The 72,089-nt window shown below is 34.2% G+C and overlaps 3 protein-coding genes across 3 annotated transcripts; 2 read left to right on the forward strand and 1 right to left on the reverse strand.

Moving 5' to 3' along the window:
• Positions 1-3,517: 3,517 nt before the first annotated feature.
• LOC127084835 (protein ENHANCED DOWNY MILDEW 2) lies at positions 3,518-32,214 on the forward strand. Its single transcript, XM_051025354.1, has 19 exons — positions 3,518-3,811; positions 4,028-4,494; positions 4,596-4,692; positions 9,942-10,001; positions 10,135-10,286; positions 10,467-10,563; positions 10,677-10,775; positions 11,575-11,822; positions 11,919-12,011; positions 12,094-12,585; positions 12,725-12,872; positions 12,956-13,057; positions 14,406-14,498; positions 15,400-15,441; positions 15,681-15,791; positions 30,027-30,098; positions 30,202-30,320; positions 30,645-30,708; positions 30,806-32,214. Exons 2-19 carry the CDS (start codon positions 4,076-4,078, stop codon positions 31,889-31,891), a joined length of 3,594 nt encoding a protein of 1,197 aa, XP_050881311.1. The 5' UTR covers positions 3,518-3,811; positions 4,028-4,075; the 3' UTR covers positions 31,892-32,214.
• A 7,910-nt stretch (positions 32,215-40,124) lies between these two features.
• LOC127084836 (probable long-chain-alcohol O-fatty-acyltransferase 5) lies at positions 40,125-41,452 on the forward strand. The gene has a single exon (XM_051025355.1). The coding sequence runs from the start codon at positions 40,313-40,315 to the stop codon at positions 41,351-41,353; it is 1,041 nt and encodes a 346-aa protein (XP_050881312.1). The 5' UTR covers positions 40,125-40,312; the 3' UTR covers positions 41,354-41,452.
• A 5,356-nt stretch (positions 41,453-46,808) lies between these two features.
• On the reverse strand, positions 46,809-55,102 carry LOC127079409 (nodulin-25). The gene is made up of 16 exons (XM_051019790.1): positions 54,975-55,102; positions 54,788-54,841; positions 54,403-54,456; positions 54,216-54,251; positions 51,195-51,248; positions 51,042-51,077; positions 50,430-50,486; positions 50,093-50,140; positions 49,602-49,655; positions 48,397-48,444; positions 48,249-48,311; positions 47,739-47,804; positions 47,570-47,626; positions 47,406-47,459; positions 47,189-47,305; positions 46,809-47,084 (listed from the first exon to the last, which is right to left on the reverse strand). Exons 1-16 carry the CDS (start codon positions 55,078-55,080, stop codon positions 47,065-47,067), a joined length of 924 nt encoding a protein of 307 aa, XP_050875747.1. The 5' UTR covers positions 55,081-55,102; the 3' UTR covers positions 46,809-47,064.
• Between the last annotated feature and the right edge of the window lie 16,987 nt (positions 55,103-72,089).

The raw sequence follows: 72,089 nt of genomic DNA on the forward strand, positions 1-72,089 counted from the left end.
AAAACAAGACTAATTTGGAGATAAATTTATTTAATACATTGTCAAAAAGTGACAATTCTTACCTATTTTATTAAAAGTTTGGTCCATTTTTCTTATATTTAATTCCAGAGAGCAAGATTTTTTATTTTTTTTTTAAATAATCAACATTTTCGATCAAAATATCAAAATAATCAAAATTTCAAAAAATATACTCAAATAACCACCTTTTTAACTAATGCGCTAGTTGAACTAACACATCCAATTAAGTTAGAGAGGAGACGTCCAGAGCTTTGGCGCATGCATGCAAATTCAATGCATGTATGCGCCATGCTTCTTGACGCATACATGTGTGGTGCCACATGAATTGACGCATGCATACACTACGTATGTATGCACCAATGCATGTGGCGCATGCACCTTTAATTTTTTAATAAAAAATTTAAATGTTAAAATTTTATTTAATTAAAAAAAATACTGAAAATAATTTTTTTTATTTATATTATAATGAAAAATTACATGGAATTGACAAGAAATTCAATGACCCGTCCGATTGAAATGCCTCATTGTTCCACATTTAGGTGCGTTAGTCTGTCTTCGAGGTATCCCACGATTGTCCTGATGTGTTTGGGGTCTATGAGTGCTGACATGATCCAATGATGACTGATGTGAAGATCCAGCAGTATTTGGTAGATGTGTCATCATTTGTCCCCAATAGCTGGAGGGTTATCGCCAACAACGCTTCTGTAATTGAGTTTGGTCCCCATGTTGTCGTAGTTGAGGTGTTGTGGTTGAGTGAATTACGGACAATATGATTGCCCGAATTGAGACATTGAATCGGTTCGGAAACAAATCAATGGTTCCTGGGGTGTACTATAGTCAAACAATGGTTGAGTGTTGTGGTAATGAGATGTTTGAGTGGTCATTGGTGGGGGGTTACGATGAAGTGAATCATATGAATCATCTGGGCTATAGACTGTTGTGGTGGCTGCGTATGGTTGTTGGTGGATAGGGTTTGATTCTTGGTTTTAAGATTGGTGTGTGACATGAATGGGCTGCGAGGTTGGATGTTTGGTTGTTGGGTGTATATGATAGGGTGATGTTGTGAGGTTGGTCGTTGACTTTGAGTGGGTTGACATTGTTCTTGGACAGAGATTTGTTGTTGATGGTATGATGACAGAGCTAGTTGGTGTGGATCAATCAAATAGCTTGGCTCATACACAAATTATGGCGTTGTAACCGACCTAAACCATGCCATATACTATTGAGTTGGTCTAGCATCATGTATGACTGGTTCGTTTAAAATGTGTTGTCGTCGATTCCTCCAATGACGACACATCTCTTTTGCGAAGTCTCTCCAGTCGGAATAATTCCATTGGGCATCGACTCTTTGTTGATGCCAATCTTCCAAACACGCCAGAGGTTCTGGAATTTGTTGCTGCATGGCGAACTGTAGTTTTACCCAGTCATTCTGGTGCATCTCCACAATAGTGAACCGAATAATTGGTGTTTTTGATGTCCAAACTATATCATCATGGTTAACCTGATGATCAAGACCCATATATGGCCTCCAAATAAACTGTACAATAATATGACATGATTAGATGATATGTAACTTGATAACTATTTTTAAATCAAAAGTAGAGTTGTGTAGGAGTATTACATCGTCTGGTCCAATATGGTCCAATAGATTGCGATAGGCTACTACAACGTGTTTTAGACACCTGTTGTAGTCCATCCCTTTAACTAACCACCTAGATCTTATGGAATCAATGAAATCTATGTTCAAAGACATCTGAAATCTACCTATAATTGCTTTAGTGCAAGCAACATATTTCAGGCTATGAGTGATGTTTAAGACTAGACATTCCAAATGGAGTTCAGTGTTACAATCTGGGCTGTTGTTTAGTGATACTTCAATGAAATTCATTAGACACGAAGTTGCCAAAGCTAACACACACGTGGTTACGATGTTTGACCGTACTAAAGGTTGATACAGTGCTGCTGAGTCCATGGATCACAATGAAGGAATGCCGATGGAATAATACATAGTGGAAGTAGATAGAGATTGGTGCGATTGCGGAAATATTCAAGCCTTTCGTATGCACTGCTCCCATGTCATTGCGGCATGTTCAAAGGTTCAAAGGGATTCATCCTACTTTCTATTTGACGTTTACAAAGTCATAAGCCAATTCAATATTTACAAAATTAGCTTTTCAGTTGTTGCAAAAGAGGATTACTGGCCTGAATATCAAGGGGACATTCTCTAGCACAATGAAGTTATGCGAAGAAAGAAAAAGGGACATCCAAACAGCACCCGTATTCGAACCGAAATGGATACGACGAACAAAATGGTTCGATTATGTAGTTCATATCGCCAGCCCGGTCATAATCGTACTAACTGCCCCAGTGTTGGAACAAGCAAAACAAGATAATATTACATGTACTTCTTTTGCTTTATATAAAAAACAATATTTATTTCATATGAGGAAATACCATCACAAACAAATACAACACATTCAACACACAAGCATCACATAAACAACAACACAACAGACTACAACAAATAAAATACCATTAATATAACTAAGCGATTACAACCATCTAAATAATTTTGAACATATTATACATCATCCTGTGAACGTCTCTGTCAGTCTTAACATTCACCCATACACGCACTTCTCTATTTTGATTGAACGTGAACTCAAACCATTTAATTCTTCTAATCCTTTCACCATCTGCAATTTCCTCCATCTAATCAATGGTTCAACGTCCGATTAAGACGTTTAAATGATTCTATATTCCAAAGTCGAATCATTATCGGAGGTGCGACTGCTGAAAAAATTAAATCGGTATTTCTCTTGTGAATGTATTCAGACATGGTTACAGAATAAAAAATTGAAGGAGATTGAAGTAGAATAATAGAAAGTGAGATTGAAGGGTAAGAAGAAGTCTGTGCAAACACTAAACCACACATACATGCGCCATGAAGCATCTATAACAATATATAAAGGGAATACTTTCTTTTGGTGTAGCCTGTTTTTCTACCATTTTTACCCTTATTTTATTGTGTAATTTACCTAATAACTTCCAATAAAACCACTATTATTAACTTCCTACTAATAACTTCCACGTAACTTCTTACTAATAACTTCCACGTAACTTCCTACTAATAACTTCCCAATGCTGTACTTTTTAAAAATTATATTTAAATAAAAAATCTCACTTATATTTTCAATGATATGCATTAAAAAAGCGGACAGACGGGCATGCGAGTGTCCGTCTGGACGCTAGTGACATCTAAGTGCAATGCAATTGGAGCATGTGTGAGTTCCAATTACGCATTCTGAAAAGATGGTTATTTTGTTATATTTTTTTTGAAATTTTAATTATTTTAATATTTAAATTGAAAATATTGATTATTTAAAAAAAATCCAGCAACTAATATTTATATTAAATAATATTTTTTTTCTTCAAATTTTTATATTGAACTAGTAAAAACATAATGGGAATATTGAAAATAATTTCTGGATAACTAACCATAACCATACATAAACAAAATGCAGGCTCTCACGGTGTATTTGTATGACGTATTAGATACACGTTACAGTTTCACTGATATCAACGCAGCCGGAGTTTGTCGCCAACCACCCGAAAAGCCAGAAAGTCCGTCCAAACTTCCGTTCCTTTTCGGATTTTATTGTAGCGCGCTCAAGAAAACGACACGTGATCGCGATAACCGCCATTACAAAAATAGCACCGTAGAATTAGTCACAGCAGAGTTCTATTCCGTACCGCGATTCCTAGATAAAGCGGACGATTTACAACATAGAAGGTGATTGTAGTTAATCTTAACCATTTCATTCTAACGTTTTATTAGAATTTCAACTCATATGTTATTATCAATATATAGCTCTAAGTTTCGATTCTTAATATATAATTGTGTAATCAACATTTATCCCCTTTCATTTTTGTGTAAAATTAACTCTCTTATTTGATGTATAATATATAATATTCCCTTACTCACATGTTGTATTTTTTTTTTTTGCAGTTTAGGTTTTGAGTAGTTAGGGTTTAGGTTTAGGTTTAGGGCGAGAAAATGGCATCTTCGGATGATGAAATTGATACACAGCCATTGTCTGTGTCAAATTACCATTTCGAAGATGATAAAGATGCGCCTATTTCCTTTTCTGTTTTGCCGATTCAATGGAGTGAGTCTGAGAATCCTAAAGGGATGAAAGAGAAGGTGTTTTTGCACGGTAATGCCGATAATGGCCTGAAGAAAATTTTTATGCAAGTTATAGCATGGAGGTTTGATCTTCTTTCCAATGTCAAGCCTGAGATATCAGTGCTATCAAAGGATGGTAAATGGATCAAACTTCAAAAGCCAAGGAAGAGCTACGAGGATACCATAAGGACTATTTTGATCGTTGTTTACTTCATGCATTTTGTGAAGAAGAATCCGGAAACATCAGCAAAATCTGTGTGGGATAGCTTGAGTAAGAATAAGGATTTTAGGTAACTTTCTTGGTTTTAGACTTCTTTCGTTCCTGATTGCTATGGAAGTACTCAAGTAGTACATATTATGACATTTTTTTTAATATATACTTTTCTTCTAGTTACTATGAAGTTAAACCTTCACATAATGATTTGTTAAACCATATGGCTTTAATGGCCGAAGCTGCCACAAAGGATGCTGTCTTAGCAAAGTCCAAGGTACTAACCTTCTCAAATGTGTTTTGGTGGTAATCTTGAAAATTAGCATTTGATCTTTCTCTTTCTCTCCTTTGAAGCGTTCTTTTGGGAGTTATTGATTCAAAATATGGTTTGTAAATATAGTTGAATATTTTTGTATTATTTTAAATTAGTTGCTTTGAGATTGAAATTTATGTCCTGCATTAAACATTGTTTCTTTGTATGATGGCTGATGCAAGACTAAGAAGATTTAATTAAACACGCTTGCAAATCAGCTGTGGATGTTTTTTTGGCCTTTTATGTTCGTTTAGGGAAGAAGGATTTAGCTTAATCGCACATCTATTGATGAGTTCTGGTAAAATGTTTAGGAATAGGTAAAGTAGGATTGCATTTTTGAAGTAGATTTTAAATTTTGAGGCATCTATTAAGGGGCTCTACTAAGTTTTAAGGTTGTTAACGGGTGAAATTTGTGAATACTAATATCAAATAGTATGTATTGGTTAAACTTAAACTTGTTTGTTTCCTTAACTGTATTTGATGTTTATTAGTGTGTTTTACGTTGTCACTTTTGATTGTTAATGATGAATATTTCATGAATTTTGAGTAATTTGTTTAATTTATCAGCATTTATGTGTTTAGAGTATTAATTATTTAATCCTTATAAAATATTTTATAATATCAATCATCCCTCTATGCCCTATACAACTATAGTGTTTTCTGTGTCGGCCGCTACACAATGCTATCTGGGATTGAAACTATAGATTTTGTGTATAAATGTAATTTGTTAAATGTTTTTACTGTACTTTGCATGATCTCTGTCCCCACTTTTTAAAAATTGTCATTATCCATTCTCATAACATAAGTATATTTGATTTTGATAAGATACCCTCAACCATAACCGTGCGATATAGACCTACATCAAAATGACTTCTATAAATTTCATTTGTATTAAATGGAGATTGCGCGATTTAATTTGAATTGATGTGTGTGTAAGATTTCTAGGTCAATAATATGAAGTTCATGCAGTGGTTTTCTGTTACAAACCTTTGCATGCGATTGAGTCACCAGCCTAGACTGTTAGGATCCAGTATTACAAACCATTATTTTCTTTCATTCACTGTTTTTGTAATCCTGGTCCGCTTTGTTAGAACATCAGCCCACTAGTCAGAGGCAGGAAGATGGTATACAATCAGATCCTTGCTAAGCATCTTTTCCCTGACAAAAAACATGTCTAGCTCCATATGTTTGGTCCTTGAAGGGAGGACAGGGTTGTGAGCCAGAGACATTGCACTTAAGTTATCACATAGAACAGTTGGAGTCTGATGCTTGATGTTCAGCTCCTGTAGTAAAGACTGGAGCTAGAGAATCTCTGCTGCAGCAAGGGCCAAGCTTCGATATTCTGCTTCAGCACTAGACGTAGCAACCAGTGTCTGCTTTTTAGCCACCAAGAAACTAGATTTGGACCTAGGAAGATGCAGGCTTCAGAGGTAGACCTTCTGTCATCCGGGTCAGAGGCCCAGTCTGCATCACAAAAACCAGTAATAGTAATAGGAGCAATGAGATTAGCTGGTGACAGGAGAAGGCCATGAGAGACAGTGCTTTTAAGATACCCCAAGATTCTTTTAACAACTTTCCAGTGGTCTTCTAGGGGATCGGAGAGAAATTGACAAACTTCAACAAATGAGATCTCAGGTCTGGTAACTGTGGCATACTGAAGTGCCCATACCAAATACCTGAAATGTGTAGGATCAGTCACCTGTGCAGAGCCAACTTTGGAAAGTTTAGTGCTGGAAGCCATAGTGGATGCTATACCCTTGGCTGTGGCCATGTTTGTCTTGTGAAGTAGATCCTTGATGTACTTGCCTTGAGAAAGCATGAGAGATCCATTGGGAAGCTGTGTGACCTCAATGCCCAAAAAACAGTCCAGTTGGCCAAGGTCCTTAAGAGAAAAGGCCATATTTAATTTGGTGGCAAGTTGCTGAATGAAGGATGTAGAGGATCCAATGATGATAATATCATCAACATAGACTAGTACCAATGTATAGCAAGAGGGTGTGAGAAGCATGGATAGGGATGGATCACACCTGCTGGCTGAGAAGCCAGCCAGCTCCAAAAGGGCACCTTTGAGTTTGTCAAACCAGGGCCTAAGGTCTGTTTTAGACCATATAAGACCTTGTGTAACTTGCACACCAATCCTGACTTACCTTTCTCAAAACCTGGTGGCTGAACCATGTAGACCTCCTCATTGAGAACCCCATTAAGGAAAGCGTTGTTCACATCTAGCTATTAAGGAAAGCGTTGTTCACATCTAGCTGTTGAATAGTCCATTTTTGGGATATAGCTAAGGTCAAGACTGTTCTCACAATAACAGGTTTTACAACAGGTGAGAAAGTCTCTGTGTAGTCAAATCCTTCGACCTGATGGAACCCTTTAGCCACCAACCAGGCTTTGTATTTGTTGATAGAGCCATCAAGGCTCTCTTTAACCCGAAAAATCCATTCGCACCCAATAGGTTTTCTGTGAGAGGGAGCATGAACCAAAGACCAAGTCTTATTACTCAACAAAGCATCATATTCTGACTGCATTGCAGCATGCCATTCAGGAATGGAGAGAGCCTGTTTGTGTGAGGTTGGTTCAAGGTGAGTGAGAAGAAGTGTAGGTTGTAGCCTAGGTTGCACAATACCATTCTTGCCTCTAGTGAGCATGGGATAGTATTAAGAGGGTGAATATTAGGGACAAGCGAGGAGACCTCGGTAGAGGATGAGGGAGAACTTGTGTCTTCATGGACTAAGGAAGGAGACAGATGAGGAGTCAGGTGACACTGGGGAGGGACTGAGAGGAGGAATAGGATTTGAGTCAGAATTAGAAGTCTCAGAATGTGATAATGGTCCTGTGGAGGGGGTGGGTGTCATGTTTGACTGAGGTGGTTGATGGCTATGAGGGCAGTTTAAGGACTGACTTGGGTTAGAACTGACCCTTGAAGAAGTAGTTTGACTGGAGGAGGAGGGATTGGGACAAGACTGCTATTAACTTGAGTGGGAGTACCGGGACAGACAAAAGTGATAGGTAGAGAGAGACCAAATGGCAGACCTGAAGGAACAAACACAGGATCAAACTTTGAATGAGGTAACATAGTAGCATAAGGAAATCTACATTCATTAAATAGAACATCTTTAGATTTAAAAACTCTGCCAGTAGCATCAAGGCATTTATACCCTTTATGAGATGGGGAGTAGCCAAGGAAAAGACACTCCTTGGAGTGTGTTAAAAGTCCCACATCGGACAATATATGGCCTGAGCATGAGTTTATAAATGGGGGCAATCCTCACTCTGTCAACCGGTTTTGTAGGGTTGAGTTAGACCCAACCACATTCTTAACATGGTATCAAAGCCTCGTTTAAGATCCGGTGGACCATCTATTATGGTTTCTGCTATCGGCCCACCCACCATTTATTTCCACGCTCCAAATGTCCAGTTCTGGGCGTGAGGGGGTGTGTTAAGAGTCCCACATCGGACAATATATGGCCTGAACATGAGTTTATAAATGGGGACAATCCTCACTCTATCAACCGGTTTTATAGGGTGAGTTAGGTTCAACCACATTTCTTAACGGAGTGCATAGCCAATTTGTTTGAATTATAGGGCCTAGGTGAGGAGAATATGAGCATCCAAAGGCCTTTAGGAATTTATAATCAGGGCATTTGAAGTACAATAGGAAAAAGGGTGATGTGTTGCCTAGTGTTGGAGAAGGAAACCTATTGATGAGGTAGGTGGCTGTGAGGAAGGCATGGTTCCAAAATTTGAGTGGTAAATTGGCTTGAGCTAGGAGTGTTAAACCCGTCTCTACAACATGTATGTGTTTTCTTTCAACTGATCCATTTTGATGATGAGTGTGAGGGCAGGTGATTCTATGAGTGATCCCATGTAAGATAAGAAAGTGAGTGAGAGGTCTAAATTCACCCCTACATCAGTTTGGACTGATTTGATTTTAAGGCGACATTGCAATTCAACTAGAGCTTTGAATTGAACTAATGTAGTGAGTGTGTCAGATTTTATTTTTAAGGGATATATCCAAGTATATCTACTATAGGCATCCACTCATGTGAGAAAATAGGTGTAGCCACAGATACACTGGACAGGGGAAGGTCCCCATAGGTCACAGAAAATTAATTCAAGGGGTTTAGTGTAGACAGTATTAGAACCTATGAACTTTTCCCATAGAGCAGGCATTACAAAAGTCTTGAAACTGTTTATTGGGAATGAGAATATTACACAATTTGAGGACCCGTTTTAAGGTCTCATGACGAGGATGGCCAAGTTTATGATGCCATATTTGATATACAAACTAGAAATTGAACCTAAGTCTCTATTATTACTAGTGGAATTGAAAGCACAGCTAGGATCTAAAGCTGTGGACATAGACTTGGGACATGATGAAGTGTTGACAATGCCGAGGGCTTGAGGAGATGATGGTTGAGGAGTGCAGTCAAACTTGTATAAACCATCATTCCCAAGAGAGCCACTAAAGAGCACCTTAAATGTAGCCTGACATTTGACAAAATACTAATTAGCATGGAATTCAAAAAAGACACAATTATCTTTAGCAAATTGGCTTACACTTACCAGATTTTTAGTAATGGATAGAACTAAAAGTTTGTTTAGTTTTAGAGAGGTATTAGGGCACAAGTTGGAGGGAAACACCATAGAGCCAAGAGATGTAATAGCAAAACCTTGACCATTACCAATTTGGACATGATCTGTGCGAGGAAGGGAAATAGAATCCATGAGATTAGTGGACATGATCCGTAACAACTTTCAATTTTCAATTCTGTTACAACAATAAATTATATAGGTTTGTTACTCATAACAAAATTGTAACAAACTTCTATTTCTGTTATGAGTTAGGAGGGAAGGATAAGGGAATTGGGCCTTAGCCCAATTCTTTGATACAAGGATAATACCAGCCTTTGACCTATACTCCTAATAATCTTACAATTCTATCCCTTTTGTCCTTGTATGTCAAACTTTCTGCTCATTTGCTTTCACTTTAATTCTGATATATTTACTCTCTTTTGTTTTGTTTTAAGAATTTAGTTATTCGTTGACTTGCCCTTTGACTGTCTGATAAAATTGTAGTGTTGATTTCTTTTAACTTAGTTTTTCATTTCTTTTTATTTTAAGAAAAACGCTTAATTTCTTTTCTGTATACTTCACATTTGTGTCTCACTTAAATGACAATTTATTGATTATTGATTAATTCATTTTAACAGCTTTTGCTCACAGTTCTGGAAGATAAGGATACAATGAGGATTAAGAAACTTTCCGATGAGGTTTGTCAGATATTAGTTTTAGTTTTCCTTGAAAAATATTTTTCTCAGACATATTTTCTTTCTTTGCTTCCTTTAATTGATGTCATATATATTGTTTGTGATATTTTTTGAAAGCGTAATTCACTGATTCCAGGAAGTTAAAGAGCTAGCACGACCTGGATTTATAATTGATGATATTGACAATGATGAGATTGATGAGACTGCTGCTGATGAAGAATCAGATGAAGAGGATGCGTTATTTGATTCTGTTTGTTCGATTTGTGACAACGGCGGAAATATTTTGTGGTACAGTTTAATTTCTGTTGTGTTAATATAATTCTATTTGGTTTCTTTCTCCTGTATATTTATGTGTGACAGTGCATCATTTCTCAAGAGTATTCGACATATTATTGCATGTTTTTTTATTTTAGAATTGTAGTTGATTCTTTCTTTTTCAAAATATGTGTTATAAAATGATAAATGCAGTTGTGATGGAAAGTGCATGAGGTCATTTCATGCTAATAAGAAGGATGGTGAAGATTCTTCTTGTGCCTCCCTTGGATTTAGCCGGAAAGAAGTTGAGGTAAGCTAATTTTATTTTCTCTCTACATTTCTTTTGTTTGTCTTCTTCCATTTTATTTTTCATAGTATAGTTACGTGAAAATTTGATTGCTTTTGTGCATTTCTTTTTCGCAGGAGATCCAAAATTTCTATTGTAAGAATTGCGAATATAATCAACACCAGTGTTTTCAATGTGGCAAACTAGGCTGTTCTGATAAATTTGCTGGTGCTGAGGTATAATTATATCTAAAAATTTGCTGCTCATTGTTAATGACTTGGTTCATATATATTTTCTTTCGGTATGGAGGGCCACCCAATTCGTGGCAGCCTATGTATATAGTAGCTGTAAGGATGCATTTCTGTTAAGACTGGAAAATGCTCTGTTTTTCTTTTGCTTACTTGAATTCCTGGTAAATAAATATTAAATGGGCTTTGGGTCCTTTGTCCAAAATTTGGTTCTATGGGAGCTTTAGTTTTAAAATGCTAGACGCATGTCTTCCAATTATCATCATGTCATCCACATAAGACTACTACGAGAATACAACCTCCCTTGGATTGTTAATAAAAAATAGAATGATCATGGAAACTGCTCCTTTTCAAGCCTAAATCACAGGCTAGGTATATGTTTAGGTGAGCCAAATTTGATTTTGAGTTTACTGATTTTGTAAAATTGATTTGGTTAAAATTGTGTTTGAAGTGAAGTGATTATTAATGTTTGGATATTTTTACTCTAAAAACAAGTTTGATGTAAAATCAGTATAAGTTTTCAAACCCAACTCATAAGTTACTTATTATCACATGTGAGTTTTGGAGAAATTTTACTGCAAAATAATAGTCAAACATGCAAGAATTATGTTTTTTTAGGAGGAAAATCTTTTTTTGCTTCCCCCACCTTGCATTCAAACAAGCACTACTTTGCCCGAGCTCCCAAATAGAGCTCACAAGAATATTTTCAATCCATTCAATGATAGCTGTTGTTTATAGCTTCTTTGTTTTCTATAGGAATGAAAGTTGTTTTGAATTTCTCCTTCAGGTCTTCAAATGTGCTTCTGCAACCTGCGGTTTCTTTTATCATCCAGAATGTGTCACGAAGTTACTAAAGCTGGTGGCTAAGGATGCTCCAGCAGAACTTTTAAGCAATATAGCCAAGGGGGAGCCTTTCACCTGTCCTGCTCATTATTGCCGTATCTGTAGTGAAATGGAAAACAAGAACGAGCACGAGTTACACTTTGCTGTTTGTAGGCGTTGTCCCAGGTCATATCATCGCAAATGTTTGCCAAGGTTATTTTACCCATTTTGCCTGTGTTTCTAGTATATTCATATAACAACGCTATTTGATAGTGTATGGGGGCCTGAATCTCACGTTGCTTTTATCAGAAAGATTGCTTTTGAAGACGAAGTGGATGAAGGCATTGCGCCCAGGGCTTGGGAAGATCTTTTGCCAAACAATCGCATTCTTATTTATTGCTTGTAAGTGTTACAGTATGCAGGTATTTTGTTCTCCAAATTTACCTTGACATCCAGTAACTTCTTTTTCCATTTCTTGAAACAGAAAGCATGAGATAGATGATGAACTTGGAACTCCTATAAGAGATCATATAAAATTCCCTGGTGTTAAAGAGAAAATAAATACTGCAACCAAAGAAGTTATATCGAACAAGAACAATGCTAAGTTAGATGATTTACTTGTCAAAAGAACAAGTGCTAAATCATCTATATCGTCTAGTAAAATGTCCTCCGAGAGAGTTGATATCAAGAATTTTAGAAAGATATCTGGATCAAATATCCCTAGAAAGAAAGCAAACGATGCAACAAGAAGGTGTTTGAGTGAAAATAAGAGGTCAACTTTAAAGGAAACAGAAAGGTCTAACTATGAGGAGAATCAGCCCTCACTGGGTGTGCAACTTTATGATCTCTATCGTAAGGGTTCCGACCGAATTAGTTCTGACAACCATGTTGATAATGTAGCTGATAACACAGTGTCTGTTAAGCCTAAAAAGCCGAGCAGTGCACCACCCCAATTAGGCGTAGATTCAGAGAGGAGGTGAGTCTTTCTTATCTGACTTGCTTATTTTTGTGCTGTTACTGTTGTTGGTTCTTTTTCTAGTTATTGAATTGTTGTGTGGAACTCAAGCTGTCCTGATAATATGGCATTATTCTTAAGATGCATTCTTCTGATGTAGATTGTTGGCTTTGTTTAAAGAAGCTTCATCATCAGTTACAATGGAGAATGTCATAAAGGAACATAACTTTGCTTCTTCTCATGCTCACTCGCTAAAAAATGTTGTGGAGAAGACTATTACAGTGGGAAAGTTGGAAGGATCAGTTGAGGTGCATATCTTCCTATATTTATTGCTAGTGTTATATTGTGGAATTTGTTTTAAGTTTGTATGTTTTGTCTTGTGTGTATGTAGGCTGTTCGAACGGCTTTAAGGATGCTGGATAAAGGACATAGCATTCGGGATGCAGAAGCTGTTTGTGGTCCTGATGTTATGAACCGGTTATTCAAGTGGAAGGTACTTCACTGTTTTTTGAATATTTATGAGTAAATTATTTCTCATATCATAAACATTGAAAGGTACATGGAGACAGTAATTATGCTGTTTCCTTTAAAGTCAACCTCTTATTTTCTTAATTAGCATAGGAGTTCCTTAAATACTGTGAGATTTCCCACACTTGCCCTCAAGCTGGCGAACAGGTGTTATCCATTCCCAGTTTGGACAAGATTCTTTCAAAATTGCGGCTGTTGAATCCCTTAGTTAGAACATCTGAAATTGATTTTGAGATTAAACGGGTGGTGTGCAGATCAAGCCACAATCAGGAAAGGTACATGGAAACAGTAATTATGCTGTTTCCTTTAAAGTTGACCTCTTATTTTCTTAATTAGCATAGGAGTTCCTTAAATACTGTGAGATTTCCCACACTCGCCCTCAAGCTGGCGAATAGGTGTTATCCATTCCCAGTTTGGACAAGATTCTTTCAAAATTGCGGCTGTTGAATCCCTTAGTTAGAACATCTGAAATTGATTTTGAGATTACACGTGTAGTGTGCAGATCAAGCCACAATCAGGTTTTTCTTTGATGAAGTGTATGTCAACTTCATTATGTTTGGTTCTATCGTAATGCACTGGGTTATGAGCTATGCTAATTCCTGACTTATTGTCACAATAAAGCTTCCTTGGCTCTTCCCATTTTATCTTTAAATCTTCTAGGATGAATTTCAGCCGGAGGAGCTCACACATGCCTTGTGCCATGGCTTGAAATTCTTCCTCAGCACTAGACCTTGCTACTACTTTGCTTTTTTTACTTTTCCAAGTTACAAGATTTCCTCCAAAAAGGATACAATACCTTGTTGTTGAACATCTATCCACAATTGACCCTACAAGCATCTGTATAGGCTTCAAGCCTAACATTTCTATTACGTTTGAATAAAATTCCTCTTCCCGGGTTCCTTGAAGATACTGAACAATTTTGGGTGCTGCTTGCAAATGATTCTCCGTTGGGTTATATGCATAAACTGGCTGACTAAATTTACTGCATAGGCAATATTTGGCCTGATGTGAGATAAGTAGTATATAAGTCTGCCCACTAGTCTTTGTCTACTAGACACCTTCTTTGGCATTCCCGAACTTTAGGTTCCGATGATCCTAATGATAATAAATAATAATCTCTCTAAGAAAGGGACAGTGCTTTGTTCTCTCAAAAAATTGGATTGGAGGACAGGTGCAAAGTTGATGGGTTATCACACGCGAGTTCCACCCAGCCCAACTTTTTTTTGTCTTTTCATTCACACAATAATGCAAGTCTAAACTTAAAGAAACAATTCAATTATGTTATCATAACTTTATCGAGGGAATTACTGCAGGACAAGTTGAAAGTATATCTTGCACCTGTTTTATATGGCAATCGCTACACTTCATTTGGTCGCCATTTTACACAAGTGGAAAAGCTGGAAGGGGTATTACTTCTCACATTATCATTTTAATTGTTTTGTCAGATATATGTATTCTTGATTTCTTTTCCTTATTTTAACTGTTCACTCTTTTCTATATCACTGGGTATTGCTGTGTTGAGAAGATAGCTTTATTGTCCTCCTTTTTTGAAAAGTATTATTAATCCACTAAGCCCTTGAATATGTACTGTAGATTTCTAGATGAGGCGTGTTCATGAATAAGTAGAACTAGTTTAAGCTGATGCTGAGGTAGAGGAAAACATATTAACAGTAATTATTATGCTTTTGGCATCCTTTGAGATCTGTTGGATTTAAACTGCAGGTATTAGCATTACTGTCTTGTGAAACTCGATTTGATGAGCAACTGAAATTTTAATTATTAGCTTGGGATTGGTACAAATCCAGCTTTAGACACGGCTGTGTTAAAGAATCAGTTAAGGACCAAAGTTATGATTTTTGACCCATACAGATGAAACTTATGCATTGAAAAAGTCATGGATATGATAATATCTGACCTTAATAAGTTAATCGATTGAAGTCAGGTTACTTGTTATTGACCAAAGTTATTGCAATTTAACATTAGTTTAAAATGATTTGTAAGATAAGCTACCTGGTGTAAGGTTTTTCCGGTTTTTCGAAGGTGTTTAAATTCATATAATCACTAGCATGTGCATCTTTTAACTTTAATTTAACAGCACTAGTATTTGCATAAGAAATAGGTACGTAATAGCACAGTTGGCAATGTAGCTGCCTGTAGTCTGTTATTGATTTGGAAAGTTATTCGAAGAGTGTCAAACATGATGATGACCAACTTTTTGTTGTATTGGAATAATAATTTTTTTTTTATGTCTGGCCTGTCTCATTATATCTGTTAATTGTTTCTTAAAAAATGGTTTTATATTTGCAGATTGTGGATAAACTCCAATGGTATGTTCAGAATGGTGATATGGTAAATACTGATGTTTACCTTAATTTGTCTTTACATTTCTTCTGTGATTGAGAATTATAAATGTTCCAGGTCCTTGTGTATTTTCTTTCTCTGCCATTTCTGTACAACATTCATTCAGCTTTTCCTTATAAAATTATGATATACTATCACTATCTGCTGGATCACCATCCTGAACATGGTTAATCTACTCTTAAATTTGAATATTGTTTACCTGACTGGGGATAGTTACTTATGACCAGGTTGTGGACTTCTGTTGTGGTGCTAATGATTTTAGCATTCTCATGAAGAAAAAACTTGAAAATACTGGGAAGAGTTGCTTCTTCAAAAACTTTGATTTACTTCCAACCAAGGTGAATACACTTTTACAAGCTGTTTTCATTCTGTTTGTTGTAATTCAGTTTTTTTTTCCTCATTACCACTGTAAACTATGACTGGACTTGTAGACAACCCGGCTGTTTCTTACCCCACTAACTAACCAAATTAGACCTTAATAAGACACATGCACAATAAATAGTTTTTATGTCATCTGAGCCTGGCCCCCAATCAAAATCAAAAAGGCCTGGAGAGTCACAGGAAAAGAATGAAAAGGTTTGAGCAGCAAGTCAAGTGAGGTAGTGCCTTTGAGGTAACGAAGGATGCACTTGACAACTTGCTTTTGAGGTAACGAAGGATGCACTTGACAACTTGCTTTTGAGGTAACGAAGGATGCACTTGCCAGTGGGAGTCAAAAGGGTGACATGAACTGGAAAACCCTGTTGACTGAGAAGCATATATCAGGGCGAGTGATGGTGGCATATCGGAGTGCACCTACCACAGACCTGTACTATGTGGAGTCAACAAAGGAAGATGGAAAAGGCTTAGCTTCCTGCTTGTTGGTCTTAGATAGAAGATGCCTGATGTATTTCCCTTGGGATAGAAGAAAGAAGCTACTAGCCTAAGATTTAACTTCATGCCTAAAAATAATCCAGGTCACCTAACTCCTTTAAAGAGAAATTGGTGTTGGGGTTGGTAACAATAGTAGTGACAAGCTTAGTATTATTGCCAGTAATGTTGATATCATCAAAATAGACTAGCTTATGTAGAAAGTTAGCATCCTTGGAGTAAACAAACAGAGAGATATCACACTTACTAGCTTGGAACCCAAGTTGTAAGAGTGTCTTTTTTGTCCGTCAAACCAGGCCCTAAGGACCTGTTTGAGACCATACACAACCTTATGGAGTTTGCAACCTAGGGTATTGTTGAGGGATTCAAAACCAGGAGGTTGAGTCATGTAGACTTCTTCAAGCACACCATTCAGGAAAACATTGTGGACATCCAACTGCTCGAGTTGCCAACCTTGGGAGAGATCAAGTGTTAGAGTTCTAACAGTGACATGTTTGATCACTGATGAAAATGTCCCAGAGTAATCGTGAAAACCTTTAGCTATAAGTCTGACCTTATACTTGTTAACTACGAAGCACAGACTCCGACACGAACACCGCAACACGACACGGACCTTGACACTCCGGCACTGATAATATAAAAATGTAGGACACCGACACCGCTATGTATATGATAATATTCGAGTTTCATTTATCCCTCTATCATTAAAAGAAGTAAACATATTCTAATCAAAATTAATATTTTTAATTCTTCATTGATATCATCGTTTCAAAACATGTTTAACCATTTTAGAAGTGCAAGAGATTTGACCAAAAAAATGTATAAGGTGTGATGAGGCAAAAAGAAAAACAATTTCTTTTTGAAAAACTTGTTTGAATTGCGTGAGACGTGTTATATGAGTGTCATACGGGTGTCAGACACCAATTCAACAAGTGTCTAAGCATATAAAAAACAATTTTTTTGGCGACACTTATTTGACTTTTCTGACACTTGTCTGACTTTTTCGACACTTGTCGTGCGGGTGTCATACAAGTATCAGACACCGCGACACGCCTACACCCAGAGGTGTCCGTGCTTCATAGCTTGTTAACGGAGCCATCGGGGTTTTTCTTGACTCTTGAAAATCCACTTGCATCCAATAGGAGTCTTGCCTGAAGGGAGAAGAACAATCGACCCGGTGGCATTCTTGATTAGTGCACTATACTCAACATTTATGGCAGCTATCCAAGTAGAATTGGACAGTGGCCTGTTTAGTAGTTTTGGGTTCAGCATGGGCAAATAAGAGTGGGATTAACCCTTGGGCAGATGAACCCAACTTTGGGTCTAGTCTCCATTGGGTAGCTATTAACTGTTATTGAGGCAGGGACAATGTATGTTGGCCTTTTTGGGACAGTGGGTGATATTAGAGATGTGAAACTTATCAGATGAGTGTGAGGTAGAGGTAGTAGAAATAGATGTATTAGAGGAAGTTAAGGCTGGCTTGGATTAAGGGTCTGTGTTGAGGATGACTTAGGCTGGTAGGAACAGGGGCATTAAGGGAGGTGACTGATTTGTATTGGGGGAGAGTGTTGAGGGTGATTTAAGGGCAGTGAAACTAGGTGTGCTAAGAGAGGCGAGGTTGAGCAGTTAAAGGAATAGATGATGAGATTTCAGGGATGGGAACTTTGTTATGTTTGGTGGGAGAAAAATCAGGATAAGGGAATCTATGCTCATTTAAGATGACATCCTTAGAGATGTACATACGATCATCAGAGGTGGAGCTAACAAGCAACCATGTCCTAACTGGTTTGGTACTGGCTCACATTCCCGGACAGATTTTTTGAAAAATTGTCTGGCTTATCAAACTAAAACAATTAAAAGGGGTGGTTCATATGGTTCAGTTATCCATGCATGTTGGGGGAGTTTTTTCACTAGGGAGCATTGAACATTGTGAGGTTTCTTCTTTTAGAGCAACACCTTTGTGAGAGACACATTACATATTCACCTAAAACCTTAAGGTAATAGGTGAATGAGTTCTCTCATTTATAAATGCTCAAGTCTCGACATTTTTAACCAATATGGGACTATTATCCACACTATTAACACTTGATAGATTCTCAACACTCCCCCTCAAGTGTGAGTCCACAATGCTCCCCCTCAAGTGAAAGTTCTTCTTACTTCCACAAACTCTTGTACCGCACGAAACATTTCTTATTCACCACATTGACGCTGTTGACACTCTTCAACGCAACGTTTCTTATTCACCACACTAGCGCCGTTGACTTTCGATACAAGTAAGCTGGTGTCTTTCTCGAACCAAAGGCTCATGATACCATTTGTTGGGGGAATTTTTTCACTAGGGAACCTTGAACATTGTGAGGCTTCTTCTTTTAGAACAACACCTTTGTGAGAGACACATCACATATTCATCTAAAACCTTAAGGTGATAGGTGGATGGGTTCTAGGTGGATGAGTTCTCTCACTTATAACTCAAATCTCCACATTTCCAACCAATGTAGGACTATTATCCACATTACTTACACTTGATAGATTCTCAACAATGCACACCTCTAAATTAGTGATGAATGATGATCATCTTATCTGTAAGGATGAATATTTTGGTTAACCAGTCTTTGTCTAGGAAGAATTTGTGATGCTAAATTTGTTCAACAACATGAAATGTTGACATGCCTTCTGGTTGTGGCTCTAAGTGAGTGTCCTTTTATGGAATTCCATATCTATATTAATTTTTTACATCATCAGATTATACCATTTAGAATCAGTTTAAATGGTAAATGCATATGATTAAAACTCAAAGCATCTGGTGTGTATGCGGTGGGTGCATAAAATACCTTGTAAGATTGAATAATGGTTTGTTGTGCTTTGGGTTAGAATAAAGGAAAGAAAAAAAAGAAGAGAGATGAAAGAATTCTGTTTGTATTCATTGAATATTGATAGTACAATAGGTAATTATATATAAGGCACGTGTAACAAACTAATTGACAACTAAGCTAGTTTGTTACTATACAGAATAAAACCTATATCAAGTATATTCTATGTACATCTAATATTCCCCCTTAGAAACTGTTTCAAGTAAACTTCTTTTGTTGAACACTCTAAGCTTATCACGAAGAGGAAGGAATTTGGCAGCAGAGAGGGGTTTTGTTAAGGCATCTGTCTACTGATCCTGAGTAGGCACATGAGTTATAGTCAGGCTTCTGTTAAAAATCTTTTCTCTCACAAAGAAAATGTCCAGCTCCATGTGCTTTGTTCTGTTATGAAGAATAGGATTATGAGTCAATGTCATTGTACTGAGATTATCACACGAAATTTTTGGGGTCTGAAATTGGCAGTGGAGTTCAGTGATGGATTGAATCCACATCATTTATGCAGCCAGTTGAGCCATGCTCCCGTCTTCTGCTTCTGCTTCTGCTCTGGATCTTGCCACCAGTTGTTGCTTCCTTGACCACCAAGATATAATGTTAGGAGCTAGAAACACACAAGCCCTTGAGGTGGACTTCCTGTCATCAGGGCCTGCTGCCCAGTCAGCACCACAAAAGCCTAGAAGGGACAGAGGTTGATGCCTAGGAGTAGGTTGAAGGAGTAATCCATAGTGAAGTGTCCCACTTAAATACCTGAGGATTCTTTTCGCTGCTTTCCAATGCTCCTCCAAAGGATTGGACAAAAACTGACACACTTTGTTGACCAAAATAGATAACTCAGGCCTAGTCAAGGTAGCATATTTAAGGACACCAACAATAGATCGAAACTGAGTTGGATCTGAAACTGTGTCAACCAATTTTTGACAGTTTGCTGCTAGAAACCATGGGAGTAGGCATTCCATTAGCTATAGACATATTCACTTTTGCAAGCAAGTCACTCACATATTTTGTTTGACAGAGAAGTAAAGAGCCATTGGATAAGTGAGTAACCTCAATCCCTAGGAAATAGTCCAGTTGACCTAGATCCTTGAGTGCAAACTTGTGTTGAGACTCTTGATAAGGTTAGCAATGAACAATTGAGAACTCCCGGTGATGATGATGTCATCCACATAAACCAGGACCATAATAGTTAAGCTGCTAGTATGGAGAAAGAACAAGCTAGGGTCACACTTGCTAGCTTGAAAACCATGTTGCAGTAAGGAACTTTTGAGCCTATCAAAATAGGCCCTGGGGGCCTGTTTTAGCCCATATAAAGCTTTGTTAAGTCTGCAAATGATACGTACCAACACAGTACATAATAGAATAGTAATAATAATAACAGTATTTAAGAGAAAGAGCTTTATTATATGGATGTATAAAGGAACAAGATACATAATAAAGAGTTACAGATCCCTAGATCTGCCAATCAATAGAGAGTCAGTACTCTCTATCCTCACTGCACTAACAGACAGAATGCAAAGATCCCCCTCCATTCCCTCTCTGACTCCTTATAACTAGGAAAAGAAATGTTGTGATGCTCTCTCCCAAATACACGTCACCTCATTTCTAACCTTAGCCATTATTTCCCAATCTGCCCTTTCTTCTAGAATAAACCAATAACGGCTTGGCCCCACTAGTTGCTTAGTGAATTAATTGCTGATGTGGTGCTTCTTCATTTGTTTGGGTTCTATCAATACATCCTCCATCAAAATGGACCTTGTCCTCAAGGTCAAATTTCGGAAACTGACTTCTAATCATTAATTCCTCCTCCCAAGTAGCTTCCTCCATAGTCTTGCCCTTCCAATGAATTAGTAACTGTTTCACCTCTTCCCCATGCTGCTTCACCTTCCGGGTAGCAAGTATAACTTCAGATTCATAAACCTCTACTTGTTCTTCCAACAGGTCTGCGAGTTCTGTGTCTTCTTGGTAATTTCCCACTGCCTTCTTCAATAAGGAAACATGGAAAACAGGGTGCACTCTAGATCCTTCAGGTAATTTGAGTTTGTAAGCTACTGCTCCTATTCTTTCTATTATTGGGTAAGGGCCATAATACTTGGCAGCTAATTTAGCATTAATTTTGGTAACTACAAATTGCTGTCTGTGGGCTCTAAGCTTGACAAACACCCATTCCCCACACATAAAACTTCTGTCACTTCTCTTCTTGTCTGCCTGACTCTTCATTCTCTCTTGTGCCTTCACTAACTGAATTTTTAATTGTTTCAGAGCTTCATCTCTGTCCATCAAGTCCTGCTGCTCACTGACCACTCTAGTTTCGCCTTGCACCCATCTTGTCAGCCGAGGTGGAAGTCTTCCATACACCACCTCAAATGGTGTCTTACCTATTGAGGCATGGTAAGTAGTGTTATACCAGTACTCAGCTCAATGGATCCACGTCACCCAAGTCCTTGGCTGATCAGCTATAAAACATCTCAGATAAGTTTCCAGACATCTGTTTACCACTTCTGTTTGGCCATCAGATTCTGGATGATAGGCTGTACTCATCTTGAGTTTGGTTACTTGCAACTTGAATATTTCCCTCCAGAAGTTACTCATGAAGATAGGGTCCCTGTCACTTACTATTGATAAAGGAAGGCCATGTAATTTGATTATTTCCTTGCAAAAAATTTCTGCTATACTTCGGGTTGTATAGGGATGTTTCAGGGGTATAAAGTGTGCATATTTAGATAATCTATCCACTACTACCAATATAGCTTCAAACTGTTTGGACTTAGGCAAACCTGTGATGAAGTCTAAGGATATATCCTCCCCCCATATCTGTTCTGGAATAGGGAGTGGTTGCAGCAACCCACCTGGAGATGATGCCATGTATTTTTGTCTTTGACATATATCACATTATCTAACAAATTCTTGTATAGTGCTTTTCATACCTACCCAATATATATTTGCAGCCATTCTCCTATATGTTTTGTAGAATCCTGAGTGCCCTCCTTGTGGTGTAGAATGAAACTCTTGTAATAGAGTAGGAATGAGTTGAGATTTGTTGGAAATTACCAACCTATCTTCATAAAAAAGAACCCCTTGTCTATAACTGTACCCAAGCCAAGATGAAGGATCTTGTTGAATCTCTGCAATGATCTTTTGTAATTTCTCATCTTCTTGCACCTCTGCTTTGATTTGTTCTCCTTGTGCCCAAGTTACCAGAGAGTTCATAGTATTCAATTCACGGCCTTCATGCACCCTAGACAGTGCATCAACACCCTTGTTGAGCTTGCCCTGTTTATAAATAATCTCGAAATCATAACCCATCAGCTTTGCAGCCCAATTTTGCTGTTCTGCAGTTACTATTTTTTGCTGCATTAGTTATTTGAGGCTTCTTTGATCCGTCGATACTACAAACTTCCTTCCTAACAAGTATGGCCTCCAATGTTGGATTGCCAACACTACAGCCATTAGCTCCTTCTCATATGCGGACTTAGATAAATTTTTGATTCCCAAAGCCTTGCTAACGTAAGCCACCGGTTTTTTGTCTTGCATCAGAATAGCCCTTATGCCCGTACCTGAGGCATCACATTCAATAACAAATTCTTTTGAAAAGTCAGTCTGGTAAGGCTAACACTGGTGCTGTTGTAAGCCTCTGCTTCAATGTGTCGAACGTTGCTTGAGCCTTCTCGTTCCATTTAAAACCATCTTTCTTAGTTAATTCTGTTAAAGGTTTGGCAATTTTTCTGTAATCCTTGATGAACTTCCGATAATAACCTGTCAGCCCCCAAAACCCTCTAACTCCTTTAACATTCTTGGGATGAGGCCACTGAAGCACACCAACCACTTTATTAGGGTCAACAGCTACTCCATTCCCTGTGATTACATGCCCCAAATACTCCACTTATTGTTGGCCAAAACTGCACTTCTTCTTGTTTACCACCAAACTATGAGCAGATAACAACTCCAATACCTCTTTAAGATGCTTCATATGAGTTCCCCAGTCTTGGCTATAGATAAGAATGTCGTCAAAAAACACCAATACACTCTTTCGGAGCAATGATCTAAACATGTCGTTCATGAGATTTTGGAACGTTGAAGGGGCATTGGTAAGCCCAAACGGCATTACAAGGAACTCATAGTGTCCTTCATGAGTCCTGAATGCAGTCTTCTCAACATCAGAATCCTTCACCCTTACTTGGTGGTAGCCCGACTTAAGATCCAGCTTGGTAAAGAATTTCGCACCATGTAACTCGTCTAATAATTCTTCAATGACAGGGATAGGGAATTTGTTGGGAATGGTTACCTTATTAAGTGCTCTGTAATCAATGCACATCCTCCATGTGTTGTCCTTCTTTTTTACCAAGATAACGGGACTAGAGAATGAACTCGTACTGTGACGAATTATCCCGGCAGCCAGCATCTCTTTAACTTGCCTTTCAATCTCATATTTATGGTGATGGGGGTAGCGGTAAGGACGAACATTCACTGCTCCATGTCCGTCGATGAGATTGATAGCGTGCTCCTTCTTCCGTCTGGGTGGTAGGCTCGAAGGCGTTTGGAAAATGTGAGCGTACTTACCTAGCACCAGCGTACTTACCTAACACCTCCTCCAACTCCCGGTGTTGGTGTTCCGACAACACAGATTCGCAAGTTGTTTGGAAAACGTTCGCGTACTCACCCGACACCCACTCCAACTCTGGGTTTGGGCTTTCGGACCTAACGAATTCACAAACCACCTTAGGCTCAACCCCCTAAATTCTCCACACCTCCCCATCTTTCTTGGACCTGGGTTTCTCTAAAATACTTTGCAGTGCAATCAATGGCTTTTTGCACCCCTATTTGTTTCCAAGTGTTATCCACTTCCCTTGTTCCCAAAAACTCATAGTGTGTTGCTTCCAATTAATAATAGTATCACCCAAAGTTTTTAACCATTCAACGCCCAACACCACGTCAATACCCCCTAATTCAAACAATTGCAGATTCAGCCTTAGTTTGTAACTTCCAATGTACATCTCCAGCTCTTTGCACCTCCCTTGAGCTTCTATTTGGACCCCATTCCCTAGTTTAACCTTCATTTGTGGAGTTTGTTCAATGGGCCAATCCATGTGGTGTACTAAACTTTGTGAAATAAAGTTGTGGGATGCCCCACTATCCACCAAAATTAATACTTCTACCCCCATGATTGTTCCTTGAAACTTCATGGTTTGATGATTTTCATGGGCTATATGATGTAAATCCAATATGCTCATCTCTCCGTCCTCCTCATCCTCCTCTTCACCTACCTTCACAGCCAACACCTTGGCTTCTCCATCCTCCTCACATTCATCATCCACCACTAACACTCTAAGGTGTTTGTCTGGACATTGATGGGTAGGACCAAAAGGTCCTTTACATTTGAAACATAATCCTTTTTTTTTCTATCCATAAGTTCATTGTAAGAGAGGTGTGTAAACCCTCTATCACGAGGCCCAACACGCCTCCTGTCACCTTGGGCCTGCCTGTCATTGTTTGGCCCATTCCTCATACTGCCACTTGCACCCCCTTCTCTATTTTTTACCATAATCCAATCTGACCCTCCCTTGCTTCCAACCTGTGACCCAACTCGGTAAGGCCCATTTTTTGGCACACAGTTGAGTCCAACTCCACTCTTCCCTTTTACCTCCTTCTCTACAGCACGAGTTACTTGCAACAACTTCATTCTACTCATATCTCCCATGGTTGCCAGACTCCTAACTCTACCTTTAATCTCCGATTGCAACCCATGAAGAAAATAGCCTTGAAATTGCTTCTCCGGTAACTGTGGAATTTGAGCGATTAAATATTCGAACTCTGTTATGTACTCTTCCACAGATCCTTCTTGCTTCAGCTCAGTCAATTGCCCGTACACATCTCCATCGCCATGTCCCCCGTACCTTTCGAGTAACGCTTCCTTCAACGTCTCCCAAGTCAGTCCTTCATCTTCTTTAACTAGTGAGTTGAAAAAGTGTATGGTGTGTCCTTCCATACATAACTGGGCTAAACTCACTTTCACTTCCGGCGTGGTACCCTGTACCCGAAAGTAAATCTCTGCTCGTGAAATCCAACCGGCAGGATCTTCACCGTCGAACGACGGAAGCTCCACCTTCTTCGCTGAATGTCGGAACTCGGTCAAGGGATCGGCGCGAAACCCATTTGAAGCTTCTCCGATCTTCTTCTCCGGTGTCCCCAAGTTCTCCGGTACAGTTTTGTTCAACACACTCCCACTGCTCTCCTCTCTTACCGCCTTTCCCAGGTACTTTTCCAACATCGCAATTAAACTCGCGCGATTCTCCTTCACCTCTACCTGGAAATTTTCCAAGGTAGAACGTACTTCCGAGATTTCTCCTTCTAACGCCGTCACCTTTGCCTCCATTCTCGTTAAAGCTACCGCTGTGATTTTCTTCGTCGGCATCCACTGGTACCGGTGCTTCGAATCCGGTAGGTCGGACCACTTGATACGTACCAACACAGTACACAATAGAATAGTAATAATAATAACAGTATTTAAGAGAAAGAGCTTTATTATATGGATGTATAAAGGAACAAGGTACAAAATAAGGAATTACAGATCCCTAGATCTGCCAATCAATAGAGAGTCAGTACTTTCTATCCTCACTGCACTAACAGACAGAATGCAAAGATCCCCCTCCATTCCCTATCTGACTCCTTATAACTAGGAAAAGAAATGTTGTGATGCTCTCTCCCAAATACACGTCACCTCATTTCTAACAACCTTAGCCACTATTTCCCAATCTGCCCTTTCTTCTAGAATAAACCAATAACGGCTTGGCCCCACTAGTTGCTGAGTGAATTAATTCTGATGTGGTGCTTCCTCATTTGTTTGGTGTTTATCAGCAAACAAGGGACCTGTCAGTAGCTTCAAACCCAGGGAGTTGAATCATGTAAACCTCTTCCTCAAGAAGCCCATTGAGGAAGGCATTGTTCACATCGATTTGCTGAATAGACCACCTATTTGTGACTGCAAGTGTTAGAACAGTTCTGACAGTAACAGGCTTAACAAGAGAAAATGTCTCAGTGAAATCACTACCAGCCTGCTGATGAAACCCTTTGGCAACAAGTCTTGCCTTGTACCTGTTTATAGAGCCATCAGGATTCTCATTTATCTGAAAAACCCATTTGCAACCAATGGGTTTTTTAGTAGCAGATGAAGACACCAAAGTCCATGTCTGGTTCTTCAAAAGAGTCTGATATTCCTCTTGCATTGCCTGAAACTAGTCAGGAGTAGCCAAGGCCTGCTTATCAGATGTAGGTTCCATGAGTTAGGAGAAGTTTGGGATGAAGCCTAGGTTGAATAATCCCAGTCTTGGCTCTAGTTTGCATTGGATGAACATTAAGAGGATTGAGAATAGGAGGAATTGAACCAGAACTGGAAGTTGGAACATAATTGGAATTAGGACTGTTATTTGTGATAAAATCTGGTAGAGAAGATGGGGAAATAGTGCTGGCTTCAGCTAAGTCAGAAAAGGCGGAATTAGGTGAAGGAGAGTTGGACTGAGAGATAGACAAAGGACTTGGTATATTTGGGTTGGGAGTAGCTGTAGCTAAAGAATAGGCAGGGGTGGAAAGAGATTGCCTCCCAGTGGGAGAAGCAGTAGAACTAACATGTTGTAGAGGAGGAACATGATGAATAGGAAGAGGTGATGAAGAAGCAACAAATGAAAACCAAGACATGGCAGAGGGAGAAGAAGTAGAGGTAGAGGTGGGAAAAAGGTTCAGATAAGGAAATCTGGACTTATGAAAAAGCACATCCTTAGAAATATATATGTGTCCATCAATTGCAAGGCACTTGTAACCTTTGTGAATAGTTGAGTAACCTAAGAAAACACACTCTTGGGATCTAAAAGCAAGCTTATGAGAATTATAGGGACGAAGGAAAGGGAAGCATGCACAACCAAACACACAGAGACAAGAATAATCAGGAGGTTTGTGCAGTAAAATAGAGTAAAGTAAAATAGAGTAAGGGGATTGGTTTTGGAGGGAGGAACTGGGTAGCCTATTGATAAGATAGGCTGCAGTGACAAAAGCATGATCCCATGATCCCAATACTTGAGAGGCAATTTGGAATGAGCAAGTAAGGCCAAACCTGTTTTAATTATGTGCCGATGTTTTCGTTCAACTATACCGTTTTGATGATGGGTATAGGGACAAGTAAACCGATGGAGAATTCCTAATTCAGTAAGGTAGTTGGTGAAAGGTTTGAATTCACCACCTCCATCACTTTGTACCCTTTTAATTTTGCAATTAAATTGAAGTTAAACCATGGATTTGAAGTGAATGAATTAAGTTAGAGTGTCGGATTTTAACCTAAGAGGGAAAATCCAGACAAATCTGAAAAAGACATCAACACAGGTAAGAAAATAAGTGTAACCACCTGAAGAATGAATTGGTGCAGGCCCCACAAGTCTCACACAACAAGTTCAAAGGGATGATGGTAGGCCCCACAAGTCTCACACAACAAGTTCAAAGGGATGATGGTAGACAGTGGTAGATAGAGAAGTTGGGAGTCTGTGAGATTTGCCCAAGCAATAATTCATTCTTTTGCTCGAACAGTGCCACGAAGAAGGACTTTAGAAGAATCCTGCGATTTTACAAGACACATTTGAGGATGAAACTCAAAGAATACACAATTATCTTGTGCGAATTTACTGACACTTAACGAGGTTTTTAGTGATGTGAGGGACAGGAAAAAGATTGTGTAGAGTTAGAGATGAATTAGGCTGATTGGATAAGGGAAAATTCATGGAACCTACAGAGTTAATGGACAAACCTTGACCGTTTCCCATAAACACTTGTTCAACTTCAGACAGTGAAGAAGAATCAGACAAGTTGGAAGCCTCAAGCGTGACATGGGGAGACTCACCTGAATCAGGATACCACCACTGGTTGTTGAAACTTGGATCTGAACCTGTGAGAAACGAGTGAGAAACGCCTATGGTTGAAGATGCTTGGATGGCGTTGGCCTTGGAGCAGCTGAGTATCCAAACGAGGGAGGATAGGAGGGGCGTGGAGCCACCATGTAGGGATTGAAGGGAGCTTGTGGTGAGGGAAAAGAAGGTGCACCTGAGTAAGAGTATCTGTGATAGCATACAAATGCATCATGTCCAGGCTTATGGCAAATCTGACATGAAACCTTCCCAAAGCGGCCACCACCATGACCAAGACTGCCACCACCCCGACCAGATCGACCACCGCGTGATCCATAGCCATGATTTCAGCGTTTGCAGTCATATGACTTGTTCCAACAGGAAAATTAGGGTTTGAATCAGCACCTAAGATCTTAGTCGAGAGCGGTGCAGTTGACGGCGGAGCTTGTGTGAGATTCACGGACACAGGTTCAGTGAGTACAACTTTGCAATTCTTCTCAAGTCGCGATTCATGTGCAAGAAGACTCGATTCGAGTTCATCCAGCGAACACAAATCCTCTTTACTATTCATCGCAAGAAGAATTGGATCGTATTCCTCAGGGAGAGCATCGAGAACAACTTCAATTAGGTTAGGAAGAGGAACCGGATCTCCAATCGAAACCAAAGATTCACTGATTTTGCGAACATGAACAATAAACTCAGCAATCGTGCGTGATCCTTTTGGCAAACTTCGTAACTCAGGTCAGAGCTGTCCCGCCTTAGTGGTGAGCAAGGTGTTGAAGTAACGGTGAACTTCAGACCATACTTGCCATGAATACATGCAATCGACAAGTTTCGGAAGAAGAGAATCGGAGATCGTAGAGAGAAGCCAGGTGTAGATGAGCGCATCTTGTTTCTCCCAGTCGAGAAACGCTGGATCCTCACCACCGGCAACATGATCGGCATCGGGAAGAAGGCGCGGAGGAACAAGAGGCACCGTAACAAAGCGTTGAAGTTTGTGGCCGCGAATTACATCATCTATATGTTGTTTCCATTGTTTGAAATTCTTATCATCCAGTTCAACTGAGATGAGATGTGAGAGTTTGACGTGAGATGAGGGAAACACGCCCTCAGAATTGAATGGAGACGCCATGGAAGCGCTAGATCGAGAAAAGAGCTCTAGATACCATGTTAGAATAAAGGAAAGAAAGAAAAGAAGAGAGATGAAAGAATTCTGTTTGTATTCATTGAATATTGATAGTACAATAGGTAACTATATATAAGGCACGTGTAACAAACTAATTGACAACTAAGCTAGTTTGTTACTGTACATAATAGAACCTATATCAACTATATTCTATATACATCTCTAGTACTTTGAAATTTGTTTTGGGGTATAAATGTAAATGATTTTTGGTAATATTGGATAGACCTTAAGTAGGATTACATGGTTTTCAGGCTTGCTTATTGTTAAGAGTCCCACATCGGATAATATATGGTATGAACATGTGTTTATAAATGGAGGCAGTCCTCACTCTACCAAACTGGTTTTGTAGGGTTGAGTTAGGCCCAACCACACTTCTTAACATGGTATCAGAGCCTCGTCTAAGATCCGATGGGCCACCTACTATGGTTTCTGCTATCGGGCCACCCACCATTTATTTCCACGCTCCAGATGTCCAGTCCTGGGTGTGAGGGGGTGTGTTAAGAGTCCCACATCGGATAATATATGGTCTGAACATGTGTTTATAAATGGAGGCAGCCCTCACTCTACCAACCGGCGGTTTTGTAGGGTTGAGTTAGGCCCAATCACACATTCTTAACACTTATGTTATGAGCGTACTGATTTTTATTTGATGGTTTCAACCAGTTTTCACGAGTGATGAAGAATACAGACTATATTAGGGATTTTAGTCTATTGTTATCATGTTATTTTTTTTAGTCTATTTACCAGGATGTTGTTTTGATTTGTTTACAGAATGATTTTAATTTTGAGATGAGAGATTGGATGACTATCCAGCGAAAGGAGTTGCCTTCAGGGTCACGGTTGGTAAGAGTTTGTCAATTGCATGGTTGAGACGAGCATGAATGTCCCAGATGGTCAATTCGCATATTTTTTATTTCATCATTTTTATTGGCTGCTTCTTTTACAGATCATGGGTCTTAATCCCCCCTTTGGGGTTAAAGCAGCTTTGGCTAACAAGTTTATAGACAAGGCTTTAGAGTTTGAGCCGAAGCTCCTGATTCTTATAGTACCTCCAGAGACAGAGAGGTAGTTTTCTTTTTCTTGTCCCTTTTTTCTAGGATGAGAGCTAAATGGTCTTTCCCTACATCCAAGCATACCGATGCCACCCGATAATTGTCACTTTTTTGTTTGGGAGTGTTAGGATTAAGAATATGTAGATATTCCTTGCAAACTTCCTAGATTGATTGTTAATATTTCTACTACTTATTCATAAAGATTCACTGTATTTATTGTTACACTATTATAAATACAAGTGTGCGATCTGATGATACACACAGAATTTACAGAAATTACAGGGAGAGATAGTTCATTATTTTTCCTGGTTTTCACATTTGCTTCCTTATTTTATAGGCTGGATAAAAAACGGTCACCATATGATCTTGTCTGGGAGGATGAGAGGTTTCTATCAGGCAAGGTAAATTAATACCAAGTTATCTTTTGATTGAGACACTCTTTGGTGTACTGACTTCTGTCTTTAATTTTTTCCTGTTCCTGTCCCTGTTTATCCCCAGTCATTTTATCTACCTGGATCAGTTGATACTAATGACAAGCAATTGGAGCAATGGAATGTAAAGTCACCCCCTCTCTCCCTTTGGAGCCGTCCAGACTGGACTGATAAGCATAAGCTCATAGCCCAGGAGAATGGTCACCTGTTCAGACATCATGATGTCTCGAAAATGGAAAGCTTCGATAGGGAAAAATCATCTGCCAGTCATACTGTGGATGATGACTATGTTGATGATACCATGCTGGATCGTATGCTGGATCATGATTTCTTGAAGTCAACTAATGGTGAAGATTGCTCATTTATGGTTGGACAGGTACAGCAAGGCTCGTCTCATGGAAATGTTGATAGAGAGAGTCAAGAGAGACATGAGTATTTGGTGACCAAGGCTGAGAGCACCTCATGGAAAAGGAAGCGATCAGACGAAAATGATGGAAGAGGACCAGCTGTGACCTTACCAGCTAAAAGGCAAGGTCTGAGTGAAATGCCTGAGGGAAATCAGTCCGGATCAGACATGATGCTTTCAGGTGATGATGTTGGTGATAATGGTTATACACCTCTGGAGCCCCACTCTTCCATTGGTGATGATGGCCAAAGTTGGCCAAATGTTGCTGATTCCCTCCCTGATTATGGGTTGGCCGAATTACAGGAACACAGTAGCAGGCATATGGGAGACAACACAAGTAGCTTTGGATATAAACCTCATCTCAGGGAGGATGATAGTCACCTGAGGGAATTAGAGGCAAGACAACAGATTCACCCTCCAGGACTTCAGAATCCTGATCCTATGAGTAGTAGTTATCTATCTGGTCATGGTCCTGCTTATAACCAAATGGGATCTACTTATTCAGTACTCGGTTCAAGACCTGAATTGCCTTACATGATGAATACACCCGCTATGCCGACGAATACACCAGCTATGCAACGATATGCACCTCGTCTCGATGAATTAAACCATGTTAGGACAAACTCTTTTGGGCCTGAGCATCCTACAGTTAATAGAAGTAACACTTCTGAACGTAGTACCCCTCAACCTGGATCTGGAAATGTGCTGCCAGGTTTTCCAAAGATGCCATATTATGTACATAGATGATATTATGATGGAACATGCTGTCCTGTACATGGGATGTTTGATTGACAACGACACAATCCGCCTCCTCATTTTGCTGGAAGAACATTTCCGGTAGTGTATTTTGATAGATTTGAGAAATATTGGGGTTAATTAACAAATTATCATTTTCTGAGTTGGGTTTAGTTTTGTACTCTTTTTGTGTGACTCGGTAATATCTGTATGTGACCCTAGTGCTTACCGATCTGGTGTTCCATTAGATTGTTTTTCTCTATTATGTTGGCGTGGAATTTAAAAGTGAATGCTTAAAAGAATCACTAAATTAGCGTCTTAGTAAAGACGGAAAATCGAGGCAAATATCTTAGGGCATCATCATCTTTGAGTCTTGACATGCTTTTACAGTGGATTGGTACATGAAAGTTACTGTCACTACAACTGAGAATGAGATGAATTTTGAAGTACAGTCACATTTTTTTGTGTCACTTTTTGATTAAGAAATCTCGGATGTTACAATAAAGAGAATCCCAAACTTCTATTTTTAATGATCTTCGTCAAATATAAGATGATTTTCAATCATTAATCCATGTTGTACCACATAATCTTACCATAAATCTCTGAAAGTTGTGGTTTTCTTGGCATAAATCTTGATTTTTTTTGTGTGGTTTTAAAAGGTCTAGCAGGCAAACTCAATTATATGTATAGAATGAAGAGTTCGAACACCCTTCCGTATTATGAATAAATTTTGATTGAGTTGTATTTATTTAAGAATTTACTGATTGATATACAATATAAAAATATTCTACGGTCAGTTAATTAAGATCTTAAAAATATTTGATTTTTATTTCAATAATAAAAGATGTTCGACTTTTAAAAATATTTTAGACCTTAAATGTTGAAGATATTTGATTTTAATTTCAATGACATATAAAATAATATAAGAGAATAAAAAATACTTTTAAAAATATTTTACAGTTATTTAATATAGATCTTAAATATTGAAAATATTTGATTTTTCTTTCAATCATCTATAAAATAATATAGGATGTTTGACTTTTAAAGATATTTTACAATCAGTTAGTAATATAGACCTATGAACCTTAAATATTGAAGATATTTAATTTTTATTTCAATCATCTATAAAATAATATAAGATTTTTATTTTTTTATCTATAAAATGATATAAAGGAATAAAAGATGTTTGGACTTTTAAAATTATTTTAAACTGTGAATATTAAAAATATTTGATTTTTATTTTAATCACTTGTAAAATAATATAATGGAATAAAAGATGTTTGATAATGTAATTTCTTTTACCTGGTCTCTTTATTTAATACATTATGAAAATTATTGCAATCATCAAAAATATATTAAATTATTGCAATCATCCAAAACATATTAAGGTGCATAAACGTTTTTGTTTTAGAATAATTTGAGACAAATATATGGTAAATAAGATAAAAAGGCACTACTTTCCCTTTATATTATAAGTTCTTTAAGTTTATTTTGATGCATACTTTAAAAATTACAATTAATACCATGGATTTTATAAAAAACATTATACATATTTTTTTTGGGTCTTGTACATTGCATACTCTTTTAAATATTCTTTATCTTCTTCGCAAAAATAATTAACTATTTTATTATTCTACTTACATAAATTAAATTTCATAATATTATATTTAAAAGTATCGATTTATTATTTAGGAGAATTTCTTTAATAGATTCTCTTTTAATTTAGATATTCTTTTATTTTTAATTATTTAACTCCTTTTCATCTAACTTATTTTGAATCCTCTTATATTGATGTTTAAACGATTTAAATCTATTTTCGAATTTTTTTTTTAAATATCCAAAAATTTCAAAAAAATTTCAAAAATATCCAATTTTTCAAAATAATTACACAAATGGCCAAAATTGGCCATTTTTTACCCTTAGGCGCCACCCTAGTTGGCGCCTACCCTTAATGGGGAGGGCAAGTCGCCACTAGGGGTGGCGCCTATGCCCAAATCCATTTTTTTTTTTTTTTTTTTTTTTTTTAATGTTTTTTTTATTGTTTTTTTTTTTTTTAATTTTTTTTTATTTATAAATTTATGTTTTTTATTAAGTATATTAATTTATGTTCACACATATATTTTGTCTAAATTTTTTTATTTATATATATATATATATATATTAATTTATATATATATATATTAATTTATATATATATATATATTAATATAATTTATAAGTAATTAATATTATTTGTAAATTTTTGGAAAAAAAATTAACTTATATATGTATAAAGATATGATAGACAATATTTTTAAAGATAAAGATAAAGATATAAAGATAATAAACAAAAAATATTTTTATTTAAATAATAAACAAGGCAAATATTACAAAGATATGATTAATCACATATGATGCGGTCCCTTGTACGATCCGCACGGGGGAGGTCTAGTTACTCGCCTAGACGGTTCACGTGGTGGTGGTGCTTCCCTATTACCACCCCTTGCCCTAACGCGCCCCCTTGCCGCTTGCCGTTGTGGTTCGGTCGAAGTCCCTTCAGTGCTGTAGGAAAGACGGGTCCCCTCTGCGCCCTCGAAGCTTTGTCTCGGTGGGACAAACTGACTACTGCTGGGTGCGCCCTCGAATTGTGGTCTTTGGTAGTTTAGGGTTGAATCGGGTTGGCCAAAGTGCAATGTTTGTTGTGGTGTGTAGTAGTCCTGTTGGTAGTCCTCTTGTAAGGGTGTGACACGTGTAAGGCTTGCGTGGGAATCTCTGAGACTTGGTGGTGAAGACTTGATGGGGAACAGGCATGCATGGGAATCTCTGAGACTATGTTCAGGCTAGGTGGATAGGTTGGAATGCATTAGTACAGACTAGGTGGGAGTGTTGCATTCAAGGGTGTGACACGTGTAAGGCATGCGTGGGAATCTCTGAGACTTGGTGGTGAAGACTTGATGGGGAACAGGCATGCATGGGAATCTCTGAGACTATGTTCAGGCTAGGTGGATAGGTTGGAATGCATTAGTACAGACTAGGTGGGAGTGTTGCATTCAAGGGTGTGACACGTGTAAGGCTTGCGTGGGAATCTCTGAGACTTGGTGGTGAAGACTTGATGGGGAACAGGCATGCATGGGAATCTCTGAGACTATGTTCAGGCTAGGTGGATATGTTGGAATGCATTAGTACAGACTAGGTGGGAGTGTTGCATTCAAGGGTGTGACACGTGTAAGGCATGCGTGGGAATCTCTGAGACTTGGTGGTGAAGACTTGATGGGGAACAGGCATGCATGGGAATCTCTGAGACTATGTTCAGGCTAGGTGGATAGGTTGGAATGCATTAGTACAGACTAGGTGGGAGTGTTGCATTCAAGGGTGTGACACGTGTAAGGCTTGCGTGGGAATCTCTGAGGTATTCACAATATCTTCACAGCAATCTTCACACACATATCTTCACAGCAATCTTCAGTAAGATTCTTGCAGTATAAATATTCACACACATTTTCGCAAAGGTATTCACAATATCTTCACAGCAATCTTCACAAAACCTTGAAAATATCTTCACAAAACCTTCACAAAACCCTCACAAAACCTTCACAAAACCTTCACAAAACCTTCACAAAACCTTCACAATGTCTTCACAAAACATGTCATCTTCTTCACAATACAAAGTCAAAGCTCACGTCAACGGTGAGACTTATGAATGTGATAAGTCTGGCTTCCTATTTAGAAACACCGAATGCACTCGGTTTTGTCTAAATAGAGGAGCTGACTTCTCTTATCTGAAAAGGAAGATTGAGTCCAAACTAAGACAACCAGTGTCCCAAATTTTTTATCAACAACCTTTTTTTTCAGAAAACAACTCTGTCAAGTTTTATAAGTCATTGATTCAAAATGACATGGAGACACAATACATGCTTCGTAACCATGAGTACTCTGGTTACGACTACATAGTGTTGTACATTGTGTTGGAACAACCTCAACCAACTCAGAATATTCAATCACAGGTTATTGATCCTGTGATTGATGACGAACAAGATGCTGAGCACCACGTTGAAGACGATGTGGTTGATGATGCTGAAGACGTGGTTGATGACTTGGTGAACCGTCATTCTGAAGACGAAGACCAACCTCAAATACCTATAGCGCAACGCTACTCACCTCCTGCGCACTTCACAACACTTAACTTGGGCGAGGATGAGCCCTCATCAGATATGTTCTACAACCCATATATGAGGTCTGATGAGGACTTAAAGAAGGGTGACCAATTTCGGACCAAGGAAGAGTGTCTGTTAGCAATAAAGAACTGGCACTTGAAAAATTGTGTTGACTACGATGTTATCAAATCAAATCCGGAAAGATACGTTATTGAATGCAAAAATCCGGAGTGTGGATATAGGTTGATGGCATCGTACAAGAAGAAGCATAACGCGTGGGTGATAGGGTCCATATCTCAAGCTCACATTTGCGTCAACACCAACATGGCACAGGATCATCGCAAACTTAGCCATGACATGATCTGCCATTCCATATTACCTCTAGTTGAGGCTGACCCGTCACTGAAGGTCAAAACAATTATCTCCCATTGTGTGGCTGTTTTCAAATATACACCGTCATACAGAAAGGCTTGGTTAGCAAAAACCAAGGCAATTGAACTGGTGTACGGTAACTGGGAGGAATCATACAAACAACTACCACGCTACCTGGCTGCACTACGATTGTATTCACCTGGGACGGTTACTATAATGGAGACCTTGCCTGCACAATCCCCTGACGGAACTCGTCTAGAAGGTAATGGAATTTTCCATAGACTTTTCTGGGCATTCCGTCCATGCATCATCGGGTTCACATTCTGCAAACCACTTGTTCAAGTCGATGGAACTTGGCTGTATGGGAAATACAAAGGATCGTTACTGATGGCGGTCGCACAAGATGGCAATTCAAATATTTTCCCAATAGCCTTTGCATTGGTGGAAGGAGAAACGGCAGCTGGTTGGAGTTTCTTCCTTAAGAATCTTCGAACGCACGTGACTCCACAAGCTGGCATCTGCGTTATTTCTGACAGGCACGCCTCAATAGACAGTGCATACAATAATCCAGCAAATGGCTGGCATGACCCCCCGTCTACCCATGTCTACTGCATCAGGCATATTGCACAAAATTTTATGCGGGAGTTCAAGGATAACTTTTTGAAGCAACATTTGATAAACGCGGGGTACGCATTAAACCAGCCTGGATTCCAATACTATCGCCGGGAAATAGTGTTGGCAAATTCTGATGCAGGGAGGTGGATTGATAATATCGACAGAGCGAAGTGGACTAGATCGTACGACGATGGGGTGAGGTGGGGCCACATGACAACAAATCTTGTGGAATCAATGAACGGCGTGTTTAAGGGCATACGTAACCTCCCGGTAACCGCATTGGTGAGTGCGACCTATTTTCGGATGGCAACGTTGTTCGTAACAAGGGGCAGGCGCTGGAATGAAGTGTTGCAGACGAGTCAGGTTTATAGTGAAGCCTGCATGAAGTTTATGAGGCAGGAATCCGCCAAAGCCAGCAGCCATCGGGTTACGGAGTTCGACCGCCATGGCCACACTTTCAGTGTCAAGGAAACAATTGACCACAACCAAGGGCTGCCCAGACAAGAGTATAGGGTCCTAATACCAGACCGTTGGTGCGACTGTGGTCAATTTCAGGCGTATCGTATGCCTTGTTCCCATGTCATTGCAGCGTGTTCACACAGCCACTTCGATGCATTATCGCTAGTGTCTCCAATCTACAAAGTTGCAACATTGCTCAATGTATACGACAATCCCTTTCCGGTGGTAGCATTGGAGGCGTATTGGCCAGAGTATGACGGGGAAATTGTTTGGCACAACGAATCGATGCGGCGGAATAAAAGTGGTCGCCCAAATAGCAGGCGCATTAGAACTGAAATGGACGTCGCAGAGAAAATGCAGAGGAAGTGTAGCATATGTAGACAACTAGGGCATAATAAGAACAAATGTCCATATCGTGGATCTAGTTCCACAACTTAGTTTTCACTTTCATAAATCTGTGTACCAAAATCATTTTAAATTAAAGTTTACTTTTTATTCCAAATAGAAGATGACACTTGAACAACAAACACAAACATCTAACATTACAACACCAATTACTAAAACAAAAACAAATACTGGAACAAAAACAAGTACTAAAACAAGAACAAGTACTAGAACAATAACAAATACAACAACAACATGACAAACAACCATTAAAATCTAAGAAATTACAACAGTTAACACTATGTCGTCTGATCCATGCATCATTTGGATGCAATCAATGTCGCTTTCAACTTCAACCCACCAGCGTATCGTTTCTCCAGTTTCAAATGAGAACCTTGTTCTAAGCCTCTGAATCCTTCTGATGACTTCACCAGGTTGGTAATCTCCCTCTAACCAAGACATCAAGGACCTTTTTAGTTGGTCCAACGAACGGATGTTCCAAAATTTCATCTCCATTGGGGGTTTCAAAGGCGAGAAAATAACATGCCCATCCCTTTTTAAGATTACTGGTTCAGGATCCGGGCGCCTTGATGATGTTCGCTGCCATGACGACGGTCTTGGGGATGCCATGAACTCAACTTGATACAGAAGGTGGTAGGAAACAGTGTTGAAGAAAATGCAAGGAAATAACACTTTATTTATAGGAAAAGATCTGGGTTGTACACCAGTCTACCTAACCCTAATTCTCCCAAAAATTTATAAATAATATTATTTACTTATAAATTAAATTAATATATATATAAATTAATATATATATATATATATATATATATATATATATATATATATATATATATATATATATATATATATATAATATATATATATATATATATATATATCTTGTAAATAAATATTTATATATATTAATTAAATGTGTATAATATTAATTGTTTATAAATTAAATTAATATATATATATATAAATTAATATATATATAAATTAATATATATATATATATCTTGTAATAATTTTATTTATATATAAGTGTTAATATAAATTAATATAATTTATAAAAAAAATATATTTATCAAATATCTAATATTTAAAAAAAAAAAATTAAAAAAAAAAATTAATAAAACATTTAAAAAAAAAAAAAAAAAAAAAAAAAAAAAAAAAAGGGATTGGGCATAGGCGCCACCCCTAGTGGCGACTTGCCCTACCCATTAAGGGTAGGCGCCAACTAGGGTGGCGCCTATGTACACAATTAGGGCAAATTTTGCCCATTTGTGTAATTTTTTTGAAAAATGGGTTAATTTTGAAATTTTTTTTAAAATTCTGGATATTTAAAAAAAAAATTCTCTATTTTCATCCTATCTTTTACTACAAATACTACTTTAACACCCTTTCTAACATGAGGGTCCTATGACAAACTCTAAAGCACCTGATCTCAAATTTTAGTAGCCCAAAATTTTAAAAAATCTAATTTTTTTATTTATATTAATAAACATAAAAAAATATAATAAAACCTAATAATTAAAAAAATGCAATAAAAACCTAATAATTAAAAAATGCAATAAAAACCTAATAAAAATAAAAAAGATTGCTTAAAAATATTATTAATTATTTTTAATATATAATTATATTTGATATGTACAAAATTATTACAATTGTATTTCAAAAAAAATTTAGGTTATTTTTTAAATTAAAACGGGACTTCTCGGATTGATTGGACCAGTTTTATAAATTTTAAACTTCTCTTATAATTTTATTATTGTCATTTTTAATCTTCTATATAATTTAATTTTACTGCATATTTAATACAATATCCTCCTCTTTATCCTCTTATTAGTTATATACTATAATTATTAAAGAATAAACATTGATAACGATTGAAGATATGGTAGAAAGAATATTTAATTCTTTTTTGAAGTTGTTAAATGGAAAAAATTGAAACAATTCTTTTTCTTCTAATTAAAACATTTTCTGAAAGGCCTTAAAAAAACTTATAATATAGGATAAATATGGTACATACATCTTATAGCAAAATAAGACTTTTTTTTTTATCGTGAACAATTAAAGCAAATTGAATAATATTAAAAGTTGATAAAAAATCAAGAATTAATGTTAATTACACATACATAATTTATCATGGGTGATTAAAATATCAACTACCAAACCAAAATAATATCAACATTTTGCTACTAAATAAATTTATTAGGCTTGCCATTATTTCGAAAGTGACATTATATCTTGTTTCTGAAAGTGACATTATTTGTTTTTTTCAAATCACCCAATTTTTTCTAGTTAAACTGGACATAGTACAGCTGTACTATCTCACAAAACAGGCACCCAAAAGGACAAACATTTAATTCAATATTACCTATAAAAAATGCAACTCTCTGCACACTCCATTTGTACATAACCAAAACCCATAGTAACAATCTTTGAAGAAGACAAAAACAGAGACATGGAAGGTGAAATTGAGACATTCGTTAAGGTATGGCTTACATCCACAATATGTCTATGTTATTGTTATTACATATCTTCCAAAATCCCAAAAGGCTTTTTAAGGTTTATCTCTATCTCCCCAATTCTCTACCTCTTCATTACCCTTCCTTTAAATCTCTCTTCTATCCACCTTGCTGGCCCCACAATCTTCTTCCTTGTTTGGCTTTCATCTTTCAAACTCATTCTTTTCTCCTTCAATCAACCTCCTCTTTTCCCTCTCCCAAACACAGTCTTCCATTTCATTTCCATTGCATCACTCCCCATTAACCCACAACAAAACCCAACAACAACTTTGCCATCTAAAAAACCGAATCCGCCCCTTGTTTTTCTCAAAGTAGTTACATTGGTAGCAATCATATGTTGCTATCAATATAGAGAACACATGCACCCTCATTTGATTTTGGTTCTCTATTGCTGCCACATGTACCTCGGCATAGAGCTGGTCCTAGCACTCACTGCTGCACCGGTTCGAACCGTTTTTGGGTTTGAAATCGAACCGCAATTTAACGAACCTTATTTATCAACCTCGCTTCAGGATTTCTGGGGTCGTAGGTGGAACCTCACGGTAACGCGTACGCTACGCCCTACCGTATACAATCCCGTTCGCCACGTTGTTTCATCTTATGTCGGTACAACGTATGCGACTTCTATTGCCACGCTGGCCACGTTTGGTGTGTCGGGTTTAATGCACGAGGTTATTTATTATTATCTTGCACGTGCGTATCCCACGTGGGAAGTCACGTGGTTTTTTGTGCTTCACGGTGTTTGTACTTCTGTGGAGGTTGCGGTTAAGAAGATTGTTCTCCGCCGTGGGTGGAGGTTGCACCGTGCCGTGTCGGGTTTGATTACGGTGGCGTTTTTGGCTGTTACGGGGAATTGGTTGTTTTTTCCTCAGTTGATTCGGAATGGTGTTGATAGGAAGGCTATTGGAGAGTATGAAGTTATTATGGATTTTGTCAAAGATAAGTTACGTGCAATTACATTTGTTTTTAATTTGTAGTAAACATTAGTTTCTATAAACTTGCAAATTTTAAATTATAGTTTTGTTTGATTGATTGAAATTGATTTGTTTATTGAGCATGTTGTTTTCGGCTCGTTATATATAGTTGTGTTTTTCAACTCATTATATATTACTTTGTTTCAAGCTATTATGCAATTCAGCTATGAGTTACTTACAACTATTCTAAAAAAATTATTAACAATGGACAACATCTTTACCATGCGGCCTCCATCAATGGTTGCTATTCGTGGAGAATGTTGTTCACTAAATAACTAGAAGGAGATTAACAACTAGTTCATGTTCTCAAACAAAAAGGGATCTCTTCCACTCTATATCTCAAACGAAGACCCATCCTCTCACAAGCCAATCCCTCCCACAAATTGATCCTAGTGAATGAGAATACTAAAGAGACAAGGGAACCTAATTCTAAATGGTATTTGCTCCACTCCAAGGGTCATCCTAAAAGAGGCGACAAGGACTATCCTCACTTTCTTCTACATACTATTGCAAACCAATAAGGGAATCATCAATTTTAGATCCTAGAAGACCAAAACCTTTTTCATTAGGTAGAAGTAGGACACAAGTTAGAAACCTATCTCCTTTGACTAAGGAAATAATGTGATTTCCATTATCTAACATATAGGATATAAACTCAAATTTCAATTTTGAGGCATCTAAGATCAACCTCTAACCCTATTTTTTGAGAAGAGCTAATTTAGGAAGTAAAGATCACAAATGTCTAAACCATCTCTCCACTTAGACTTTCGAACCTTAACATGAATTTACATAAAAGTCAAAAAAGAAAATAAGGATATCATTAAGGTCCGAATCGAGAAAAATCACCCTTCCTCTTATTGACATACTCATGTCTCCACGAGAGCAACTATCTAGAAAATACTAACTAATGGCTTTCAAATTGTTGATCGCTATTTCAAACACAAGAGGGACTAGTAAGTTTCGTTATATGGTTTTTGAAAACTTTTTAATAAAAGATTTATTTTAGTTTGGTCCATTTAAAAAAAAAGATGAAACAGAGATTTATGCTTAGAAGATAAAATATAGAAAATAAAACGAGAAGAATTATAAAGAGCACAATAAGATTTATACCAGTTTTAGTTTTACCTTAAATCGTACAATCTATTATAGTCCTTAAGAGTATCTCCTTGATAGTTTGACTATCAACTTAATCTTTTATCACATGATTAGCCCCAAACCTCCTTATACTAGGTTTTTACTCATGTTTAAAGACAATTTATATGAAGAAAGTGAGTAAGAAAGATGAGTATAACATCAAATTTTCGTGATTAGAAGTGAACAAAAAGACTTTTTTATATAAGAGAAGAAATTTGGCGAAGAAAGGAAATAATTCATGGACAGAGACCACTCTCTAATTGTTTAGCCTACAGTGCTAATTGATTAGACCTAGGTAATTAGATCCTAATAGATTCAGTGGAGAGTTCATTCCATATTCAATTCAATATAAGTTCTAATCGATCAAAGAACAATATTTTTATTTCCTAATTGGTTAATGAAATTGCAATGTTGGTAATAGTGTTATCCTCGTTTTGTTTCATCTGTATTTTGATGTTTGTATGTATCATTTTCAATTTATTAGAATTTTATTTTATCGCTTTGTAATTTAGTCATACTTTGATCATTCGCCGTAGATTGTACCTTATGTATATTCTCATATTCACTAACATATATTTGATTCATTTCAATGTGTTTTTTTTATCTTGAACATCTTAGTTAAAGTCAACATATGTATGGCTTGAATCCCAAGGTAGAAAACTTAAAACAAAATGTTTTTGTTGTTTGATTCGAATCAAGCATATTGTTGTTTTGAATTAAAATCTCAATTGAAAATCAAGACTTGATTATGTATTTCTGATTCGAATCAAGAAATTATTTGACTTAAATCGGAAGACACCTTGACTCCAATCATGATTCTCTTTGACTCAAATCGTGACCAAACAAACTTTTAAAAATCAACTATGATTCGAATCAAGTAATTGCTTGACTCGAATTAAAGTATACAATTTTTAGATTTTATCACCTTGATTCAAGTCATTTTTTCCTCTAATTCAAATTATAACTGTATGATTTGACCCAACTTTGTGTTCACTTTTTTCTCACCTTTTGTACCTTACCTCTATCACATACATAAATCTTTTTTTGTCATTTTTATCCAACAATACAATAATTCTTACACATTCATAAAAACTTATTGAGCGAGTTTTTCACGAACAAGTGAGATAAAAATTTATAATTTCACAAATCTTGAGAAAAACCTTTAGTGTTCTTCCTTTCACAAAGACTTATTCTCCTTGTTTCAACCTTGTTAAGAACTTCCTATAACGTTGCTCTTGAGATATTTATATTGTGTTGTGTGAGATTATTCAGATAATCATCATCATCTTCAAATTTGAACCAAGAAATCATTGTTGTGGTACTTAAATATAAAAATTGAATGTGGGTGGTAGGTCCAAGGTACACTAGAAAAACTAATATTGTTTGTGAAGTTTTGTTGTGTGTATTAGGATAAAGAATAACTTTGTGATTATGGTACATAGAGATTGACTTCCAAGACATAGAAAGAATATTCTCTATACTCCATTGAAGACTTTGGTAGAATTGTGTAAAAGTTATTATAGCACAAAGTTGGGAGTTTCCAAACGTCCTTGGGTAGAACAAATGCTCAACCAAGGAATCAATAGGACTATGTAAATTTGTTGCGGAATAAAAGTTTGAAGTAGGATCTATGAGTCTAGAAAGGTATTTGGATCAAGATCAAGTGAAGATATTGAAGTATTAGTAGTTTTAGTATTCTGCTACAATAGAAGGAAAATCAATTCAGACCTATGTTTTGCTAAAGCGATTTGTTGGTTTGTAGTGTTCAACGTTGTTGATTATAAGTTATACCAAAAATACTCTTGTATTAAATTTTCATATTGGTGGAAGACCCCAACAAATTTTCAATGGTGAAACCATTGAAGAGTGCATTAAGCTCAAGCGAGGTCAAATAAGCCAAACCACTATAGATTTCACGTACACCCTCTTTAACCTTACCTCTTTTGTTTCTTACACAAATTTTGTATGCTTAGGATTTCCTGCTTTCTAGAAATTGCACGCGGTTAGAATTTATTGCTTTTGTAGTGATTTTATGTTTAAAAGTAGGTATGCGTTAGTTTAAGTCTTTGAAAGATCTTGATGATTAAACCTAAAAGTTGTGATCGTAGAATCCTTATCAATTAAATAAGTTCTAAATACACTTCTCGTGTACGTTCAAAGTTATATTAATTGCTACTCAATTGATTAGTGAATTTATCATGTTCACATTTTATTCTATGATTGTCATGTCACTATTTGTAATCATTCCAATATCATATATTATAATTTTTTCAGTTGCGTCAATCAATTTTATTAAACTCTAATTTTGAAAAGAAAACATTTTAGGAAGTTAGTTTTTGGGGAACAATTTATTCAATCCCCCCCTTATAGACCATTTAACTACAATATTCTCCCACAACAGTTAGGACGTTTCCTAATCGATAACAAATTGCCACAAATGATTTTGAAGAAGATTTTGAAATAGATGAAGTTTGCAAAATTATTTTGAGTGTGTGTGCGTGTTGCTTTGATACCTTGAGTGCTACTCACACTTAATTACAAATTATTGATCATAAACAGATAAAATTGCTCTAAGGTACAAGATCATGTGAGCATTCGCAAGACTTCAATTCCTTTGATGTTGATCTTAACATTTAACTTTCTTTGCGCCAAACATCTGAACCTTCTAGCTTCGTTTTTTGGTTTAATTCAATCTTTTTCTTTCTTGATGATGCTCATGATTATTTTTCTTTATTATTTTGTCATCATCAAAATCTATTATACTTGTTAAGCACATAAAGCCACACAAATGACCTCAAGATGATGATTACCACCCATCAAAAGACCAAAATATTTGAAGTGAAGGTCTCTTGATTACAATGGAGAAAATCACTAGCTAAGTTCATAAAAGTTTAATCCACATTAACACAAATGAGACCACTCTTGTCAAAATTGTCACAGAGCCCCAAGGCAACCTCAAACCCCTAAAGAATAGCTTTTATCAACCAACGATTCTCAAATAAGCATCAACTAAAATAAAAGTGTCGTATGCATATTGGGGATATGAGATCATCAAATCATAGGATTCCACTCTAAAGGCGGAAATAGGTTCAGTTCCTTACCCTACTAAAAAAACCAATAAGCCTTTCCACCATAATTAGAAAGATAAACAAAACTAAAATATCATCTTGGTTCAATACCCTTTGAAGTTCGATATCATGGTTCAAATAGTTATTCATCAACATAATAAGATGTCTAGTAAATAAACATGCTTAGATCTAAGACCACCACTTATCATTGAGCTCAAATATGATAAAAATATAATTCATAAAACTCTAATTTATTGTATTATATGCCTTTTGAAAATCCATCTTAAAAAACACGATTTCTTAGTTTTTTCATTCCAAATCAACCAACCCATTCGTAACCAGCACCCCATAAACTGAAAAACTCCCTTTAAAAAACACCAATTGATTAGAGGAAATTAGATTATATATAACCTCAGTACGTGTGACCGCCAGAACTTTTACAATAAATTTGTAAAGGGATCCCACCACAGAGATATGACGAAAATCACGCAGGTGGGAAAGTGGCTCAACATTTGGAATCAAGGTAATAAAGTAAGAGGAGTAACTACGGGAATAGATGCCAAGCAATGGAATTGGCCAAATATAAAACCAAAATCATCCCTAAGGAGATGCCAAATTATCCTAAAAGAAGATAAATTGAAACCATCATGATCATGACTTTAGTGATGAACAACAATGAAGAAAGGATAACATTATCATTTAGTGAAAGTGACCTGAAAAAACTGTGCCCAAATAAGGGCGATTTCCAAAAAAAAGTTGAGAAAAATAACTAGCAACCTTGACGAATCTCAATCACTCCTTCTACCTAACCATCACTGATCTAATGAACTTGAATATAATTCCTCATACTCTTATTTTTCATATAGGCATGAAAAAAACAAGTGTTAGCATTCCTTCCTTAAGTCACTTGATCTTGGATCTACGTAAGAACCTTTGATCCTTAGCAATGACAAAATATCTGAATGACCTCATCCTAGCAAAAATCTCCACTTGGTAGGGGACATCCAAATAAGCTTTGGATTCCAAAGAGCTAACAACCTCCCTAAGGGCATTAAATTGAAAGTCTAAATTACCGAAAGCATGCTTATTTCAAACATTTAACACATCTTTAATTAGCACACATAATAGTGAAAACAATGATTACAACTATTAGAAAACACTCCCCTCCTATATTAACAAAACTCCTCTTCTCGTATTTGTTACAACTTGACCCTTTCAGTTCATAAAAATAAGTTCCGTTTATAGACATATAATGATTAAACTAATCACATAAATTTATTTAATTAAATAATTATACATATTTTGCAGAAATACAAATTCAACAAATACACATAACAAACTTAATAAACAATGAGTCCACATCATAATAATTATTATAAATATAACTTAATTATTATCTCTTGTTTAATTTGCAGAAGGTCTACTCAACTTAAAAACAACTTTATTTTCACATCACTAAACTTCAGTAGTGATTTTCAGGTTTCAGCATTCTTCTTCATCATGCTAACACAACTATGCACTCTGATCATTGGCTGCAAATAATTAATAAAATTTGAAAATAAGTCATACTTAATTTAATTAACTATTGATGGAAAATATAATCTGTCATAACTAACTAATTAATTTAATTTCTCACCAATATGATTTAGTAGTAATTTTCGGCTCCCAGTTGTAAGACTATTCTTTTTTATCCAAGGGTATCTTGCATGGAAACTTACCCAATCAACACCCTTTTGGTCATTCAATGTCTCATCTAAATTAACAACAATTAAATTAAAAAAATTAGGTGTCTATTGCAAAATTAAATAAAATTTTATAAAAGACATGTAAAATTATGGTATCATCTTTCTTACCAATTTTTGAAAATTTCGAGGAATCTACGTCTTTTTCATCATCAAGTTTCTCATCTGAATGAACAACAAATAAGAAGATATATGAGAAAAATAAAAGAAAATAAAAATATAATAAAATTTTAATAAATAAAAAATGTGTAAAATTATGGTATCATCAGTTTTACCAATTTTTGAAGCTTTCACAGAATCCACACCGTTTTGGTTATCGTCAAATTTCTCGTCTTAATTAGAAACAAATAAAAAAATATAAGTGAAAAATAAATGAGAATAAAAAATTTAATAAAATTTAGATAAATAAAAAAGTGTGTAAATTTACGATACCATCATTCTTACCAATTTTTGGAACATTCACCGACTCTACCGAATCAATGCTTTTTTGATTATCATCAAATTTCTCATCTAAATAAAATAAAATAAAAAATATAAAAGAAAAATAAATGAAAATAAAAAATTAAAATTAAAAATATAATAAAATTAGAATAAATAAAAAAGTGTGTCAAATTTTGATATCATCCTTACCAATTTTTGGAGCCTTTACCAAATCCACAGAATCTACTATCTTTTCATCTTTCTCGTCTTAATTAACAACAAATAATAAGATATGAAAGAAAAATAAATAAGAATAAAAAATTCAAATTTAAATTATAATAATTTTTAAATTAAAAAAACATAAAATTATGATATCCTCCCTCTTACCAATTTTTGAAACATCCATGGAATCCACGCCCTTTTCTTCATCAAATTTCTTGTCTTAATTAACACAAATAAGAAATATAAGAAGAAAATAAGAATAAAAATTTGAAATAAATAAAAAAGTATAAAATTATGTATCATCCTTCTTACCAATTTTTTGAGCACTTAGAGAATCCTCGCCCTTTTGGTCATTCAATGCCTCATCTAAATTAGCTACAAATAATTGAAAATAAATAAATAATAGACATATTTAATTTGTATATAAATCATTTTGGAAAATTATTTTCAAATGACTCACCATTAATTTCAGGGTAAGTGGGGGACTCAGGCGGCATTTCATAAGCAGCTGTATTTAAATAGTATAAAATTCATTTTAGCTTGAGAAATATCATTAAAATATATATACAGTATAAAAGAAATATAGATTTAGTTTAAAAAATAAATCGCCTATATAATTTATTTCAACAAAATTGACTTATAAAAATGTGAAATGAAACTCTATAAATTATTTGTAATTTAAGTTTTTACCTATACATCCTCAGGTATATTTTTAATACCATATTAGAATTATACTTTAGTCTAATTCATCAATATAAAAAACTTATAAGGTAAAACGTGTCGATTTATATAAATCATTTATGAATCTTATCTTTAATTAATATAATTTATGTTTTTTTTAATAATTTGTATTATTTAAAATTTATACAAATTAAATTATATTCAATTACATTTAAATATTTATCATTGAAAATATTATTGGGTTTTGGAATATTTTGAAAAGAAATGTTCAAATCAAAATTCATACAAACTAAAATCACAAATAATTTTAAAAATATTAAAAGCTACACAGTTTTTTTTTAAAATAAATATTTAAAAATATTTAATATTATTTTAAAAAATCTAATATTTGAATGAATTGGAATATTATTTTAATTTATATTAGTTTGGATATTATTTAAATATAAATTTAAGTTCGTGTGAATTTAAGAAAATATTAATATTCATTAGTTTTAGGAAGATAATAAATCAATCATTTTGACTCGACAGAATCATTAATTTTATACGTATTCATGGTTAATTCATTTATTTTAAATTATATAAATTTAAATAATTTAAATTAAAAATAATAATAATTCATAAAAATCACACCACTTTAAAAATAAATAAAAATAAATTAAACTTTAATGTTTTTTTTGTGTGTAAGCAAGAGATATATAAATATAATATATACTCTAACTCGATTCAAAAGATCAGACAAATTTAAAAACAGAAAGACTTTTAAATCAATAAATTAAAAGTCAATATGACCATATCATCTAAAATTGTAAAATAATTTTAGTGATAATTCAAAATAAAAGAATTCTATTAAAATATATATATATTTTTTTTAATTTCACCCTACATGACACTGACAATAAAATATTAACACTTGATTTTAAAACTTTATCAACTACTCAATTAAAAAGAGTCAATTTATGTTGTAAGGAGAAGTATTGCACTTACCAGTTTTTGGAGATTTCACAAAATCCAAAACCTTTTGGTTATCAAATTTTTCATCTGAAGTAACAACAAGTAAGAAAGTGAAAAAGGTTAAAAGTTTGAAATGGAGAAATATAATTTATAAAAAAATAAAAAAATATAGTATATAATACATTAGTTAATCGGTAATGTGAGAACTAATTAATAGGTTGCTAAGATTGAAAAAGTTGCCGTGTTAAAAAAAGGAATATATTAAAAATAAATTTTATGGTGCAATGAAATGATAGAAATAGACCTGGTTTAATTCAAAGATTTTTTATATTGATATGGATATTTGAAAAAGAAAATGATATGTGTATCTAATTTGAATATAAACAGAGTCAATATATATTTTTTAAAATATTGTCAACTATTCATAAATTGCAATATAATTTTAAATTTTAAGTAATCATAATAACTAACTTAGAAATATTCTAGTTTTATTATGATTTCAAAATAAATTTACAATGACTCACCATTAATGTCAGAATAACTAGTGTGCTCAAGAGGCATTTCATAAGCAACTGCATTTAGATCAAAGAAATTAATAAATAGAATAAAAATTCACTTTATTTATATTTATAAATTAATATAAACAAATTAATAAAATTAATAAATCATTAGTAACTACTCAACTAGTATTTAAGAAAATTAATATAATATTTTGAAAAGGTGGATTAGATAATTCAACTGGTATATATTAGTTTAATTAAATGGATAGAATATAGTTTAAATAAGTTATTGATATTTATAAATTAAATTCTTTTTTTTAAACAATAATATTTTTAAAAATTATTGTACAATCTCCCTTACCATTTTTTGGAGCCTTCACGTAATCCACATCCTTACTATGTTCTTCAATCACTTCATCTGAAATAACAACAAATAGTTGATTTATTATTTTTATAAAATTTAAGTAATCATAACTAACTTAAATATATTATATAAAAACATAAAATACTTTATGATAAAATATGAAATATATTACATCAAAAGTTTATCAAGTTAAACTTCTTATTTTATTTTGAAAAAATAAAAATTATTATGAAATTGGGGCTAGACGCTCGAGAAGAAAATACGATAAAATATTTGAATTTAAAAACTATTTAAATTTAAAATAAAAAAAGTTGTTTTCTGAATCAACTAAAATATAGAGACCAAAGTCATGACTAAATCAAATAAATAAATAGAAAATTTAATAAATTAAATAAATTTACTATTTTTCTATTTTATATCTTTTTAATTTATATTTTCTCTTTTATTTTAATTTATTTTATTTTAAGAATATACATCTTATATAAAATAAAATAGTTATAACTTTAAAAACAAGTATAAATTTTAAACCAAACCTAAGTTAAAATTTCAAGCACAATATTATAAGAAAATTATACTAAAAATTGCAACTTATTGTGCTATCCTGCTTACCAGTTCTTGGAACCTTGATGTAATCCAAGCCCCCATCTGAATTTACAACAAATAGTTTATAAAAATTCAATTTTTTTTATAAACAATGCTAAATAAGACAAAAAAATCTTGAAATTTTATGACTTAAAAAAACTCTATGTGTGAATAACTCACCATTAATCTCAGCAGAAGAAGAAGAAGTGTGCTCAAGAGGCATTTCATAAGCAACTGCATTTGGATAAAAGAATTCATTAATAAATAGTATTAAAACTTATTTAAGTTAGAAATTAATAAAACTTTTTTTGGTTATAACATTTTATCTTTTGTACAAATCTTTGGCCACAATAGAATTTGGGCTTTTTGATACAACTTTTTATAAAAGGATTTTTTTTTAATAATAATATTTCACAAAATTGTTATAGTAAGAAGTTTTTTCAAATTTGTTTTTATAAAAATAATTTTAAAGAGTATTATTTTAGAAAAAGTATGTGAGCTTTTGTTTGATTTTAAAATCTTTAATAGTTAATATATATGAATTATTCGATGTTAAATTTACTCTTTTATTTTATTAAAAATAAAATCGACATAATACCTTGGAGTTAACTTTTAAAATTTGTAAGATTTGAATCTCTATTAAGTAAAATTTATAAGATTTTTAACTAAATGAATAAATATGCTAAGATCCAACTTTAGAAAAGTGATAATTTATTTTTAAATGAGTAAAAATAAGTTAATATCTTTTATAAAAAATAGTTGATATTATACTCACTTATTATTACTAACATAGTATTTTCATAATTTACTAACTATAAGATCTAATTCAATAAAATATTGGGATGGTTAATTATAATGTATCTTCGTTATTTAATACCATATAAATTTAATTATTTGTTATCAATTTTTGGAGCCTTCTTGTAATCCATGCCCTTTTGGTTATTAAGTTCCTCGTCCGAATTAAAACAAGTTATTAACTCTTTCAATGATAAACGAGAGATTTTATCCTTCAAGTATCTTAAACTATTGGTGGAGGCCAACCATCGTGTTGAGTCTTCATAGGAACCTTTAGTTCTCCTACTTGCTAGACGGTCGAGCTCTTGAAGACATAAAAATGCAAGTTTGCGGCGTGAACGCGTGTTATTTTCGAATGTAGGTATCATTTCAAATCCTATTTTTTTCTTCTCATTCTTAAAAATATCTGTCAAAGTTTGAAAGAAAATAGTTAGGATTCAAAGAAGGTTTCTCTATATTAGGATCAATGAAGATTATAAGATATGTGGAGCTAAGTGGTATGACATTTACAAACCTAAGTTTTGAGGTGGTCTAGCCATCAGAGATTTCCACATCGTCAATATGACTCAATTGGCCAAATTGAGGTTGTAACTTAACTCGGGCGCTTATAATCTCTAGTGTGATATCTTATCTTTCATGTATGGTGTACTTCTAGCTACCTTCTTCTTATGGGGTATGTTAGTTGGCTTTCATTCCTCATTATTCTGATTGGTTTATGTCCAGTCTTAGTAAGAAATTTGAATCTGACTTTCTTACCTCTTCTAGGATGATCCTTAAGCAGAGCACATTCCTCTTAGAGTTAAATTTGCTAGACTCTTTAGTATCTCTAACTGATAGGCTTGGTTTGCTGGATAGGTTAAGGTGTTTGAAAATGAGATTTTAGCTTGGGATTCAAAATGGAAGAGATGTGTTTTTATTTACTAACAAGAAGTGGTTGTGAATCCTTTATTAGCCATTTAGGATACGAGTCTTTCCCATATTTCAGATAGATGGTTGTGGTGTCATTCAAATGGTGTTTTTTTTATGTACCATTAGCTAATTTAGCTCTCCTTAAGCGCAACCTTCCTAGTGAATCCTCGCCCATTCCTTTAGGATTGATTCTCCCTTTAATATGAGGTAGTTGGACACCTTATAAAGTGACTGTATTCTCCTGAAAACTTATTCAAGATAAGGTTCCTACTAAAGAGAACATGCATAACTGGATGACGATACTGGATCCGAAGGTATCTTATATGTAAATGGTCTATCGGGTCAATTTCTCATTTGTTTGTAACATGCGAGCTGGTTGAATCTGTGTGGGATAAGTTTTTTAAATGGTTGGGGTGGTGCTTAGTACTTCCTAAGAATCATGCATCTCTTTTTCAAGTGTTTAGGTCGTTGGGAGGTCTGTATAAAATTATGGATGATCTTTCTATGATTTGGAATTAGGTAGTGTGATCATTATGAAAATTCTAAAATGATACCGTTTTTGCAGTGTTTGGATTGTTCTTAAGTATCATGCATCTCTCCTTTTTTAGTGCGGTGTTTAGATTATTCTTACGATATAACAGCATTTACTATTTTAACTTTTATTATAGATGATAATTATATACCGCTTTATCTAGGGATTCAATTACCTTTTACTCGGTCTCTTCTAGTTCTTATATTATTATTTTTTATTTATTTTTTATTTGATATATCTTATTTTATCTTAGTCACTATTTATATTTTTGATGCTTTTAGATGCCTTTTATTTATAAATGTAATTTTATTTTCATTCAAATAAAACATGTGTATTTAATTTGAATATAAATACACTCAATATCAAATTATAATTAAAATATTAAAAAATATTTATTTACTTTACTTAAAAAAATTTGAACATAATACTTTTGCTTTAAAAATACGATCAATAAAATGAAATTTTTATATGGTAGGGTATTCATAAATTGCAATAAAACTTTAAATTTTAACTAATCATAACTAACTTAAATGTGTTATTTATAAAATTATTTATGATTGAAACTTTAAATTGATCTATACCAAAATTTTATCAAAAAGTTAAATAAAAAGTTTCACCAAGGCATACAAATCCAACACAAAGAGAATTTGGTCATCAAATTCTTCCCTATAATTTAAAGTTAATCTTATTACTTATTTATGTTTGAACAAATGTTTATTTTAAAAACAAAAATTAATTAGAAATTCATTTACACATACAAAATATTAATAAATAAGTTAATGTTTCTTTAGAAAAATCCACTTTATTTAAACTGCAACATAATTTAAAGTCTAAATAATCATAAATAACTTTAAAATATAATACATAATATAATTTATGAATGGCATTTTAAATAGATATCTACTTTTAAAGTTGATTAATTTAAACTTTTTTTAATTAGAAAATCAAAACATTTAAAAGCTTACCATAAGTAGTGTCCTCAAGCGGCATTTCATAGGATACTGCATTTGAATAAATAGTATAAAATATTACTAGGTTAGAAATTAATAAAGGTTTTATTTTTTGAAAAGTTTTATGGATATATATCTTATATATATTTAAAAAATTATAAATCTGATCATTAATATAAATCTTTGAGCATCACATAATTACCAATTTTTGGAGCATTCACGTAGTCCATACCCTTTTTGGCTTCAAGTTCCTCATCTAAATTAACAACAAATAATTGAAATAAATAAATAATATATGTATATAATTATTTGAGTATAAACTTGGTAAATATAATAAATATTTTATATTGTTGGCTATTCATATATTGCAATATAATTTCAAATTTTAAGTAATCAACTAACTTAATAGTATTATATGTAGGATTATTTATGATTGAAATTTTAAACTCATCTATACCAAGAGTTTATCAAAATTAAACTTTTTTTAAAGTTAAACAAATACATGCAAATTTTTCCATAAATTTTATTATAACTAATTAATATAACTATTATTAAATAAAGACAAATTATGGTATTTTCCTCCTTACTCATTTTTGGAGCATTCACATAATCCAGGCCCTTTTGTTCATCCAATTCCTCACCTAAATTAACACAAAAATAATTCAATTTAATTTATTCATAACAAGATAACTTAGAAAATAATTCCCATATATATCAAATTACTAAATAAGTATCACAAAACTTATAAAATGTTTATAAATAAAAATGACTCACCATAATTAAGAGATGACTCAGAGGGTCTATTATAAGCTAAAACTTGAGAAGAGAGAATCACAGAAACACCAAGAAGAAAGAGAATATATGAATTTGAGTAAGCCATTTTACTTCTTGGAGAATGAAAATGCAATGCTTGATAAATAATATAGGCTCTATATATAGTGCTAAAATATGGCTTACTTATGGGGGCAAAAGTCAATGTTAAATTTATTATAAAAAAAAATGTGGCCATAGCAAATTTTGAAGAAAATATAGATATTAATATTTTAAAAATTTATATGCAACACTTATTTATATAGTTTATTAGGAGTTTTGAAACTTTGGTCTTTAAATGCATTATTTGTTTCTTTTGAATTAAAAATGTAATCTAGCTATAGAAGTTTCATAAATTTGTAATATTTTAAGTTAATTGGGGTATCCATTACCACTTTACAATGGCCTTTCTTAATATTTATTGAATTCTTGAAAGATTAAAATTGTATCTATAGGAATATTATATATAATTGAGATGGATTTTACAACACTAGAACAACAAGTTTAGATCAATAGATGACATGTGGCAACAATGTATTATCTCTCAAATTTAGGGCTTGTTTTAATCTCTTTTTAATTTTAATTTTTAAAATCTATTCTACAAATTTATTTTTGAGAAAAAAAATAAAAAAAATTTATTTGGTAATTCAATTTTTAAAAACTGTTTTAAAAATTAAAAAGAAAAAAAATGTATGATAGTATAATTCGTCAAAACTATTTTTTTTTGTTGAAATAGAATAATATATATAGCTTGTTTGATAATCTATATTTTAAAAATCTATTTTATTAAATAAAAATAATTGTGATATATTTTTTAAAAATATAAAAATTCAGCTAATATACATTTAAGTTTATTAAAATATTTTTAATAATTAATGATAAAATATACAATTCATCTAATGTATAAAATTATATTTGAGTGTTGGTTTGAATATATATACAAATTCACTTAATATATAAAAATATATCATTTATTTAATGGGGATTAATTAGAGAAAGAATAATTGAGAGTGAGAATTTTAATTTTCATTAATAATAGATGAGGATTAACAATAGATTGAGAGTGAAATATTGCAATTGAAAAATATTGCAAGGAATTACTATAATGCGATTAATGAAACCGTATTTTTTTCCAGCTCATTTCAATTGAAAATTAAAAAGTAAAATTGAAAATTGAAAATCAAAACATATTTTGATAGTTTCATTTTTTTAGATTTTAAAACATTGAATTTTAAAAGTGTTTTGAGAAATAATTTGAGAAACAAATGTATCAAACAGGTTTTTTGTTTTTCAATTTTTAAAAATTATAAAACTATTTTTTAAAACCATTTCAAACAGGTCCATCTTTCTATTCTCACTACGTGTTAAAAACAAAAATTAAGGGTCTGTTTGAATCTCTTCTCAATTTTAGTTTTTAAAATATGTTTTATAAATCTATTTTGCAAATTTGTTTTTGAGAAAAAAAAAATAAAAAGAATTTATTTGGTAATTCAATTTTTGAAAACTGTTTTAAAAATTAAAAAGTGAAAAAATATGTTTGATAGTATAATTTGTAAAGACTATTTTTCTTTAAATAGAACAATATAGCTTGTTTGATAATCTATATTTTAAAAATCGGTTTTACTAAATAAAAATAATTATGATATATTTTTTGAAAATATAAAAATTCAGCTAAAATACATTTGAGTTCATTAAAATATTTTTAATAGTTAATAATAAAATATACAATTCACTTAATGTATAAAAATTATATATGAGTGTTGGTTTGAATATATATACAGTTCACTTAATGTATAAAAATATACAATTCACTTAATGAGGATTAATTAGAGAGAGTAATTGAAAGTGAGAATTTTAATTTTCATTAACAATAGATAATGATTAATAATAGATAATGATTAATAATAGATTGAGAGTGAAATATTGCAATTAAAAAATATTACAAGTAATTACTATAATGCGATTAATGAAATCGTATTTTTCTTCAGCTTACCTCAATTGAAAATTAAAAATTGAAAAGTAAAACTGAAAATTGAAAATCAAAATATATTTTGATAGTTTCAGTTTTTAGATTTTAAAACACTGAATTTTAAAAGTGTTTTTAGAAATAGTTTTGAGAAACAAATGTATCAAATAAGTTTTTTATTTTTCAATTTTTAAAAATTATAAAACAGTTTTTTAAAACAGTTTCAAACAGACCCTAAATTTCTATCATAATTTCTACAAGATATTACTCTACCTATCATATTTCATCTGATCATTTCTATGTTGTTTCTTTACTTTCCTACATTATATCTCATATGCTTAAAGCTTGTCTAAAAATCTTAAAACTTATTTAGTTCTTTTATTAGATTTTCTAGAAAGACTATATATCATATACAAAAAAAAATATTAATTAATAATTCTAAGATGTATTCCATAAATACATCCAAAATTAAAATAGAAAGATAAGGATTAAAAGTTGACCCTAGGTGAAATTTTATTATTATAGGAAACTTTTGTGTAGCTTCACCATGTCTCCTCACACAAGTCATGATCTTCTCATACATTTCATTAATAACTCGAATATTAACAATATCAACCATTTTTTTTCTATGATTTTTCACAATATTTTTAGATGTTCTATCATATACATTTTCTAAATAAAAGGGATGCATATTGTTGGAATAGAAAAAAAATTAGGTTTACGAAAGAGTGAAAAGAAGTGAATAGATTCTTGTGTAATTGATGGTGATGAAATTTTATTTATTGATCTTATATAGTGTTTCTCACATTATGTGTTCCTTTTCAAGTTACAAAGATATGTTCGGATTACATTCATGAGTTATAAATATGGGGTATTTATACACAAAACGAACTAGCAAACAAACATGTCTCCAAGTATTCTTAGTCGAATTCCCTAAACCTGAGCTTGTGACTTCCCATCATCAACACAACTTCGATTACACTTCTAAGCACAACTTCGGCTTCAACATAACTACTGGTCAAAAACACAATTCAACTGCTAGTCAAAACATTTCAACTGTCATTCAAAAACTCAACTTAAATAGAAAGCTTTGAAATACAAATAACACATATGAACTCATTTTTAACTCTTATGGTGGATGACTTAAATGGGTTAGTATGGAAAGCTCGTAGTCGTGGTGAATTTAGTGGCCTTCATGTTATAACCTCATAGATGACAATGTCATACTTGCAATTTATATATGATACTTTATTAATTGGAGAGGACATTCTTGAGAAGTTATGATCAATTAAGATCATTTTTTGTTATTTTGAGTTCGTCCATAAGTTGTATCTCTAAAAAAACCATATAAATCCATACATTTTTAGTTGTAGTCATTAAAGTAATATGTATATGTGAAGGCATATCTCTCGTAAGATTAGTTTAGGTGTTAGTATTCCTTTTTTATAATCTTTCTCACCCAATAAATTCGATCGAAATTATATCAAAATAAGGAGTTTAATCATACAATAAAAATAATATTGCAGAAATAGTGAAATTACATAGTGTACTAGTGATTATTGTATCTGACATGGATCAACGGTTCACTTCGTGATTTTGAAGATGATTGCACCAGACGTTGGGAAAAAGGCTGAAGCTTAGCACAAAAAAATAATCTACAAACAGAAGGTCACACACAAAGGACGGAGGAAGTTGGAATAATGTTTATCATTAATTGAGTTCACATAAAATAAAAATTACCATTCCAACATAGGGATGGAGGTTTCTGAACCTCTATGTGGTAGGAAACGAAGAACACCATTATGTTGGCTAAAAGTATGTGATAGAGAAATGCTAGGACTTGAAGTAATTCAGAAGACAAGAGAAAATAACAATAATTCAAGAAAAATAAAGGTAACTTAGAGTTGTCAGAAGAGTTACATAAATAATAGAAGAAGATCCATAGAAATCGAAGAAAGAGATTATGTATTTTTAAAAGTCACTCTTAAGTTGGGACTACACAAAATACTTAAGGCAGAGAAACTGAGTCCTTAATACATAGGACTATTCTAGGTCATCAAACGAATATGAATGATAGCGAATCAGTTGCCCTACTACTTTTCCTCTTCGATCTCCTTGATTTGTTCCATCCATCTCAACTTAAAAAGTTGTATGTAATAATTTTCCAAACTATGTCAATGGAATAAGAGGAATTAAAATTAGACATCGCGTTTCAAACTCAACTAGTTCAAGTCGTAAGTTAAATATTGAGGATAATATTTTCTGCAAAGGGGATATATTGTATAATCCTGAGCCATTTTATGAGTAATTTATGATTAATGATGTTTAAGAATTAAATATTAGCTGATTTGAATCAATGAAAATTTGGGCATTATGAAATATTTTAAAGGTATCATGGTTCTTTCCACTTAGGAGTATTTAAACCAAATTGTAAGAAGGGAATTAGTTTTTTTAGCTTGGCTTGGAGAGAGAACACTTTTTAGAGAGAAGGAACAATAATGAATATACTTTAACTCATACATACATTGCATGCCATCGGAAAAGTCAACCTTCGTCATTCAAGTATAGAAGCAAGGTTTTGAAGCAACATTGTTCTCATTCAAGACATTTGAGGAAGAAGAATATTTTCCTCATTCTATATTAGAATAAGATAAGAGAGAACACATTTTTTATGTGAGAAGAGATAACTTGACAAAGAGATAATGAAGTAACTCTCTTGTCTTACCATATATATATATATATATATATATATATACCTCATGTGAAAAGGACTAATTTTCCCTCATAGCTTGACTTTATTCCCAAATTGTCTTCGATGTCTCTATCTCACTTAAATTACAATTGACTTTTAAGAGACTACATTAACAAAAATATGGAATATCACAATCTCCCCCTTAAAAAAATGATCGTGTCCTTGAAATTTAAAATTTACTTGAACAAATATGGGTAGTTCAATTGCATTTCTGACTCCAATTCCCACGTAGCTTATCAAGGGTGCGACCCCTTCCATAACACCTTCACCAATGATATTTCCTTTTTTCTCAAATTTTCCACCGTATAGCCCACAACTTGACTTGGTTGGAGTTGAAAGGTAAGATTCAGGGCAAGCTTTATTGATTCAGGCAAAATAGGTTGTAAGGGACCTGGTATAAACTTTAAAAGTTGGGATACATGGAATACATCATGAATTCCAATTAGAGGAGGTGGTAATGTTATATGGTATGCCACCTCTCTTACTCGACTTATGATTTGAAAAGGTCCTATGTATCATGGTCTGAGTTTCTTTATCTTGAATAATCCTTGAAATCCCAATTTAGGAGTAACTCTCAAGTATACATGGTCTCCATCTTCAAATTCTAGTGGTCTTCTACGTTGACCAACATAGATCTTCTGTCAGCTCTGAACCATTCTTATTTTTTTTCTTATATTTCCTTTATCTTCTCAGTAGTCTCTTGAATTACTTTAGGTCTAAAAATTCCTCTGTCTCTTACTTGTGCCAAACACAAAGGTTTCCCACACTTCCTATTGCATAAATCCTCGTATGATGCCATTTAGATATTGGAATGGTAACTATTGTTGTACGCAAAATAAATTAATGGTAAGTGTTGGCTCCAGTTTCCCCCGTCTACCAAGATATAAGCTCACAACATGTCTTCCTCTATTTGGATTATTATTTACGTCTAACCATCTTATTATGGGTGGTTTTCTTAATTAAGACTCAACCTCATTCCCATGACCTGATGAAAATCCATCAAAAATATCGATGTGAACTTCACATCACAGTTAGATATAATACTTACTTGTATACCATGCAGACTTACTATCTCTGTGATGAAAAGTCGAGTCAGTAGAAGAAATTGTAGAACAAGTTACTCTAAGCACAAGAAGAGGGTGAATTATGGTATTAGAAAATTGTGATTTAATTTAAAACTTATTTCTTAAAAAATAAACTTGTGTTAGGATGGTTAAAATAACAGAGATAAAAGTAGTGAAAAATGGAAATATGTAAATGTAAAGGAAAGTAAATGAATGAAAGTAAATAATTAGATAAATTGCACCAGGATTCATAGAGGGTAGACCGATCTCTTAGCTTACTCCTCTCTTATAGAAAAACTTCTTGAGAGTTCCACTAATAATATATTTTGAGATTTTACCAAGTTATTACCAAGAAACTTATTACAATCAACTGAGAGATTAATAGGTTGATCCCTCAAACCAAATGGAAATTTTCACAGGCTAAGCTCACAGACCAAAAATGATATTTTGACCAGCTGATATCAAAAACCAAATAGAGGTTTTACTAGGGTAACCTTAACAATAAAACAAGAGAAACTTCAAGAGAATCGAACTCTTGATAAAATCCCTGAAAACCAGTACAACTAAAACCTCAACATGTATTTCACTCACAAAGGTATTAAGACATCTTTTTGTGAAAGAGGGAATAAAAGAAAGAGATATTAACTAAGAGAAGAATTATTTAAAATTGAATTATGGTGTGATAAATAGTGAGGAGGTGCACTCATTATATAGGAGAAAATGTGTTAAGCATGTGACTTCATAGACAAGAGGGGTTGAATGGTGTAGGTTTGAAAAGTGATAGTTTAAAACAAAAATATTTTCTGAATTAGGGTTTTAAAACATTTTATAAAAAATGTTTGAATATGAAGCAAAAATTTAGCCAAAAATGAAAGAGTTAAGGAAAAAGATATTTTCAGAGGTTCGATCTTAAAGAAGTGACTCACTCATCTCCCTAAGAATTGATCTTGAGAGTATTCAATGATGCTTAATATGTTTTAGAAGGTTAAGCTCACCAACCCACTTAAATAAGAAAAAATAAAGTTTCACGTTATTTTCCAACCAAACATTGAATAGAGGATGAAGCGGTTAGTCTTCACACCTAACGACGACTTGAAATTGTTAGTCTTCACACCAAACAGAGATTTTGCACAGAATAATCTCGAACCAAAATGGAGTTTTGAGTTGGATATCCTCCAAATCGAACTCAAAACTATACTTTGAAGCAGCATAACGTTAGAACTAACTACATCACATAGTAGTGCAAGCAATATACTATAACATGATTGTTAATTTAGTTTAGTTAATAGCTACCAAAAAAATCCTATTCTAAATATGTATATTTGAATCCATAACATTTTACTTGCTATTATTTTTTACTTATTCACTTTTAATACTTCAATCATTTCATATTAAACATATCATAATTAATATATATATATATATATATATATATATATATATATATATATATATATATATATATATATATATATATATATATATTGAAGAAATGGATAAGTCATGGATTACGAAGCCATAATCATCGATTGTGTATCAACAAGGGATAAAAGAATTTATTAATTTTGCATTTAAAGGTGCTAAAGAAAATGACGTAGTAATATGCCCTTTTAAACGTTGTGGCTTCAGAAAATCAAAGAATATGAGAGACATGTTCGACCACTTAATATGGTCACCATTTCCAAAGAGATACACCATGTGGATTCATCATGGAGAATCCATCGCACTACCTAGTACTATCTCCCCTGGTACTACTCCAAATATGGTTAAAGATACTATCATTTTTGAAGATCCTATTCAGAACATGATCAAAGATGCATTTGGAGTTGATAGGAATCATGCTACCGAAATACCATCTACATCAAATTTGGAGATTGACCAAGAAGATTATGTGATGCCAAGTGCAACTCCGGAAAGAAACGAAGCAAAGGAGTACTATGAATTGGCTAGAGAAGGAGAACAACCTTTATATGAAAGGTGTATGCAATATTTATGGCTATCTTTTTTGGTAAAGTTGTACCATATAAAGTGTTTATGTGGATTGAGTGAGAAGGTAATTGAAGCTAGCGGAAATATACCCGAGTGCATCGCACACTCGAAGATACAACATAATCGCTATCGAACTTTATTTATTTCTGAAGGAAAGGGAAAATATCGGTAAAATCCTAGGAAAGAGAAAATGGGTAAGGAAGTCGGTTATATAAGTGGAAGGTATTATCATCCCTCGCATTCGTTGTACTCAACAAGAACCGTTTTGATTATTCTATGCTCTGATGGGTGTTAATCTCAAGATTACTCGCAAAAGGATAAAGGGAAAAATAAAGGAATAGATAGAGTGCTCGGTGAGGATTAGGGTCCTCATGCCTACATATCCTTATAGTGAAATAAGGAACTCAGAGCCCGGTAGTTCATAGAACTAATGGTGGGAGATGAAAGAAGAGTGATGACAAATATGGTTTGAACCAAAGGATAATGTTGTTTGAACCCATAGGGTAGGTATGTCTAAACCAAAGAGTAAAAGTGGTATGAACCAATATGTGGTGAGGCCAAGGCATGACAGAAAACAAAAGGGTATTGCCTCTATACAACTGCAAAGTAAGTAAGGAGATGTTTATCTGAGCAAAGTAAGGACTAACAAGACAAACAAAACGGTTCTTGGTTCTGAGATAGGCACTATTTATTTGTCCAAAAGTATGTATGGTACTCAAAGAAAGAGTGTATTTGGTTCAAAGAGAACAATGTATCACATGGGGTGAATGAAGATAGACTATATTGAATGGAAGTATTGAATAGTGAATGGTGAATGATTGGAGAAAGAATAAATATTATGAAAGAAGAATTAATAATTAGGTTGAATGGAATGGGAAATAATAATTAGTATGCTTGCCAAGGGTTTGAAGCCTTGTGCCTATGTATTCTCATCGTGCAATGAGAAAGTCAGAGCTCCATAGTTCATGGAACTAATGCGGAAAGAACTGAAAGATTTGATTGGGTTGCCAAAAGGCGAAGCAAAAATGCTTGAATAGCAGGAGTGTAGCATTAACCAATGAGTGGTATTTAGCCCAAAGAGACAAAAGAGAGATAATTTTCCAAAACATGAGAGGATTTACAAGGCAACAGAGATCAAAAGGGATTTGTCTAAGCACAAGAGGTCTTATAAGGCGAACAATGAATAGGAGATGATTTACCAACACACGAGAGAGTTTACAAGGCAAAAGAGCTCAAAGGGTTTGTCTAAGAACAAAAGGACTTATAAGACAAACAATTAATGTGAGATAATTTGCAAACACACGAGAGGGTTTACAAGGCAAAAGAGCTTAAAGGGTTTGTCTAAGCATAAGAGGACTTATAAGACAAACAATGAATAGGAGATAATATGCCAACACACGAGAGGGTTTGCAAAGAGCTCAAGGGGTTTGTCTAAGCACAAGAGGTCTTATAAGACAAATAACGAATAAAAGAGTGTGCCTAAGCACAAGAGGACTTATAAGACAAACATGAATAAGAGAGTGGGCGTAAGCACAAGAGGACTGCTTAGGCTCACAATGAATGAATAAGGCTTTCCAATGCACAAAAGGACTGACAAGGCAAATAATGAATGATTTGATTAATTGGAATTCAAAGATTTGACACAAGAGAATTAATCCAAGGGATGTCTGAATGTCAAGGAGAGTATGATTAGTGATCCAAGGAGGAAAGAAATTGATGTGCTTGAAGAAGACCTTTCCAATTACTTGATTCGACTTACACTAAAGTTTATGAACAAAGGAGAATGCTTTGAATAGCTAAGGCCTACGTCCCGTATGCAAAGGCACTCTAGACAAGGGTAGGAGAAACTCCATCTCATCATTCTTCTTTGCTTAAGGCTCATGACAAACAACTTGAATCAAGATTGACAAGTGTTGATACACCTTTGTTGTGCTTGAACTGAAGTCCATTATGTCTGCAATGTGAATGCCTTGTACTTGAAGCTTTAAACTCTTGATCTTGAATCTGAATCCTGAGATCTTGGACTCCTGAGGTCCAGTACAACTTGAACACAATGGACTTGCCATATCAAGTGATCAAGGGTCTTTTGATCACTTGAACAAGCTTAGGGAATTGACCATATTATAAAGGATTTGATTGATCAACACATAATCAGTGGAAAAGGATCCGTTGAATTATGTTCAACTTAATGGATTAATCAATAAAACTAAATCAACTGATTCTAAGAAAAACCCTAAAGTAGGGGAGCATGCAATGGTTAAGGTGCAATCAATCAAATAAATCAACATCAATATTTACATGAAGAACAAATTATTAAAAGGATCAATTAAACCTAAACAAATCCTAAGCTAAGGAAGCATGCATAACATGAATCTTCTAAACCCTAGGGGATAAAATTGTCATTGTGCACCAATTGATTAAATGGAATTAATGAACAAGATTATTTAGAATTAATTAAAACCAACTAATTAATTAAAAACAATACATGAATATATGATGAAAAATTAGGCTAAGTTCAATTAAGTTAACCCTAAAATTTCTAATGGTTATAATAAACCGATTAATCACAATTAATCACAAGAAAACCTATTAATATCATTAATCACAATTAACCATAATTTTCTATTAATCACAATTAGTCACAATTACAATTAGTCTATTAATCTATTAATCACATGAATTCTAATGATTACAAATAATCACATTAATCACAATTAGTCTATAAGCATAAAAAACAGAAACTGAACTTAAATTTGAAATTAATTTGAATTGATCAAACTAATCAAATTAATTGGAATTAATTAAATATGAACATGAAGGAGGGTGTGTGAACTTGAAGGATGGTGCAAGCCTCAATCCAAGAATGTGCATGAAGAATGTTTGAGCTTGAGCCAAACCAAACCGGGTTTCAAACAGGGAACCCTGGGACCAAGTCCAAACGCCCAGGTTATGTTAAGTGGATATGATGCAGGGTTAAGTGTTAGTGAATTGTTTTGTCCATGCCCTGTTAAAGTTTTTGTTATGATTTCCTGTTATAAGTTTCTTTGGATTAATGTGTTAATGTAATTTGTTGAAAACAAAGGACTGTGTGCAATTGTGTAGGAATTCGGACTGAGTTCCGTTGGTTTTTGCAGGGCTATGTGTGTTGCTGAGTTATTTGGTTAAGGACTTGTGATTTCATGGCTTGTGTTTCACTTGGTGGTGCATGGTTTAGTTTCTGTCATGACTGAATTTCTGCAGGTGGAGTGTTAGTTCTTTAGCAAATGTGCAGGGCTGAGCTGATGTGAGCTTCTATGGAATATCATTTTACCCTGTTAAAGCAGAAGAAAGTGAATGAGCTATGAAGTGTTGCTTTGAGCTGCTTGGAATTAATTTGGGAGATTGGGGTTGAAATTTGGGTTGGCAATTGTGAATGGGATTAAATATGTATGGATTATGTACTGAATGTTATTTGGATTTGTGTATTAAATTGTATTGAATGTTATTGAATTTGTATCGATTGAAAAGTTTGAATTAATGAAAAGTTAGTTGTGTATTAAATTTGAATTGAACGGATTAATGTTGTATGAATCAAAGTTTGAATGTCTATGGAATTGATTTGTTATGGAAAATTGCTATGCTTAGATTAATGAAATGTTAGCATTGAATTAGTGTATGGATTATAGGTTAATGTTGTATGAAAAATGCATGGTTTATGGAATTGTGAATGTGGATGGATTAATTGTTATGGATTGGTTGGTGTAGTGAAAGGTTATGGGATTAGAATTGAATGTTTGGATAAATGTGTTAGACTTACAAGTTGAAATGAGAAATAAACACAATGCTAGGTTTACTCAGGTTGAGAAGTTAGTAATGAAAAACAACAAGTGAAACGTTTTGGCTTGTTTAAAATAGGGCTTGAAGATCATGATGTGGGTATAGGGAAGATGACTAACTTTGGTCAACTTGAAGATCATGATGTGGGTATAGGGAAAATGGTTAACGTTGGTCAACTTAGTTGACCAAAAAGTCAACAGTCGACCAAAGTCAACTGTAGGTTAGAAAATAGGGTTTTCTTGTGTAAAATGATCTTGATGAAGATGCACATGGTGACTTGTAATGTAAGAGATGAGCTTGAATGAATATGACTTGATTTTAAATAAAACATGTCTTTCATGACTTGCTCAAAACTTCCTAAGCAAAATGAATGCAATTGATCAAAAGGACTAATGTACATAGATGAATCAAGAATGAATGGCATATAATGCCTTATGAATCTCAAATGTACCAAATGACAAATCAAGGACCAAAAGACCAATGCACCAATTCAGTCATGAACTATGAACAAAGACCTATGAATATTGAAAGTACCATATGGATGGATTCTTGAACAAAACCTTGAACCAGATGAAATCCCAAACATAGATGCATGACATGATGGTCAAGAGCCTCTTCCCAATGAATTAGGATTTCAGATGCATAGATGAAAGCTTTGAGGTCAAACACATGTTCCATGAATAGTCAGGTCATGAATTAGGGTTTGAATGCACAGATGAATATCATGATGTGACCTCCTTGAATCAATGCCCAAAGACCAAGAAATTAGGGTTTCCCCTCATATGATGAGCCAAACTCCAATGCTCAAACAAAACCCTAGTTTTTAATAACCACAAGCTTTGAATATATGATGTTTGTTATAAAGTATTAACATGAGTGAATGAGGCATATGAATGAGGCATGAATGAGTACATATTAATCTCAAGTCATAGGTTAGATGAAAAATGAAAAGGGGAGGACAAGTTTAGGGGTATTACAGTAATGACAATGATTTTAGAGTTAATAAAAGATGCATTTGAATATTCCAAGTTCATCCTATGAAGCCAAATAAATCACAAAACTGGGTTTGAATTATGTAATGATACCTGCATGTCCAAATGGTTGTATGCTTTATTGGGGAGAAATGAAGAGAGGGAGACTTGCAAAAATTGCAACACTTCGAAATGGAAAACAAATGAAGAGGTCCGTGTTAACAAGAAAAAGAATAAAATTCCTGCCAAGGTTCTTTGTTATTTTCCATTAAAACATCGAGGTGAATGGAATGATGAAGAGTCATGATTGTCATATTGTCATACCCCAAAATTCCCCCCCCCCCCCCTTTCACTTTTCATCTAACCTATGACTTGAGATTCATTTATACACTCATTCATGGGTATCAATCATTCATGATTAACACTTTCTAACAGACATCATAGATTTAAGGTTTATGGTTGATAAAAATAAGAGATTTGCTTGAGAATTGTGGTACTAATTATCATATGGGGTGAAAACCTAATTGCTTGGTCCCTTGAGACCTTGATTCTTGAAGATTACACCATGGTATTCATCTGGGCATTCAACCCTAATTCTTGATTTTGATCTTATGAGATATTGTGTTTGACATTCTGTACAACTAACTTGACTTCTGAACCCTAATTGTGGGCCCATGGTTTAGATGTTGCCTGTGGAGCTTTGTGCTTTGTTTAAAACCCTAATCAGGGATAATTGGTATTCAGGTGCCTTGGTTAGTTTACTTTTTGATATGTGATTCATCAAAACCCTACTTGCTAGGAGCCCGAGGTCTTGGAGATTACATCTTGGTGTCCATTGCACATCAAACCCTAATTCTTGATCGGGAAGGTTCATGAATCATTTGACCTGCATTAAGGTGTTGGAAACCCTAAGTTGGTTCATGGAATTGATAGATTGTTTGTATTGACTACTTCTTGGTTTGAGATCGTGATTGTTGCTTGATTTTGAACTTTGACTACTAAACCCTAGTCCATGGTTTGTTTTGATTGGCCTAAAGGCATGCTTACTTTCATGTTTCAATGCATATGGTCGTTGGTCCAATTTGATTTGATTCACTTCAATCCATTGGTCATCATTTGGTCCAAGTTTCATCTCATTCTCATTAATTGTTTCCATTATGTGTCAAGGTTCAACTTAAAGTAAATTGGTTCAAGATTCATTGTCTGTTTGGCCAAATCATTTCATGGTTAGGAGATTGCAATTTCCATTCATTCATTCATTCATTCAAAAGCACTTGTTTCAAAGTTGGTTTCATTTGACTTCAAATTTGTTTCATGTGTTTCATCAAGAACACTTGGCTAAAAGATACATTCCATTACATAGTCTATGAGGCATTGGAAAGTTACAAAGAAAATGACATTTTGCATAAGTTGACTTTTGGTCAACTGTTGACTTTTTGGTCAACCAATTGACCAAAATCAACTCATCACTCCAAAACCTTAAATCACTATTTCCATTTTCTCCATAATCCATCTTTGACTCTCCGTGATTCATGTTGAAACCACTACCACTTTTCACCTTTTAAATCATGTTCATGAACCGTGAATCATTTTCCATTTAAACCACCAATCTACACTTTTACAATTTCACTACATGACAATATTCAAATGTTTCTATTACAACAATTTTTTATTTCTTTACAACCACAAATCCATTCAATTTCAAAATTACAATACAAATTCCAATTGTACTACATTTCCATAAATCCATTTTCTCTTTTCAATACAATTCAAACCATCCAAAAAGAAATGAAATTACACTAATTCCATAACATCTAATCACTTTCCATACATTTCCAAACATAAATAAAACCATGTTATTTGAATCCCAATTTCCAAATTTCATTCAAGATTCCATACAAAAACCATGTCATTTGAATTCCAATTTCATGTAGAAACCATTTCATTTACATTCCAAAATTAAACAAATACATGAGCTAAGGTACATAACAACACATACAAAACCTAGTATAAACAGTCCTAAATCTAGAAATCAGTCGCACCATCAATCCATCTTGCATCACCATCTGAGTGTCGTTCTACGGACCATTACATGAATTTTGCAGCAAACATTGCACGAATTCTGCAGCAACCATAGCCCATAAATCAACTCACTAATCCAAGCACTATGCCACTACCATCCAAGGTAAGGTTAACTGCTGCGAAATCAGTCCAAAATGATATGAAACAAGGCCAACTTCAACTAACTCTCTATAAACCCTCTAATCCCTCTTCTAACTACCCTGATAACATAAATCACAAAAAGCCTGCAAACGGAATGAACCGAAATCCCCTCAACAAAACTCCATAACCGAAATCACAAAAAGAAGAGTGCATCAGATGTTGAGGTAAGCTTTTCATTGTTCGTGGATGCCACCGAGCGAGCTTCTTTTTCCGGGGCCGTGAGGGAGTTCCTTTGCGTTTTTTATTGTTAATTCTAGTTTTTGTTGATTCTGTTTTGTTAATCTTGATAGGAATTATGATTAATGCTTAGTTTTAGAAATATTAGGAATTAGTATCTTGTTGTTAATTAGGAATTAATATGGTTTAATTCGTTAATTAGTAGATTTTTGATCATGTGATTAGAAAATAGGTTTAACCATGTGGATCTTGATCTTGATCTTTAGTTTAATCTCATAATAGGTTAACCTTACCATGATTAGGATATTTTTATCATTAGGCTTTGATGTTTCATTTTGTGGATTTTGTTCATGATTTGAATAATATGGTTAAGCGTAGATTTTTCCATGATTTGCTTTTGGGTTAATTTTGCTATGTTTGGATTGTAAGTGACCATTAGATTTGTTAATTCATTTTGTGAAATGATCATTTTGCTCTTAGGAGTTTATTTTGTTGTTTTAGTCATATAAATGCCCCCATAGGACTAATCTTTGACTTAGAATAATTAGCTAGGTTAATCAAATTGAATTGTCATGAAATATTTGTTTAACCTTGACATGTTCCCCTTAGGAATAGCTTGTGAATAATTTTTAACCCTTAGATTAGGATTAGTCATAAGTTTTAAATCAACTCAAACCCTACGATTTAAGTTGATCAAAAACAATTTTGATCAATTAAATTCTTTGATCATGTATAACCCCACAGTCCATTCAAGTGATCAAAAGTCATTTGATAACTTGATAGGACTAATTCTAACGTTGTGGATCTCCAAGCTTCAAATCCAGACTTTCACGTAAGGCATTCCAATCACATCGAGCAGCGGATTATACAAGGTACATCAAAGGAAAACACTTGGTAAATATGATTCAAATTGTACGACACGAGCCTTAAGTAATAAGGAATGATGAGATGGGGTTTCTCCAATTCTTGTCCAAAGTGACTTTGCGTACGGGGCGTAGGCCCTAGCTATTCAAAGCATTCACCCTTATTGATAGACTTTAATACAATGTGAATCAAGTAAACTACCAAGTCTTCTTCATACAAACCAAGAAAATTTCAAGGAGCATCAATGAGGATTCTTCTCCAACAACTTGTCTGTTATGAGATGTATCATGCACCACGAGCCTTAAGTAATGAGGAATGATGAGGCGTATGAGGCGTGTGCCCTAGCTATTCAAAGCATTCTCCCTCATTCATATACTTTAGTATGATTCTTATCAAATAACTGTCAAGCACTCTTCATTTTCCATTATCAATTAATCACTTCTTTTGCCTCAATCATCTTACTGTCAACCCTAGTGGGCTGAACTACGAAAGCTCTGATTTTCTCATTTCACGGTAAGAATACGTAGGCACGAGGATTCAGATTCTCCGCGAGCTACCTTATTTATTAATCCATCACTCTTCATTCATTCAATCAATACCATCTTTTTGATATCAAATATCACTTCTCCTTGGACTCCACGTACATCCTTTTAGGACGATATAACGACAATCCACCTTACGAACCAAGAGTTGTTTGACTCATACCCAAACATTTAATTCTTTCTTTTTTGGATAAGACGCCTATTTACTCTTCGGTTTAGAGTCTATTTTCCTTCATGGATCCAAGATACCATTCTTCTTTGATCTCGAACTGCTTATTCCCCATCCAGTGATATACTGTTCCTTGTACCCAATAAGACTTTCTTTTGGGCCCCGTATATACCCTTTTAGGACGATATAACGGCAGTCCACCCTGTGAACCAAAAGTTGTTTGGCTCGTACCCATACATTTAATTCCTTCTTTTTTGGCAAAGACGTTGTTTCCCTCTACGGTACAAATCCCATTTCTCCTATGGATTCCAGTATACCCTGACCTTTGGTTTCAAATTATACCTCTTCAGTCACTTGTTTACCAAATCCTTCACTTCTGTGACTTTGGTAATTCATTCCATTCATCGCCATGATGCATTCATACTTTACCTTCATTCACTTCATGTGATATACCTTATCTTTGAGCCAAATACACTATCCTTTGTGCTTCATCTAGTGGACCAATAATTGTTTGGATCATTATAATACCCCAAAATTTATCCTTCA

This window comes from Lathyrus oleraceus, chromosome 5 (genome assembly GCF_024323335.1).
Source record: "Lathyrus oleraceus cultivar Zhongwan6 chromosome 5, CAAS_Psat_ZW6_1.0, whole genome shotgun sequence".
Lineage (NCBI taxonomy): Eukaryota > Viridiplantae > Streptophyta > Magnoliopsida > Fabales > Fabaceae > Lathyrus > Lathyrus oleraceus.

Excerpts from the sequence above, each read along its gene's own strand:
- LOC127084836 (XM_051025355.1), top strand. The coding sequence starts at position 40,313 with ATGGAAGGTGAAATTGAGACATTCGTTAAGGTATGGCTTACATCCACA.
- LOC127079409 (XM_051019790.1), bottom strand. The coding sequence starts at position 55,080 with ATGGCTTACTCAAATTCATATATTCTCTTTCTTCTTGGTGTTTCTGTG. Across the intron at positions 51,249-54,215 it reads GCTTGAGGACACTACTTATG|TTGCTTATGAAATGCCTCTT; the intron begins GTAAGCTTTTAA and ends ATCCAAATGCAG. Across the intron at positions 50,141-50,429 it reads CGTGAAGGCTCCAAAAAATG|TTGCTTATGAAATGCCTCTT; the intron begins GTAAGGGAGATT and ends ATCTAAATGCAG.
- LOC127084835 (XM_051025354.1), top strand. The coding sequence starts at position 4,076 with ATGGCATCTTCGGATGATGAAATTGATACACAGCCATTGTCTGTGTCA. Across the intron at positions 10,287-10,466 it reads AACGGCGGAAATATTTTGTG|TTGTGATGGAAAGTGCATGA; the intron begins GTACAGTTTAAT and ends TGATAAATGCAG. Across the intron at positions 12,012-12,093 it reads CGCATTCTTATTTATTGCTT|AAAGCATGAGATAGATGATG; the intron begins GTAAGTGTTACA and ends TTCTTGAAACAG.